This window comes from Episyrphus balteatus, chromosome 2 (assembly GCF_945859705.1).
Source record: "Episyrphus balteatus chromosome 2, idEpiBalt1.1, whole genome shotgun sequence".
Classification (NCBI taxonomy): Eukaryota; Metazoa; Arthropoda; class Insecta; order Diptera; family Syrphidae; genus Episyrphus; species Episyrphus balteatus.
In genome coordinates, this window is record NC_079135.1 from 87230255 (window position 1) to 87301670 (window position 71416).

The window sequence follows — 71416 nt, forward strand, 5'->3', positions numbered from 1 at the left end:
ATAAATAAGAGAAATGGCGAAATTGTGCTAATTTTAAAAAAGTCTATGAAATAGCGTAATAAGTAGGGCTCTTGATATTACCCGGGTAATACCCGTTTCAATAAATACCCGGGTACCCGGGTACCCGAATATGCGGGTATTACCCGAATGTGCGGGTACCCGGGTATTTTAAGTGGCGGGTACCCGAGAAACCGGGTAACGTGTTGTTAATAGCATAAAATGAGGGAAAATATCAGAGAATTCTAGTTTAGTTTATTTATAAGTAATTAGTCGTTCATAAGAAAAATTCGTTTTGAAAAATATGAGCCTTTAAAAAATTACCCATAAGAAACACGGTTTAAACAATAATAATTGTTACGTTTTTATAAAATTAATTTTCTATTTCTCAAAAGAACCATATCTGCGTTGGTAAGGTTTTAACAAAAAAAAGTTGATTTTGAAGAAAGTTCTTTGTTTCCGTCATAAGAATACATATTACACTTTGATGTTTCTTTTAAGCGTCGTGCATTGTATTCTGATACGCGAATGTTACATAATCTCGTCAATACTCACGAATGTACTCATCCTATGATCATACAATCAAGAGAGGCTGCGCTGTCAATGTGAATATAAGGAATTACTCACTTCACTCATTGATATTATAAAGAGTGCAGTAATCATAGTGGGTACAACGGAAAAGACTTAACTTGGGGCCTCTCTTTGTTTTTATTAATTTTGTAGTGATGTTAATTTTCTCGAAAACGGCACCAGTGATTTTGTTTAAAAAAATTATATAATAGTTTTTGGGCAATCATGGACATTTTTTAAAATTATTATTAACGTACCGTAGAACCGTGCCAAACTACCAATTTAATTTCAACGAATTTTTTTATACAAAAGCATTTATATAGTTTAGATATAAAACAGAAAGAAAATTTGGGAAAATAATAGTTTTTGGATTAGTAATTTTTACAAAATTGCATACCAATTTTATTTTTGAATTTATTTTTTTAATTTATTTATAAGGTTCCAACGATTTTGAAATTTTTTTTTTCTAAAAATCTATCTTAGTAAAAAAAAATCAAATCGAATAGGTACTTGTTTTGAAGCTATCACGAATTTTCCTTTGTTCCTTAAACTTTTTGGTCTAGTGTATAAAAACAACTCAGGTTAAAAGCTAATGCTCGGTTAATTTTATGGTTATGAAACTCAAGTATTAAATTTAGCCGAGCTTTAGCCTTTAACCTGAGTATTGTTTATATTGGTTGAGAGAAATATGTATAATTCAGTTAAATATTTAAGTGAACCTTTAATTTGATTATTAGTAAGGCTCGTAGAAAATCAAATTTACTAATGATAAGCTTTTTTGGATTATAGTAATAATAGCCTAATAGTAAGTGAATGTACATATAAGCGTGGTCGAATGTTCGGTATTCGACCGAATCATTATTCGCAGCATCTCTAGTTGGTACCGTTAAAAAATTTCAATTTCCCCTCCTTGGAATCAAAAATAAACAAAAAGTTTGAGCCAAAACGACTTATTGGTTTGAGCTCTTACCTGATTTAAATAATTACGTTGAGTTTTTCTTAACGTTTTTCTTTTTTTCTTTAAGCTGAAACGAACCTTAAATAATTCATGTTGAACATAAACTTTTAGGCTCTATTTTTACTTCGGCGTAAACTGTCACATAAGGATTTATGTTGTAATTAAATGCTTAAGTTTCGATTCAGCAAAAAAAGGCTCTAATTGTTACGCATTTCATAATATTCCAAAACAAAATATAATATAAAAAAAATAGCAATCTCTGTGGGGATACCAACTCAGAAAGCAAAATTAAACAGCAATCACCTTGTCACTATTGTCACTATATAGGACTATTGAAACAAGGGTAACTTTCATGCCCTATAAGCTATAACGTGCCTAGGATATACATATAACAATAATATTTAATTTTGTTTAAATTCTCGTCGTTAATAAAAAATTTCTTGTTTTTAGTTTCGAGTTACTATGGATACATTTATAATGTCAACTAACTTTTCAATATTTTTGTTTGATATTTGTGTAATTTTGTATGTATGAGTAAAATTTCCTTATTTTATTTTTTCATTTATAGGATGTCGATGTGTCGATACGATTTATTTTTGTTTGATATGTATTTGTTTTATGTTTTATGTGTGAGTAAAATTTCCTTATTTTTTTTTCTATTATAGGATTTCGACATGTCGATACAATTTATTTTTATTTGATATTTGTTTTGTTACGTTTGTATTTGTAAAATTTCCTTTTTTAAAAACAAATTTTTGGAAAAATAATTTTCTAAGACAAGCCCCATTCTCTCTGGGGATTTTTTAGTACATCTGATTGCCGAAAAAAATAAAATTGTGTGGCGCTAGAAACTATCGGTGTCACTTCTATATATAATTATTCAATGCCAAAAGCAAACTTTTTGCAAAGTTTCATGAGTGTAACAATTTTTTTTTTTATTTGTTGATTTTATGTACTATTGTTTATATAAATACTGTACTATACTACTGTTTTTCATATAAAAGTCTTAAAGTCTAAAAGAAATAAAGTTATGTTAAATTTATAATATTGTTTATGTTTTTTTTTTAACCTTGACTATAGTCGAATCGATCGAATCCAACTATACATTTACTGATTTTACAGTGTGGTAAACAGCAAAGACTGAGAAATGTTCTTAAATCTGTTTCAATCACATTATTAATGCCTAGATACGAAAATATTGCGGCTACCCGAATATGACCGGGTACCCGTATTATAACGGGTACCCGAATTAATGGCCCCCGGGTAATACCCGGAAATGCAGGTACCCGGGTACCCGGGTAGTTACCCGGGTATGCGGGTATCAAGAGCCCTAGTAATAAGGGTCTAAAAAGGTATTTTAGTAATATGGCACTTTTTGGGGTATATTTTTTCAAAATGTTTGATTTTTGACGGAATATGAAAAACTACATATATCTAAATCTAAGATCTATAATATACTAATATTCTGTTATATGCTAATATACTGTTTTGAAAAGAATATTCTAGTGGCCATTTTGACACTTTTTTTTTGTATTTCCCATACTAATATCCAGGGATAGGATGTTGTGGAATTTGCCTTTTTTTCTTGCTCAATCGTACGACATTATAGATCAAAAACAAACACGTTTCACATCCCCCTCGTACCAAATATATGTATTTTATTTTGCCTTTTTTTTGCCTTTTCTTTCGTTATTGCCTTTTTTTGCCTTTTCTCTTGTTATTGCCTTTTTTGCCTTTTCCTATGTTTTTTATCTTTTTAGCGCCTTTAAAGTAATGCCTACACACAAAACACTCAAAAAAACAAACAAGAAGCTAAGTGCCATTTGCTGAATCGAAACTTAAATAATTTATGTTGAACATAAACTCTTATTCCCTACTTTTTCCTCTGCGTAAACTGTCACATAAGGGTTTGTGTAGAACTAAAATGCTTAAGTTTCGATTCAGAAAACGGGTCTAACTTACTCAGTACATTACTTACTCAATAGTTACCCCACACAAACAAAATTTTAGTGAAAAGATCTACCTATATGCAACTTGTTTGTCTGCTATTGCTACCATTTATTGTCTTCTACGTTCTATTGCGCGGCAGACAACCGACACGTATCAGGGTTCAAAAGCTAACTTACTCAATTTACAATACTCCATTGAAGAAGTTCTCCAGATTCTGGACATTATCAAGAGAGATTTGGAAGCTGCGAAAGGGGCAGTCGCAAAAGATGTTTTTGAGAAGTACAGATCAATTTTTTGGTAAAAAAGGGACTCGAGAGAGTTGAACAAATAAATTGCGTAATACATGGGAACACAAATCAAGAGCTCCCGGCAAATGTTGAAGTGGGTTATGTCGAGCGCTTTAATTGGGGTCCATTCGTCTCAACAGATGTAGAGAGATCTTTTAGCTCCTTTAAAGCACTCTTAAGGGACAATCGCAGGCGCTTGTTAACTGAAAATTTAAAAAAAACTCATGATTGTTCAAAATTACTGCAATTAATTTTTATATTTCATTCTTTCTCTCAATAAATGCCTTTTTATGCCTTTTTGGGAGTTTTATTTTGCCTTTTTTTAAGTTTTAAGGTCCACAAGATCCTATCCCTGCTAATATCCTTCAGTGTACCAAATTTCATGACATTTCATAAAGAAATGGCCGTGCAAATGAATTTTTACGCCAAAAAGCACCCAAAGGCACCACTGTGCTCCGACCGTAGAACCGACATTTTTTGTGCATTTGCTTGAACGGTAATAATAATTTCGACCTTTCGACTAATCCTTTGTCTCACTAGGACAGAAATAGGAGCGAAATTCTCTTCTCGATTTCAAATCAGAATTCAAATCAGAATCAGAATCCACTCACATGTCAAAAAAAAAACACTCAATCAATTTTTTTTATTTTTCATTCAACAATTTATTGTTTTCTTTCTTTTAAATTAATTCCAAATCTAAAATTTAAACAATAACGGATAAATTACCATTTTATTCGAACATTAGTTAATAATTTTCCAACTCTAACGCCATGATTTTCATTTGCAAGAAAAAAAAAATTATAAAATTAAAAATATTTGACATTTGAAATTTCGAAGAAATAAAAAAAAAAATAGAATTGAGTGGAAGCGATTTGACCTGTTCCATTCGCTTTAAGACTAAGTCAATTCTTGAGTGAAACCAATCGAAAACGACATAAGTTTCCTTTGGTCGTCCCAACTGGTTTTGAAACAAAAGTATTTACAATATCGTGTTTATCTGAGCAACTGATTTACTCAAAAGACGGTTTGTCAAATTGTTTTTTTTTTTTTTTTTGAAATGAGATATTTTCAATTTTATCAAAAAGAGATTTTTTTTTCGCTGCTAAAAACGCAGCTGCTTTAATTTATATTCTTAGAGAAATAATAAAAAAAATATTTTCAATTTAGATTCTTCAACATAAAAATGTATTTTCATGTATTCCATTCAACTAACGAGACTGCTAAACAAGATAAAACATATTGTTCTGCAACTCATAACTAGAGCTTATTATACCCGAAGGCTGATGGAAATAATTTGTGACAGTGTTCGTTTTCCCATGTATATCCTTAACAACTCTACAGAGTATTATGAGATAGGTATTTATGTTCTTGTTTATTATTGGAATGGTGAGTTATGGATTCGTAAAAAAAAAAAATAACTCTTGAAAGCCTCATTTAATAAAGTCGAGGGAGTGTTTGTGTTTCATATACAGAAATATTCCCTAGAAGAAGTTCCATGACAAAATTTTCGATACGAACAATCATTTAACAGTAATTTAAAAATAGGAATCGAAAAACAGGTGTTTTTTGAAATATGACAGCTCTTAACAATAACTTTTGATTGATGATCGCTCGTATCGAAAATGCTATCTTAAAGAGAATTTGGTCTATTAGAGAGTATAATAAATGTTTTCCACAACTATGTATGTTGTTTCAGAATCAAAAGCAAGAAATACTTTCCTCTTTCTCAATTTTGACAAAAACTTTTTTCGAAAAACCTGTATTTCAAACGCTCAATTTTTTAAAAGTTTTTTTTTTTTTAATTTTCGATATCTTGTCACAGATCGCTCGTATCAAAATAAAATGCACGACTGGGGTCGCACGAACTTGCTCTTAGAGTTAAAGTTGCTTAAATTTTTAAGAATTTTTATATAAAAATTTGGAAAAAAAAATAAAATTCGTTTTTTAAAAAAAATAAAATAATATCTGAAATTAAATTGCTCTCCAAAACAAGTATGCAGTTTTGATTGATATATTAACATGCATTTTAAGAAAAAATTTTTTCAAAATCGTTAGAGCCGTTTTTTAAAAAACTAATTTTTTATAAATAATTTTTTGGAAAAAAAGTTTAAAAATAAAATTGGTATGCCATTTTGTAGAAATTACTAATCAACATCTAAAAACAAAATTTCAAAAAAATTAAATGTCCCGTTTTCCAAAATTTGATTTTTCAAAAAAAAATTTTCAAAATTTGTTTAAAAATCCAAAAATTATTTTTTTCAAAATTTTATTTTAGGCTTATATTTAAATTATATAAATGCTTCTTCACAAAAAGTTTCGTTGAAATCGAATAAGCAGTTTTGGAGATAATCGGATTTGAAAAAAACGGTTCTATGGCAGGTACCGTTAATAATGGTTTTCAAAAAAAATTTTTTCATTAAAAGATAGAACTTAACTTTAAACTAAAATTTGAATTTTTTCAACAAAATCGTTAGAGCCGTTTTTGTAATATTTCAATTTTACTAAAATCGGTATATGACAAGTACCTACCGTTATTTTTGGTCCAAAAAAATTAATTCCAAAAACCCCTCTGGAGAGTCGCCAAATAACGCTGCATACCAGGTTTGACATCAATCGGTCCATCCGTTTAGGCTGTAGCTCCTTATACAGACAGACAGACAGACTGACAGACAGACTGACAGACTGACAGACAGACAGACAGACAGACAGACAGACAGACAGACGGACTTCCGGGACCCACTTTTTTGGCATTGTCTACCATCGTAATGTCATGGAAAAATGTTATCTCAACTTTTTTTTTTTTTACGAATGCATAACTTGATATATAGTTCCTATATCGCAAGTAAAAATTGTCATGACTGTTTTTTTAAATGATATAAATTTTGTAAAAGCTGCGTGCCTTTGGGGGCATTCATCTACTGCTTATTACTTAAAGTTGCTTTCAACTACCTACTATTGCTCTATTTAAAAAGTAGTTCAAAGCACCTTTAATTTATTATAATTAAAAATAATTATAATTTCGTGTTTAAGAGCTTAAAGTAAATACCAGTATTGACTTTTGTCCATTTTTAATTTATAAAAAAAAAAAAAAATAGTTCCCTTTGGTTACTTCTGTATTTTTTATTTTTTTATTTTTTTAAAGTGGGGATAAAATACTATCAAAAACTACACAAATTCAAAAATAAATATTCCAACACAATTTTTAATTATATTTTTTATTAGTTTTAAATTCTTTAAATATAAAATATTTTATTTTATTTACTAAAAAATGACACACACGAATATTTTCCAAATATTTTCCAAGTCGAAACAAATTTTGAAAAAAACTAATATTTAATAACGGTATTTGTCATAGAGGCGTTTTCTTGACTTCTGAATATCTCATAAACGACGATTTTCAAAACCTTCAGTTTTAAATTTAAAAAAATGTTAGAGTTTTCTTCTTGAAAAATCAGTTTTTTGAAAACGGGTTTATACATTTTATTTATTTTGTTAATTTTAAGTATTTTAACGCCCTAGGGCCTAGGCCATATTACCCTATTACAGGTTAGGTACTATATTTTGTATAAAATGACCTGCTTTCGTTTTAATACATTTTCTGTAATTTACAAACAATAGACTTTGGCTATGTTTCAGCGAGTATGTGCGACCAGTTCGACATTATAGGTGTTGTTTTTCCTCAGATTGTGTTTGATTTTGAATTCATTAAGTGCTCTTATTCACATCACAACGTTGTTATGTACTAGAAACTAGACATATCTCACGTGTCTGTTTTGTGAAAGATGCCGATGAATACATCTACTACCATTACCTCTCTTATTCTTATGGAATCCTCTGCTCTATCCACCCACACGTGCAGACGCTGGTAATAATAGGTATAGCTGACAAATGCTCGTATCTACATGAATTTTCTTTTTCTTCTCAGATTTTCCATGAAAACGCATTTAATAGTTCATTTATTTTTTTTTTATTTTTATATAAACACAAAAACAAACTCAAGGTTGAGTGATTATTATATTGCTGCAACTGCAATACAAAATTATTGACTTTTGTGAGAAAAGAGGATTCTTTGTTTACCGACCCCCGTATAGTAGATACATCGACATCTAGAGCCTTGCCAATGTCAATAGTGCCAATATCGACCTCTTGACATTTTCTTCTTCTGACTTAAAGTACATAAATCTATATCCTTGAAATTCTTACAACTCTTACGTTGGCTTTTAAAATCCATTGCAGAGTCAATGTAAAGTAAAAAAAAGTTTCACACAGGAAACTTTACTTCGATTAAATTTACGTAGTTTTCCAATTTCGATTTCAATTGAATGCGTTGAAAAGAGTTTTCTTTTTCATTATTGCGTTTCCTTTTTTTCTTCAAGGATGAAAGTTGGACGTCATCAAGAATTTATTCATTAACTGTTTGATCTTTATCCAACTCGAAACTGACTTTAAAGTATTTAAAACAGCATTTGTAATTTAAACAGAATATTTGTCACAGTACCTTGCATTAGGCGCCATTAATTCACACTCAGAGTGGCAGAAATAATCACGGGGCTGAAAACCTTTTTGTAGTAAGTTTCATGGAAACTTCCTTTTAAAAGTGGCTCTCATTAGCTAGAGAAATTCAAAAATGCAAATTCCTTGACTGTGACGAATAGTTGAACTATATCAAAAATGCACTTTATCTACTTACCTATTCTAAAGAATAAGTTCCCGCTTAGTTGGTCTTTTATTTTATTTGTTGCTAATAATTCAAATTCAATTACAAGAAGAAGAAGAAGTCGTTACTTTCCAATTAATAAAAGTAGCCGATACATGTTCAAGACATGTTTTTAATACCTGTTCCCCAAATGAACAGCATTCTTTTCTATTCAAACCAATTTGCTGCATTTTTTTTCCTATAAATACTATTTTAATGATAACATCAGTATCAGTTAATTATTGGATTCTCTTCCCTCAACATCAAACTTATTTTTCAATTACCAACAAAAAACATCATGAAGACATTTTTGGTAATTTTATCTGTGGCATTTTTGGCAACATGTTCAGCTGGACTTTTGGAACCAAGTTTTTCAACAACAGATGAGCAGGGTGGCTATCATTTTGGATTCAACGATGGACACCAGGCTCGTCAGGAAAAACGTACACCCGAAGGAGTTGTTCAAGGTGCATACCGTTATATCGATGCCAATGGAGAAACTCAAACTATTACTTACACCGCTGATAGTCATAATGGATTCTTGGCTTCAGGCACAAATATTCCCAAAATTCCTGAAGTTGTAGAACAGCCAGCAATTCCTGATGTTGTTGCTCCAGTTCCAGTTGAAGAGACACCAGAAGTAAAAGCAGCTAGAGCTGAGCATTTGGAAGCTCACAGAAGGGTTTTGAGTGGAGAAATTCAGAGTGCTCCAATTACTTTGAGCCAAGGTCCGGTTCCAGTTCAATACTCGTACGTTCCCCAATTACCAGCAGGTCATGCTTACGCTATCAATCAACCAATTCTTGCTCGAAGTGGATATTTCACCTACGGAAGCCAGCCTGCAGTTCAATACATAGTTCAAGCTCCTCAATATCATCCTGATTATCAGCCATATGCTGCTTTGTAAAAACACACTACAATTTTTATTGAATAAAACTCATTGAATAATTAAAAATAGAAGTGGACACTAGGCTTCTCTCAAAAGACTTGGCGAATGTTGAATGAAAAGATTCATCTATTCGCCAACAGTAAAAACTATATTTTGAGAAAAACTTAGTGTTTCCTCTTATTTATAATTGTTCAATAATAAAAAGTAATTATAATCATTTTCGTGCAATAATTTTGTTTACCAACCAAATTTTTGGAATTATATAGGTTATAGATTGCATATTTAAGAAACACATATTCGGCTTATAACTGTTGACATTTCTTATTTTAGGTGCTGATCCTTAAATTGATAAAAAAAAGTTTCAGAAGACAGTTCTTGGGTCATATGCAAAAAAATGGGCTCCGCGAAATTAGGCCCCAAAAAAATACACACAAAACAAAAAATTTCTCAAATTTTGGGGTGTTATTTCTTTTTTGGGGCCTTGTTTCATTTTGTTTTTAAGGGAATAATTTCATTACTAAATAAGGCCCCCATGAAATTAGACCCCAACACTTATTTTGGGGCTTACTTTCATTTTATTTTAAAAACAATTTGGGGCTTTATTTCATATTTCATACTTTACATAAAAATGCTATACTAAATTATCTTTCAAAAAAACTGTTGTAAAATTCCGCTTATCAAGGACCCAGAATTGGCAAAGTACCGCATATTGTGGACTCCCTGTTGGTTTGCAGCAATATCTTTACATTGAAAAGCATTAGTATAACAAAATAGCTGAACAAATCGCGCGATTTTTGAACTATTCTGTTACTTACTAATGCTTTTCAATGTAAAGTATTGCTGCAAACCAACAGGGAGTAACAGAAAAGCTGCAAGAAATTGAAAGGCATTCGTTTGCAGCACGATCTTTGCATTGAAAAGCATTATTAAATAACAGAATAGCTGAAAAAATCGCGCGATTTTTCCAGCTATTCTGTTATTTAATAATGCTTTTCAATGTTAAGATCGTGCTGCAAACTAATGCCTTTCCATGTTAAGACCGTGAAGTAACCCATCAGGGAGTAACAGAATAGCTACAAGAAATCGCGCGATTTCTTGCAGCTATTCTGTTACTCCCTGATGTTTTGCAGTACGATGTTTACATTGAAAAGCATTAGAAAGTAACAGAATAGCTGAAAAATCGCGCGATTTTTGAAGCCTCCGTTTTTGAGATATTACCGTTATAAAATGCTAAAAAACGTCATTTTGGCTGTTTTCGAGCTTTTATTTTAATGTGGGGTAATTCATTATAAACAAATTTGTAACAGTGATTATAAGAACAGATATTCTTTTTCCAAAAACCGTTTAAAATTTACCGATATCTCTTTTATTGCTAGAGATATCTAAGTTTCAGTTAATAAGCCAAAGAGAAACTAAATTTAATCTAAAGTTTAAATCACTGGTCATAAAATGTTTGCCACAAAAACCAAAATATACTTTTCTAGAGGTTTTTGGGTTGCTGAACTCGAATCCACAATCAGAAAAATTCTATTAGCCCCCGTTCTTGAAATATAACCGCTATAAACTGCTATAACCGCTTTTTTCGAATATTATAACGGTAATATTTAAAGAACGGAGGCTAATAGAATTTTTCTGATTACGGATTCGATTTCAGCATCCCAAAAACCTCTAGAAAAGTATATTTTGGTTCTTGTGGCAAAAAAAAAGTTTAATTTGGTTGACCAGTTCTGTTTCTGAGTCACAGACCGCTACTTAAATTTTTAATATCTCGGGCAGTAAAAGAGATATCGGAAAAATTTATTTTTTGGAAGAATAAAACCAGTTCTTATAGACACCGTTACAATTTTATTCATAATGAATTACCTCACATAAGAAGATAACCTCGAAAACAGCCAAAATGAGGTTTTTGGCACTTTCTAGGGATAATATTTCAAAAACGGTAGCCAATAAAAAATTTCTGACTTCAGATTTGAGTTAAGCACATCAAAAACCTATAGGAAAGTATATTTTGGTTCTTGTGGCAAAATCCTTGTTGACCAGTGTTTTCAATATCTTATTACTAGACACCCTGTGTATTCTATTTTCTATGTATTATAGAAGATGACAAATAATGGCGATGAAATCAAAAGCGCCTATCAAATAGTAATTGCAAGAAATTGAATTATAAAAACAACAAGACCGATGTTAATAAAAACTTCCAGTACGAGTATTATATTTTTTTTTTTTTATAAAACATTTTCAAAATTCCCATTTTATCTTTGCGGTATAACGAAGTCTTCAAATCAAACTGCGAATAATGATTATCATCAAGCTAATTAAAATCCTCCAAAAGCTATAGAAAAATAAAATACTAATTGCGTGATATGTAAACGTGAGTAAATTAACCCTGGGCTAGACAAATATAACTCAATAAAATTTTATAGAACGTATAGCTTTTATTTATTGAGTATCTTATCGGCATTTACTTAAACAGGTAATAAATTATATATTTTTATTATTGCTGGTCTGTCAATGAACTCAGTTTACTTTCTTGAAAAGGCCCAATGTCCGCAGCGTATGCCATCAAAGCTGGAATATTACTTTGCTCGTAGTTGCCAGTGAATGTATGAGCGTAAGGACCTGATGTGAAAATTGCAACATCATCACCTCCATGAGTCTCCGAACCAAGTGGAACTGTTGCCATGTATGAGTACTTAGGATCTGTCAAATCGTCTAATGAGAGATCTCGACGACCTTCTTCTTTTGAGAATGTATTATAGTATCCAGGACCATTGGCGTATGACAAAGCAGTGAAAGGAAGATCATCTGTACCTTTTTCATCAGAAAATCCTAGAATGTCTTGAGATCGTAGCTAAAAGAAAAAATGTTTAAAGTTACAAAATTCAGTTTTTTATAAGATATTTGTATGCTTACCGGATATCCATTGATTGTCATTGTGTGTGAGTGATCTGAGGTAACAACAATCAAAGTATCCTTTTCAGATGTCATATTTCTTGCCAATTCAACAGCATGTGCAAATTCTTTTGTGTCTTCTAAAGCCTTACGAGCCCAATTTTCATGATGAGCCATGTCAATTTTAGCTCCTTCTACAAATAAGAAGTATCCCTTTTTGTTCTTTTTCAGCACTTTGATAGCGGCTTCTGTCATTTCACTTAGAGAAGGATCTGACTTTTCTAGACCTTCCCTTGCCAAATCACCATGATAAGGACAATGGTTTGAGCTAAAAAGTCCCAAAAGATACTCGGTCTTACTCAGATCAAGGCTATTCAATCCTTTGCGGCTCCATACGTATGATGCATCAGCATCTTGTAATTTTTTGTCAGCAATCCATTCTTGAATCAGATCCCGTCCATCAGTACGTCTGCCCTTGATACCTTCTTCATCATTTTGTTTCTTTCCTCTGAATTCTCTTCGTCCACCACCCATGATAACTTTCAAATTTCTGCCAACAGGAGTATGTACTAATTGCCTGGCAATGTCTAAATTATCAACAGCACTACACTTGTCCTTGATAATGTCGGTGTCACTCTCCCAGTTGCGATTGGCAGTATGAGCATAGACTCCAGCTGGAGAAGCATGTGTTACACGAGCTGTTGTTACCAATCCAGTAGATTTGCCAGCATCTTGAGCCCATTCGGCAATACTCTCAGTATGTGTAGAAGGATCTTGAGCTTTTGTGCAGTCACTACGTTTGACTTGAGCATTTACTCCAATGGTCCCGTAGTTACCCTTTACGCCTGATAAATAAGCAGTTGCACTGCATGCAGAATCAGCAACTTGTTTGTTTACACAATAAGTCTTCGACAGGCCTAGGTATGGGAATTTCTCAAAAGAAATTTGCTTCGAACTATCACCCATAAAAGCTCTGGTAGCAGTAACTGTGTGCACAGACATGCCATCACCAAGGAACATTATTATATTTTTGGCACGATTTTTGTTGAGTTCAGCATTTTGTAGTTTGCCAGCTAAAATTGATTGTGCCTTGTCAACCCAGAATTTTGTGTTCTGCTCTTCAGGATATTTGATTTCTTCTTTGAGGCTTCTAAGTGATAGTCTAGGATGCACTTTTGAAAGAGAAAAAAATATTCAAAAGTTAGTGATTTTATAGTTAAATATTTTTTCTTAAATTAGTATTGAATCGATTGCAAAACAGTTTGAAAGAGATTGATTGGAGTTTTGCAATAGCATTAACAGTTGGAGAGGTAACCTTCAAGTTACTAAACTCTAAAGATTAGAGGTTAAAATTGTTGTGAAATGAAAGGTAAGTTAATACTGAAAAATTAATAATAGGGTTGCCACTTTGAATGGAACCTTCTAACTGGAAACCTTTTTAATTTGTATAAACAGGAAAGTTTATTATACACACATTAGATTTAAGTTAGGACTCTCTTCATTCTCAAAAAAAATAATTTCGGGTGCCACATGGTAAAATACGAGTAAGTACTCGGCAACCCTGCCAAAATGTGTTTTTAGAACACTTCCGTGACTAGTTTTATTCATTTGAAAGTTATTTCTAACAGGACAGCCCAGCAATTAATTTATTTTTATACATATATACCCAAGTACTACACAGAAACTACAAACTAAATTTTAATCTGTCCAAAGTTTGACGCTTATTTTTTTTTTATGATATCATTATTATTTGATTATAACTATTTCATTTATGCGATAAATGTTATTCTTAAGAAATCAATATGCCAAAGCAAGAAGAGGTTGGACTGGACTTGATATTAATATTAGAAAAGGCCTGAGAATCAGCATAATTATGGTAGTCATTCACAAAAGTGAATGAATAAGTTTCAAAACCATGGATATGATATATGTATGTAAGAACCGAACTATTAAAAATTGCACTATGTTCAGTGAAAATTTTCATCTTTCATGCTCTAATTTTGCGTTTGTGATCGCACGTATATACAGGGTGTCCCACAGTCACCGCCCCAAATGAAAACCATGGATTCCTGAGGTCATTTTAAGTCGAAAAACTTAACTGGTAATTTTCTCGTTTTCGTCCCGTTTTCGAGTTACCACGGTTTTTATGATTTTTGCTCTCTTGTCCTTTAACTGGCTTTATCTTTGCCAAACTATGTTTGATTTGAAAGATTTTTTTTACAACCAATCAAGAATTTATTACAGTTTAAGTTTGTCTCAAAACTTTTTTTTCTGCGGACAACCGTTTCTCCACAATTTTGCATCAAACACAATTTTCTTCGTTTTTTAAGTTGTTTTTTACACTTTCATATCATTTAAGTCAAAAAAACACGTTAATGAGTATTAATTTTTTGTGCTTTTTATTAAAGCCCAGTTTATTTCGATAAAAAAAATAAGTTTTACTTCATAAAAAAGGCTACTGGAAGTAATTTAAAAAAAATAAACAAACTGAGTGAATTAAAAAAAAAATAATTTTTAAATAAAAAATTAATTTAAATGAATTAAAACTTTTTCTGAGCTTTATCTATTTGTTCTTTTCTTAACCACAATAGCTCAGAAAAAGTTTTTAATTCATTTAAATTAATTTTTTATTTAAAAATTATTTTTTTTTTTTAATTCACTCAGTTTGTTTATTTTTTTTAAATTACTTCCAGTAGCCTTTTTTATGAAGTAAAACTTATTTTTTTTATGAAAATAAACTGGGCTTTAATAAAAAGCACAAAAAATTAATACTCATTAACGTGTTTTTTTGACTTAAATGATATGAAAGTGTAAAAAACAACTTAAAAAACGAAGAAAATTGTGTTTAATGCAAAATTGTGGAGAAACGGTTGTCCGCAGAAAAAAAAGTTTTGAGACAAACTTAAACTGTAATAAATTCTTGATTGGTTGTAAAAAAAATCTTTCAAATCACACGTAGTTTGGCAAAGATACGGCCAGTTAAAGGACAAGAGAACAAAAATCATAAAAACCGTGGTAACTCGAAAACGGGACGAAAACGAGAAAATTACCAGTTAAGTTTTTCGACTTAAAATGACCTCAAGAATCCATGGTTTTCATTTGGGGCGGTGACTGTGGGACACCCTGTATACGTTTTTTTCCGAGATCTAAGAACTACTGACATTCAAATTTGTTTAACTGAATATTATAGTCAGCAAATAAGTTAATTAATATACCTAAAACCGGACATGAAAATCACTGATTCTTTATGAACAACAACCGTGTAGTCTACCTAATATTATTATTTTTATTTTCTTGGTTTAACTTAGAGGAGCACTGTGGTGTATGTGTAACTGCATCCTAATCATTTCCCTCGGAAAGTCAGAAACCTTGTTCAATAGAATTAATGCTCGAGCTGATAGAAGGCTATGCCACTAGTCGATTTCCAAAGTGAAAGTACCTGCTAGAAAATCCAACTGAAGACGTGTGGCCTAGCACTGCTAGCATCTACAATATGATTAATAACAAGATTTTATATTTGCAATCACGCAATTAACATAGTATAATTTAATTTATTTTAACTGATAAAAAAAGAACCCAGCCCTGGATTGAATTGAGCTGGGTGCGCTCTGGGTGAAGTTATTCTTTATAGATATTTTGTAATTTATAGTAATCATTAATATACAATAATACATAAATAAATAAACTTGCAGCAATTAAATCTATAAACGAATTGGAAGTTTTATTGAAAACTAATAACTCTGTTTTTTGAAGCAGGAGAAGTTGTGTATCATTCCACTTGAGATTAACTCATTAATAAAATTGTATAATGAATGACTACCTGTTATTATAAAACGTGTCCGATTACAAACCACTCTAGATTAACAATTCATAAATTACATTTTGATAGGATCATTCATTTAACAGAAATAATATAAGTCTGTTGTTTATTTTTTGATAAATGTTATAAATAGTAACTTCACATTTTTGTAATACAAGCTTGGTTTGGGAAAAGATGTAAGGTGTACACATTTTATTTAACCTTTGATAGAGTCATTTGAAACATCATACATCGCAAAAATTGTACCGAACCGATATTTTGGAATATTATGTTGCTGAAATCTATTCTAGTAGCATATAATTAGTAGTAGTATTTAATTAAGTTTGTAGCTTCGAAAGAAATTCTATTTGAAGCATTATTTGTTCCTAATATTTTTTTTTCAAGATATGCACATTTTAGAATTCATGAGTTTAAAACTTACAAGAGTCAGAAAACTTCGGGGTTTTTCGCGTACCACGCAGTAAGCTCAGGTTATTTGAAATTGTAAAATTTCTATCAAAAAATGCACGACTTGATCGCACGTACATGCTCTTGTAGTTAAAGAACTTATTATTTAGCTTATTATTGCAAAATCCAAGGCAATTTTCCAAAAAAAAAAAAACGTTTTGTTTGCGACTCAATGTACAATGGACGTAACGACAAACCGATGAACACGGAAGATCGAATGAACATACACTTTTTTTTGACTTTAACATCATCGTTAAAAAAAATCGATTTTTTACATGAAACCCTATAAAAGCAGTAAAAATCAGTTCGGTGCAGTTATATCTAACCTTAATTATTCGACTTCTGAAAAGTTTACCGACGAACGCATCGATGAAATTAAATACCCAAAGACGCAATCCAGAATATCCCAAAAAACCACCGCAAGTATTAATATCAAATGAAAACATCCGAAAATTATTCGAAAAAATATTACTCATAAATCTGATATTTCTGCTATTGTACAAAAAACTTCCTTGATGGTAAACTATTAAGAGAACGAAAACTTTCAGTACATTTTACAAAGTTTTTAAACAGGTTTTTGGTACCAACTCAATGGGCTTTAAATTGTAGATAATAACACTTTTGGAAGTTCCAACATAATATAAGGATTATTTTTATCTTAAAATCTAAACTCACTTTTGTCTGCACTTGCAATCGCAATAATTGCTGTAAAAGCTGATAAAACAGCTACCATTTTAAATGTTGATTGCATTTTGTATAATATAATCCTTACTTCCTCACAAGTGAACTACGAGTTCTTAATATTGTAAGAGTTTGAAAGCCAAATACAAACTGTTTCAATCGGCCTACAAGCGAATAATTGAAATCCCAGGTAATATGGTCAAAAAGCTTCTGTCAATTATTTTAATCTTATCTTTTCTAGTAAATTTATTATTTGCGAGTTCATTGTAAGCGATTGAAAACATAACCAACCACAAAGGTTAATCACGCTTACTTTTATTTAAAAAAAATCTAATATAACAATCAACTGCCGGTTTCAAAATTAATCACATTTAGATTAAGATAAGATAAGAATTGAAAATAACGACTCATGACAATAGATGCGTATATAAGATATTAAAATCAAAGATCATCAATTAGATATAAAAATTACATATCATTCATTGAATTACTGCCAAACATATCTTATCAAACATTTAAAAAGCTTCCTAAACATCTTTTAGAAATTATGGTGAAATCCATAAATAATATTTGTAGACAAAAACAGTATTTGATTAGTTAGTGCTTAAGTGACAACGGTAAAGTTTAAATAATGAAGAATTATTTGATAGGAGCTGTGATTTTGGCACTTGTTGCGATTCTTATAGTTGTTTTGATTCAGCCTTTGCCAAAAAAGTCTGTAGAGTCTAAAAATTCTCACAATTCTCAGCTTCATATGGAAAAACCAAGTGATGTTCATCTCCCACCCCTGGACATAAATGAAGATCTTAATTCCTATTGGCTGAACCATGGCAAATCATTTCTTCGAGCTAAACTAGCACGCGAACCAAATACAAAACGGGCCAAAAATGCTATCGTCTTTATGGGCAACGGCATGGGACTATCAACAATTGCTGCCACTCGATCTTACATTGGAGGTATAGAAAAACAGCTGTCTTTTGAAAAGTTCCCCTACACTGGGCTTTCGAAAACTTATAGTGTCGATAGAATAGTTACCGATTCAGCTACTGCTGCTACAGCATACTTGTGTGGTATTAAGTCCACTACCGGTACAATTGGTATGAATGCTGAAACAAGGCGCGGCGATTGTTTGGATACAAAAAACTCAACAAAATATGTTGAATCAATCGGTAAATGGGCTTTGGATGCAGGGAAGTCAATTGGATTCATAACAACCACTACAGTTACTCATGCTTCTCCAGGTGGATTATATGCCCACACTACTGAACGAAACTGGGAAAGTGAAAAATCTGTTGAAGAAAGTTGTGGAAAGGACTCTGGAGTCGAGTCCATAGCTGCACAATTAATTCATGGTGAAGTTGGCAAGCGTTTAAAGGTTATGATGGGTGGAGGTAAAGTAAACTTTGTTAGAGACGAGAAAACCAATCTCATTGATGACTACAAAGCACAATCTCAGAAGAATGGATTTGTTGAAACACGCAGTGAACTAATTTCACTAGATCTTAATTCCGTGGATAGACTTTTGGGAGTCTTTAGTGACGGTCATATGGATTATAATTTAGAGAGAATAGATGAAGGTCTTAATCAGCCTTCACTTGAAGAAATGACAAGAAAAGCTATTGAATTTATGAACAACGACGAAAATGGTTATTTCTTGTTCATTGAGGGTGGACGCATTGATACGGCACATCATAATAATGAAGCGAAATTATCACTAGACGAGACTGAGCAGTTTTCTAAAGCTATCCAGGCTGCACGTGAAATTACTAGGGAAGACGATACTTTGATTATTGTGTCGGCAGATCATTCGCATACTCTGTCTTTTGCAGGATATATGGTGGGTTTAATTGTTTTTATTTCATACTTTAGTTGTCTTTTCTTATTTACCTATTTTACATTACAGGACCGAAGCCAAATAATCACAGAGGAGGTAAAAAATGCCGATGACGGTATTCCATACATGGCATTAAGCTACGCAACTGGACCAGGTTTCAAGTCGTATTATAATAAGATCACAAAACAACGAATTGGTCCATCTTCAACTAATAAAAACAATATTCATGCCAAATGGCCAGCGACAGTACCACAATCAAGTGGTGGCCATGGCGGTGAGGATGTTGCAGTTTATGCTTCCGGTCCATGGGCGCATTTATTTACTGGAGTTTATGAGCAGAATACAATTCCTCACATGTTAGCATATGCTTTATGTATAGGGAATGGATTAAAATATTGTGATGAATAAAACTTTTTTCAATTTTAAAAATTTTGTATTTATAATTTTAAAACATGTATATGTGTTCCCTAAAAAAAAAGAATTAGGGTTTCCAAAATTTCTTCGACTGATATAATGTATGTTTCAGAATTTAGCAATAAGAAAATTATACACCTCATAAAAAAATACAAATAATAAAGAACTTTATAAAAAGACCCACAAAAAAATACGCATGTTTACTACTTTTTTATTGGAAAGTTTAGATCTTACTCCTGATGCCATGTCTTAAGAACAGTCAAAATTATAAGCTTTATATGTATTAAAAATGCGCAATTAGTCGTCAATTTAGTATAGAATTATTTTGTATTTTATTTCTGATTCAAATATGAAATTATTCAAAGATGTCATTCGATATAACCAAATAAAATTTTTTTCAAAAGAAACAATAATCATTTCGTTAAGCTACTTGAAAAGACAAATTAAGTGAATAGATATCTGCTATTTAAATCTTTTTTAAAACTTACATACATAAATGTAAATAGATATCGAGTTCATTCCACCATTTAATCGTTAGAAAATTAGTTTATAGAAAATATTTTCTAGAGTACGTATACGCCACCGTAACCCAAAAATCTTTCAATATGTTACTTGAATTTTTGCTAATTTTGTATTGTTTAATCTTAGTTTCGTTAGCTATACCTATGTCTTGCTGCAGTATTTGCAAAATGTTTAAGCCCCTAATGTGATTTGCTGTGACGTTTATAGCAAGAGTGAAAAAATTATATTTGTCTTACGTAAAAATGTTGTCAAATATTTTGTCCGAGTCAGAGAATTTTGTGTGACATTTTTTTTTTTTCTCTAGTTTATATGTATGTATATTGTATGTTTGTGTTGCACCGAATTTTTTTCTGATTTTAAAAATAGTAGGTAACCGCAACTTAAAAATGATGATTATTTAGTGGAGTAAATAACTGGTCCAAAAATTCAAAATTTTGAAAAAAAAAATTTAATTATCTTATTTTTTAAATAAAAGACAAAGGAGAATGAATGGCCATTTTGGACGTTCGGCGGCCATTAATTAAAATGGTATCAAATGAAAGAACTTTTACTTAGGAAAAACTTTTACTGTGGGCGTTTTGCTGCAAGGCATTAAGAATATAAGATATTGCAATATTCGTATTTTTAATGCGTAGTGCAATGTGAAAAGGACAAAGAGAGCCTGAGCCTGAGCCTGAACCTGAAGAAATTAACCTTGAATATCCGAACAATAGAACTCTTAATATAAGCTTTTTAAACCAACACAATCGAGACTTTTTTTCATGTGATTCAAATTTTCAGAGTTTTAGAGTAAACATTTTTTTTTAATAAAAATCTTAAAAACTTGTTAAAAGTGTTTTTTTCGTTGTTGTTATTTTTTTTTTTCAATACCTATTGCAAAATTTTTTTGACAAAATTTCCCATGCAAGTCCACGGGCTAAACTCAACTAAAATTTAATCATTGACTATTTCTAATAATTTTACTCAGAAAATAATTTGCGTGTTTTTGTCTGTTTGATTTTGAGAAATTTTTTATGAAAGAAGGCTATTTTTATTCATTTAACTCGAAAGTTATTTTAAGTGGAATAATGTTCTTAACTACATAATAAATATTTGGTGGTCATTATTAAATCAAGTAGTTTTTCTGATTTGTAAAAATCTGCTTTAAGGATATGGATCTGAGACTCACAAAGTAAAAATACCACATACTAAGATAGTCCTTTCGAAACATAACGTTAATGTCCTGCCTTCTTATAACTTATTTCTCTTGCCAAGAAAGCGGTATTTTAGGGCCATGTTGGAATAAAAGACAAGAACACAGCAAGACGAAAGAAAACTTTAAGTACAGAGCCATCAGCCTCATGTTTGCGGTAGAGATACAAAATTCGTTAGCTAAATTGAAACAGCTATTTAATTATGTCTTCACATTCAAAAACGAAATAATACTACTTTCTTCACTACATTTCGAAATTTCAGGTTGATAGCATTAATCCGTATTCTTCACTCAAGGAATGATTCCTTTGAAAAATATTGTATGGGCTCTTTAAAAGCTAAACCTATTTGTTTGTATTTCAATTTGACACATTTTTTTATTTATAAATATTTCAAATTTAAACGGAAACTCACTTTGGTCTATCTCTGCAATTACAGGCGCTGTTAAAGCTGCCAAGACAGCAATCACTTTTAATATTTTTAACATAATTCTGCTTTTTACTTGCGATATAGGTACTATAGGGCAAGTTTAGGATTCGTAAAAAAAATCGAACTCGAGATAACAATTTTACATGACATTACGATGATGGAGAATGCCAAAAAAGTGGGTCCGGCAATTCTGTCTGTCTGTCTGTCTGTCTGTCTGTCTGTCTGTCTGTCCGTCTGTCTCTATCTGGAGCTGCAGCCTAAACGAGTGAAGTGATTTTCTTCAAACTTGGTAGTTAGCAGTTTTTGGTGATTCCCTAGAGGGGAAATTGAAATTTTTTTTTTATGACCAAAACTAACGGTACCTGCCATATAACGGAAATAGAAAAGTTAATTTTTTTCAAAAACGGCTCTAACGATTTTGATTAAAATTTTTGTGTGTAATACTACACATAAGGGCCAACTTTATAAATAAAAAAAATATTTTTTGTACCGTTATTAACGGTACCTGTCATAGAACGGTTTTTTTCGTTTCTGAATATCTCGTACAAAATTAACCCGATTTAAATGAAAATTTTTATACAAAAGTGTGTAAGTAAAGATAATATTAAAATTTTAGAAAATTTTCAAAAAACCCATTTTTGGTTTTTTAAAAAATATTTCAAAATTTTTTTTTGAAAAATCAATTTTTTGAAAACGGATCAATGAAAAATTTTGAAATTTAGTTTTTATGTGTAAATTAATTATTTCTTCAAAATGGCATACCAACTTTTTTTTTGAAAAATGTTAAAAAAATTTTATATATAAAAAATTATTTTTTTAAAAAACGGCTCCTACAATTTTCGAAATTTTTTTTCTAAAAATACCTTTTTATACGAGAAATAAAATGGCATATTTGTTTTTTTTTTTAAGATATTTTAAAACGGAGTTTTATTAATTATAAAAACAGATTTAATTTTTTTATACTACCTATGAAATTTCTTCAAAATATCGAATTTTAAATTTCTTGAATAAAAAGCTTTAACATTATAGTTACTTTAAGCATAAGAGCAAGTACGTGCGACCCCAGTCGTGCAATTTATTTTCTTATGAACTACGAGTAGTACCTAACAATGGTAAATGAATGGAAGTTAAAGGCAAACTATTTAAACCAACGATTTAACCGGATAATTTAAATCCCAAGAATTTGCCAAAAAAGCTCATGTCAAAATATAATAATCTTATCTTTTCGGGTAAATTTATGAATTATTTGCGAGGTCATGTACATTTTTATTCGAAATAAAAAGACCACGCTTATTTTTTGAAATCCAATTTAGATGGCTATCAATTGTCGGCTTTCAAAATTATATCCACGAGTATATCACGTTTTGATAAGATTATAAAGTTTAAATTAACAGACTCATGACAAATAGCAGGCACCTTATTTAAAGATTTTATCGATCTAAGATCAATAAATAAAATACAAAATTGGCATTTCATTCTAAAAACTTGGACCTAACAAATTCTTATCAAACAACCAAAAGCTTGTTTAAAAATCTTATGGAATGTTGACTTCCATAAATATCTACAGGCAAAAGTAGTATTAAATTAGTTTCTGTTTAAGCAACAGCGGAAGAAGTTAAAATCATGAAAAATAAATTTTTAGTGATAGTTCTGAGTTTAACCATTGTGGCAGTTCACTCTATGCCAAAAAGATGTACTGAATCTGAAGATTGTTACGATGAGCAACTCCATCCGGATCTACCAAGCAATGGTGATTCCCCTGTTCTAGACAATGAGGAGGATCTTAATTCATACTGGCTAGAAAAAAGTAAATCATTTGTTCAAGACCAATTGGCACGCGAACTGAACTCAAAAAAGGCCAAAAATGCTATCTTCTTCTTGGGCGATGGCATGGGACTGACAACACTAGCTGCTGCACGAGTTTATATGGGAGGTGTGGAAAAACAGCTGTCTTTTGAAAAATTCCCCTACACTGGATTGTCAAAAACCTATTGCGTTGATAGAATGGTTCCTGATTCCGCTACGACTTCAACATCATATCTGTGTGGTGTTAAGACCAATACCGGTACAATAGGAGTAAATGCTCAAATGAAGCGCTCTGATTGTGAGGATACAAAAAACTCAACAAAATATGTTTATTCGATCGGTAAATGGGCCATGGATGCTGGGAAGGCAGCTGGATTCGTAACAACTACCACAGTTAACCATGCTTCTCCATCTGGTTTATATGCTCATACTGCCGAAAGGAGTTGGGAAAGCGAAATGATGGTAGAAATGAGTTGCGGGAAAAATTCCGGAGTCGAGTCTATAGCTGAACAATTGATTCATGGTGATGTTGGCAGCCGTTTAAAGGTTATGATGGGTGGTGGTAAAATGAATTTTAAACGAGACGGAAAAACCAATCTTATTGATGATTACAAAGGAATGTCTGAGAAGAACGGATTTGTTGAGACACGCAGTGAACTTATGTCACTTGATCTAAATTCCGTTGACCGACTTTTGGGGGTCTTTAGTGATGTTCACATGGATTATAATTTAGACAAAATCGATAAAAATCTGGATCAGCCTTCGCTTGAAGAAATGACAAGAAGAGCAATTGAATTGATGCAAAAGGAGAAAAATGGTTATTTCTTGTTCATCGAAGGTGGACGAATTGATACCGCACATCACAATAATGAGGCGAAATTGTCATTGGACGAGACTGAGCAATTTTCAAAGGCTATCCAGGCTGCACGTGAAATTACAAGTGAAGACGATACTTTGATTATTGTATCGGCAGATCATTCACATACGTTTTCTTATTCGGGATATATGGTGAGTTGGTCTTTTATTTATTGTTCATTGATTGATGCATTGTTCATGAACTAGTACTTTTGACTGCATTGATCTAATTTGACTTTGTTAAAAGTTATCTTAATTTAAATGACAAAGCTAAATCCTTCACTTTGTTGCATCAATAACAGAAATTATTTTATAACTTAATAAATTGAATTTTTTTTTTGTTTTTTCTTTTTAGGACCGTAATCAAAAAATCACTGACGAAGCAGGTATTGCAGCTGATGGTCTCCCATATATGGCACTGAACTACGTTACGGGACCAGGATTCAAGTCACATTATGACTCGAACAAAAGACAACGAATTGATCCTACATCAACAAATGGAAAAGAAATTCATGCCAATTGGCCTACAGCTGTTCCACAAACAGGTGCCGCTCATGGCGGTGAAGATGTTGCAGTTTATGCTTCCGGTCCATGGGCACATTTGTTTACTGGCGTTTTTGAACAGAATACTATTCCTCACATGTTAGCATATGCTTTGTGTATAGGGGATGGTTTAAAATCTTGTGATAAATAAAAAAAAATTCAATGGTCAAAACGTTGTTTAATTTATTGATAGAAGATCGATTTGTTAAGTTCGTTATGGACCTAAAAATAAGTTAGACAAGAGCAAACATTCCAAATGACAAACCCAAATGTCCAATAAATTTCGACTGCACAAAGTACAAATAAATTATAATAAATAAGACAAATAGTGGTGGATTTCATTCAAAACATACTACACATGGTTCTTACTTGTGATTAGATTAGGTTCGATATGTCAAGCTAACAATTCGTAAAAAAAAAACTTAAGATAACAATCAGACATGACATTACGATGATAGAGAAAGTTAAAATAGCGATTTCAGCAAGTCCGTCTGTCAGTATTTTAGGCATTTTGTATGTCTGTCTATCTGTTTGTCTGTATAAGAAGAACCTACAGCTTAAATAGATTGTTAGATTCACTACAAACTACAAATCTAGCTTTTTAAAGGGAGTTTCCAGAAAGATTTTTGGAATAAAATTTTAACGACCAAAAATAACATCACCTGCTATTAACAAATTTTAACTTTCTCCAAAACGGATCCTTCAATTTTTTGTTCGGATTTTTATAAAACAATTAGGGGAAAGGTGCGAACAGTGAGACAGTGCAAACAGTGAGACAATCCATTTTTCTCTTTCCTGAAAGCAACCACAGTAACACTAGTTTGGGTCAAAACGTTTATATCCCCTTCTGTGTGTTTTAATTTTGTTCCGATTGAATTAAGTTTTTTCCATTTTCCTACACCGAAAAATATCACACAAAATCAGTTGGAAGTATTTTTTGGAGTGTTATGAAAAGAGTGTATACAAACAAAATCAGGTTAATGGACAAAAAATTTTTCTTTCATAAAAAGAAGTACTAAGAATTCCTTGACGTTTTTTGTAATTTTATATTTTTTCAAATAACCACAAAAAACAAACAGTGAGACATTTTTAAAAAGCAATAAGTAAGACATAGATTTTAACAAACTCTATGAATTGATAATGATTTCAATATGATTTATGATGTTTTTCTTTCGTTTTTTTCCTGTTTTTTGTAACTTTTTTGAAGAAATGGGTTAAAATAAAATAAATTAGTTAATTATATACTAAGTACTTAATTATTTTACGTTATCGTTAGTTTGTTAATATTTTATACGTCCTTCTCACTGTTCATCTAAGACTGTCTCACTGATTGCACCCCTAGCAAACAATGAGATGTTTTGACTTTTTCAACATTTTAGTTTAATGAGATGCTCTCATTCATTCTTTAGCTATAATTTTTTTTTAAAAATTAAGATAAAATATGTGTTAAAATGATAGCTTTAAGACATTATAAAATATAGCAATTTAAAAGAAACGTGTCTCACTGTTCGCACCTTTCCCCTACATAATTTTACAAATATCTATTTTTCGAAAACAGGATATTAGTATTTTTTTGGGTGTTGGTAAACATTTACCAACATTAACTTGTTTTACTTATTATTCGAAAATTATTTATAAGAAAAATATTCTTGTTGAGGTTATTAAAAATAAAATGGTCGACTGGGTCTCACGTACTTACTCTTGCAGTTCAAAAAACTTTTATGTTAGTTTACTTGTAGATTTTAAGAACTGGCTCTACTATGTATGTATGTATGTTAAATGAAAAAAAAAATTTTTTTGTGATTTGACTTTTTTGAGAAAATCTAAAAATGCAATTTTATTGCAATCACGTTTGCAAAGTTTAATACAAATCGTTGGAGCCATTTTCGAGTAATAAGCTATAACTTGAAAAATTTTTATGGGAGGTATACTTTCTAAGCGAGATATAAAAAACAAAAAAAAAACAACTTTCAGAGTTCAATATATCAATACATATATCTATTTGAAGAAAATCCGTCCACCCGTTTAGGCTGTGGAAATGTGATAGATGAACGGACGAAATTCCGAGACCCACTTTTTCGGACTTCTCCATCATTGTAACGTTGGTTTTTATTTAAACCTCAAATTTTTTTTCGACACGAAACCTATTGAGCAAGTAAAAAGTTGAGGGAATTTTTGCAAATAGCTTATACAAAACAATATGCAAGACCACAAGTAGTTCTACTTGTACTTGAAGAGAAGCTATCCATCGGAAAATAAAGCTTTTGATTCATTAAAGCAAAAAAGAATAAATCGAGTAAAATTAATATGTTTTTAAATTTTGTTTCTAAAACATTTTTTTTTTGTTGATAATTTGAATGTAGGTAGGGGAGAAGGGGGTACATTTGACACTTAGTTTTTAAAGGTCTGTATTTTCGAAAACTGTTAATGTTTTCCAATGTTTTCTTTTGTATTTGATTTATTGACTATTCAAGATTATACTAACAGTAAATTTTTTTGTTTTACAGCATTACAACATTTAAAAAAAATAATGTTTTCTAAAAAAAGTCATTTTGTCAAAAGTGCCCGGGACCGGGGCACATTTGACTTTATAAGGGGTACAATTGACAATGGTGGATTAAACCCCACATCGTGTGCATTATATTTTAAAAACTATCAGCGGATCTTGCTCGTTTATTGTTTAGTTAGAAAAAAAAATAAATTTTTGGTTTTAAACAATCTACTAAACAATATAATGAAAAAAATAAATCAGAAAATTTATTTTCTAAAAAGAAGAAGAAAAAACAAAAAACCATAAAATGTTTCAAAAAATCTCTCCATTTAAATCTTAATCAAAATTAATTGATGTTGATTTATTTTTAAATAATTTATTAAATAAAAATCCCCAAAATCAACGTAAAACTGTGCCCACATTGCAAAAGTCAAAGGTGCCCCGAAGGAGCCTCATAACTGTTTTTCTTTTTTTTTCAATAACTAATACTATTTTTTTACAAAACTGGTTTTAATTTACTCAACTTTAAGCATAGTGCTATCAAAATATTGATTCGCCATTAAAAAAACTTTTTTATTAGGTTCAGAAATCGCTTACATACCGGTGGTCAAAAATTAGATCAGAAATACAGAAAACACGAAAACACGTGGTACTCCGCGAAAAGTTAATGAAAGACTACGAAATTTCGCAAATAATTTTTAAATCAAACTTAGCTTCTTTGTTCATCCAAACTATTATTAATTAAGGGCACGATCATACCGAAAAAAGCAAAGTCAAATGTGCCCCGGTGTCAAATGTACCCCCGCTTACCCTACACTTATCATTAAAATGATGTCTATTTCTTAACTAAGTATTTAATCGGTATAGCAGTTAATGAGAATAATTGATAGCCATTAATAAATATGTAATTTTTTTTTAACATATAACCAATTTTTTGGAGAAAAACTAAAAAAAAATTTTGTACGAATCACTGGGAGCATTACGTACACCAAGTTTAATGGAAATCGTTAGAGCCGTTTTCGAAAAAATCGTAATAGCATAGAACCGTTAGGTATATGAAAGATATATCCCTTCTAAAAGAGATATACTAGTAATTTCATTGCAAATAATCGCATAAGCACTTAACACTTTTTCAAAAGATCTATTTTTTCTTCATATAAATAACATCATGATTCAGATAGATTCAACTTTGGCGACAGTTGTTTTATAATTTTCGTCAGCTTTGTCACTAACAAATGAATTAATATTTTTCAAGCTAATAAGATACTTATAGGGTGGGTCAAAATACAATTTTTTGGATTTTCAAAAAGGCTCAGCGATTAAAAGGTGCTAAATGGTTCGGTTAGCGTATAAGTAAAATTTCATTTCATTATTTTAACTTTAAGTGCCTCCGGATTGTGGGTTAGTTTTTGAAAAAGCTGATTTTTGCCTAAAAACCACACATGCTTTGCTTAATTGCTTATTATCTCATTTCTTATAAAATCTAATTCAAGAGCATGTGCCAAAAACCTTAAGCGTGTAGGTTGGGTCCGGACAAGAAAAAATCGTATTGGAGGGGATTAATATTCGCCCCCGTTTAGTCAGGAGGGGCAATTTTCTAAAAAAAAATTATTTAATTAGGAAAAATTATTATTAAAAATCAACGGTTGTACCTACAACAACATGTTATACCTTTTTGCTTTCAAATAAAGCTGTTTTATAAAACAGTTTTTTAAAAAGTAATTAATTTTCAAAATCAAAATTTTGAAAAAAAATTTTATTAAATTTGCGAACTAATTTTTTTTTTTTAATTTTATATGATTAAGTACTATTTAAGTTTTCAAAATTCAATAATCTTATTTGTTTGTAAGCAAAAACAGAAAACCGGATGCAAAAATGTTTTGTCGTTTTTGAGAAATTAAAAAAAAAAAAAACCAAAACTACAATTTTTTAAGACTTGTTAATTAATTTATGAAACATTATATCTTTCTTTTATTATTTTTAAGGGGATACCACGCCTCCAAGGTAGAAAATCGTAAGTTTGAATATGTTTCCTTTGCATTAACTACAATTCTACCAAGTTTCAAGATTCTAGGGTATTCAGAAGTATACTTTTTAATAATTGATATTAATTCTGCCAAAATGGGCGGTTACCACGCCCCCTGAATGTAAAATTTCAATTTTTCGATTTTTTTCCTTGTATGTACTTCAAGATCCATGACCATAACAAGTTTCTATGAAAACTAGAAGTTTGCCATAATTTTTATCATATGTTAGTTAGTGTGTTAGTGAGTAAATCAGCTACTCTTTTTTTTTGCGATTTTTTAAGGCGACACAACGCAACACAACGCGACACAACGCGACACAATGCGACACAATGCGACACAACGTGATACAACGTGACACAATGCGACACGAAGCGACACAGTGCGACACAATGCGACACAACGCAACACAACGCGACACAACGCGACACAATGCGACACAATGCGACACAATGCGACACGACGCGACACAATGCGACACAATGCGACACAACGCGACACAACGCAACACAACGCGACACAATGCGACACAACGCGACACAACGCGACACAACGCGACACAACGCGACACAATGCGACACAATGCGACACAATGCGACACAACGCGACACAATGCGACACAACGCGACACAACGCGACACAACGCAACACAACGCGACACAACGCGACACAATGCGACACAATGCGACACGACGCGACACAATGAGACACAATGCGACACAACGCGACACAACGCGACACAACGCGACACAATGCGACACAACGCGACACATTGCGACACAACGCGACACGACGTAACACAATGCGACACAACGCGACACATTGCGACACAACGCGACACAACGCGACACAATGCGACACAACGCGACACAACGCGACACAACGCGACACAACGCGACACAACGCGACACAATGCGACACAATGCGACACAACGCGACACAATGCGACACAATGCGACACAACGCGACACAACGCGACACAACGCGACACAACGCGACACAATGCGACACAATGCGACACGACGCGACACAATGCGACACAATGCGACACAACGCGACACAACGCGACACAATGCGACACAACGCGACACAACGCGACACATTGCGACACAACGCGACACAACGCGACACAACGCGACACAATGCGACACAATGCGACACAATGCGACACAACGCGACACAACGCGACACAACGCGACACAACGCGACACGACGCGACACAATGCGACACAATGCGACACAACGCGACACATTGCGACACAACGCGACACAATGCGACACAACGCGACACAACGCGACACATTGCGACACATTGCGACACAACGCTACACGACGCGACACAATGCTACACAACGCAACACATTGCGACACAACGCGACACAACGCGACACAATGCGACACAACGCGACACAACGCGACACAACGCGACACAACGCGACACAATGCGACACAATGCGACACAACGCGACACAATGCGACACAATGCGACACAACGCGACACAACGCGACACAACGCGACACAACGCGACACAATGCGACACAACGCGACACAACGCGACACAACGCGACACAACGCGACACAACGCGACATAATGCGACACAACGCGACACAATGCGACACAATGCGACACAACGCGACACTATGCGACACAATGCGACACAACGCGACACAACGCAACACAACGCGACACAACGCGACACAATGCGACACAATGCGACACGACGCGACACAATGCGACACAATGCGACACAACGCGACACAACGCGACACAACGCGACACAATGCGACACAACGCGACACAACGCGACACAACGCGACACAACGCGACACAATGCGACACAATGCGACACAATGCGACACAACGCGACACAATGCGACACAACGCGACACAACGCGACACAACGCAACACAACGCGACACAACGCGACACAATGCGACACAATGCGACACGACGCGACACAATGAGACACAATGCGACACAACGCGACACAACGCGACACAACGCGACACAATGCGACACAACGCGACACAACGCGACACAACGCGACACAACGCGACACAATGCGACACAATGCGACACAATGCGACACAACGCGACACATTGCGACACAACGCGACACAACGCGACACAATGCGACACAACGCGACACAACGCGACACAACGCGACACAATGCGACACAATGCGACACAATGCGACACAACGCGACACTATGCGACACAATGCGACACAACGCGACACAACGCGACACATTGCGACACAACGCGACACATTGCGACACAACGCTACACGACGCGACACAATGCGACACAACGCGACACAATGCGACACAACGCGACACAACGCGACACAACGCGACACAATGCGACACAATGCGACACAACGCGACACAACGCGACACAACGCGACACAATGCGACACAATGCGACACAACGCGACACAATGCGACAAAAAAAATTAAAACTGAAATCAAAAGTGACCTTTTTTTAATGGAAAATCGACTTTTTTACGTAAATAGATTTTAAGAAGTTGAATTTAAAATATCATCTCCGATCACTTTGTCTTGATCGAACTTGGCATCTACCGGTATGGCATAATTATGTATGGGAGTGAGACCGGGAAAAAAATTCCATTTTGTGTAAATAATGTCGTTTTCTATTGACTTTTGAGATTTATGTGTAAAATTCTCAGATTTTCCACTGCAAATAGAATATGAAATCTAGTTTTGTAATTGTGTGCGAAATCTGTGCGTATAAAAAAAAATAAAACAAAAACAAATGTTCAGACAAATGTCAAACAGAGGAGTGTGTGTGAAAGTGCGTGTGTTTGTATGCGTGAATCTTGATAAAAATCCAGAATCAGATTCTTGAATCTCAGATTCATTTTTTTGTCATTTTTTTGAATCGCAAGACGCAAATAGATCATGAAATCTGAGATTTTACCACTATTTCCTCTCTTCACCCTCCTTTCAGCTGTCAGATTCACAATTCTCATTCTGAGATTCGTCAATAGAAAACGACATAAAAAAAGTCAAATTCTAGTTGTTAAAAACCACATTTTCGTTTTTATTTCGAAAAAAAACTTATATTATGGTTAACATTTTTCTATCCTATTTTATAGCCCTCATAATTTCCTGCATTTTACAGAAAAAATCAACTCTTTATCACTAAAGATGACCGAGCAATTGATAAATGAATGCACGAAAAACCGGTGCGAAACCACCCAAAAATATCGTTTTTTGGGAATAACTCGGCTTCAGAATGGCCTACGACAAAAAATAAAGCTATTGATTGTTCGTTACAACATTTTCTATCGATTTGGCGTACATTATTTTTGTGTAAATAAATATAAAGTTAATAATATTAAGTCGAAATCGCTATTTTGTTTATCAAACTCTTGCCTTATTATTTTTCGAACGGTGCTAGTATTGGCTGACAAAATAAAATACTATTTTAAAATACTATTTTCACAACGCGACACAATGCGACACAATGCGACACGAAGCGACACAACGCGACACAATGCGACACAATGCGACACAATGCGACACAATGCGACCCATTGCGACACAACGTGACACAATGCGACACAACGCGACACAATGCGACACAATGCGACACAACGCGACACAATGCGACACAACGTGATACAACGTGACACAATGCGACACGAAGCGACACAGTGCGACACAATGCGACACAACGCGACACAACGCGACACAATGCGACACAATGCGACACAACGCGACACAATGCGACACAATGCGACACAATGCGACACAATGCGACACAACGCGACACAACGAGACACGAAAGCACAAATAACTTTTGAAAACATCAAATAAATTTTGCAGCCACTTTTAACCTCCAAATGGCTCCAAAGTTTTTACGAGGTCTAGTTTCTGAGATATAGTTATGTATTTGTTATTTGCAATCTAAATCGAAATGCAATCGGCTATTACACAGTGCTCCTTGAGGCTAGACTCTTTTTGAAATTCAATGAGCTAGAAGGGGATGTCATAATGATTTTGGAATTTTGAAAATTTGTATATTTTGTAATTGTTGACGAAGCAGTTATCTGCGAACCAAAGTCTCAAAACAAGTTTTTGTAAACGGCCCTTAGGTAAAAATTTTTTTAAGATTTTCGAAAAAAATCCAAGGGGAAAAAATGCATTTAAAAAAATGTCTTCTAAATCCAAATCTCTTAAAGCTCTATTCCTTTATGAAACCTAAAAGTTTCTCTAAGGTTCGTCCGAGTTATCTATGTATTTCCATCTCAAAAACAAAGAAAAACAACAAAATAAATTTTATTTTTCAAAGAAATTTAGCTTTATTAAACTTGAGTTGTAATAGTTTAGTTTTTCAATTTTACTTTATTTATTTTATAATGTAGCTATTTTTTAAGCTGTTTTCTTTATAATATTTAGATATTATATATAATTTTTATTTTTATATATATTTTTTGCATATCGATCAATTAAATTACTAAAACTGTATTATTTGTTTGCCTAATATTTTTAATACGTTTCTATTGTTTTCTTGATTTTTTTTTTTTTAATTTAAATTTCAATTATAATTTATTGTGTATTCCACTTTTTGTTAAAAATTATTTCCATACCACAACAATGCACGCAACGAAACGTGCGTTTTGATTTTTATTGAAATTCCAACGAGCAGAGAACTAGAGAAGCAAAGTGTCCCTCTAATTGTAATTAATTTTAAAAAGGGCGGCTATATGTATGTTAAATATGTATAAAAAAATCAATCAATTCAAAATGAAAATCGTTAACTTATTTCGTCTGGCATTTAGACTAATTAATTAAATAGTAGGAGGAAATAGATGAAGAAAAAACCTAATTCTCATCATAAAGGGGTGTGGAGTCGCCTAAGTTCATAGAGTGGGGAGATGTATTTGTTCGTGGCGTACTTCTCATTGATCGTGGACTCTTTGAGAAGTCCGATCGTCCGGACCTGCTCATTGGTCGTTCTTCTGTGTATTGGGGTGTTTTGCGTGGGTAGTCTTCGTAGCGCGGTGTTCGTGCCGAATTACTGCTGGTGGGCATTGGAGGAGGTGGCTGGCCACCGGATGCATTTCTATTATGTTGGCTAGGAGCAGATGGTTTACGACGCGCCCAAGAATCTGATGCCATTTGCCAGTCCATGCTCTCTTGTTGGGCTGAACTATAGGCATTCGACCGAGAATGATGTGGAGGTGGAGCACCTCCACCTGGACCACGACTTCCACCAGGTTCACGAGGTGAACGACCATACGACTGCGGTGAAGCATGAACAGATCCGCCATGACGAGAATGAGACGACGGGGGCATCGCTGGACGTGCGAAATGCCCGTTCGAGGTGGACGACGCTGGACTCGGAGTATTATGATTATACCGTGGAGTTTGCGAAGAGTGAGGAGTGTGATAAGGCGTCATGAATGGCGTCTGTCCGCTTGGGGTATACGGAGTATTCACATATCCACCTTGATAGCCAGGCGTGTTAGGGTAGTGAGGCGTCTGGCTAGACATAGGATGCGACATAGAGTGCATCATATGCGGTGGAACATGTGATCTGTTTCCAATTGAGCCCGAACTAACACTCAATTGCGGAGTGCTATAGCCAGGCGTTCGTGTGCTTGCAGGCGGGCGGGGTGTCGACATTGGTGTATTTCCTGGAAGTGGATCTGAGTAATGGTCCTTGAACCACTTGAGAAAAGTGTTAATCGACTCAAAGATCTGTCCACGATAGCGGAAGCCCTCTGGCGTCACAGTGACGTATTCGTGTCTGCATTTTGTCTTTGGCAGGTAGGAGAGTAGAAATTTACCCGGATAATTCTTTGAAGCAGACACAAAGTAGTGAATTTTCTTCGGGTCCTTCTTTTTTTCCTCCTTGAGCAGTTCTTCCATTTTGTCTTTAAGGCCGCCACCTGTGTCACGGTAGTATTTATAGCTTAATAATTCCCTAGCTGATGCTGCCATTGGATTCACATGACGCGCAATGATTTCATCCAAATCTTCGAATTCTTCATTGCCAATTAGAAGACTTTGACCCAAGCTAAATGCGTTTTCTTTTCCCTCTTCACGAACGTCAATGTGCTGATAGATGTCATTCGTTACCTTCCATGTGACAGTCAAATGATCTGAACCCTTGCTAGATGGACGAACAATGACTTCTCCCTGATCCATGCCCTCCATAATTTTGACCACTTCAGCATAGGATTTGTTGTGGAAAGATGGATGGACAATAACTCGCTTAACATACTGTTGTTTGGCCTTGACCTTCTTTGAGTCATCTTCTTTGCGACGATCTTTGTCTTCTTGCTCTTGGTCATAGTAATTATCTTTACGCGGACGCCATTCATGGTTCTTATCCATCAAGTCCGAACTCTTGGAAGAACAATCAACCGAAAATCGTTCAACATCGATTTTGATTATTCGCACATGAATCGCTTGATTGTTCTGCACTCGCTCCTCGGGATTTTTAACATGTTTATCAGATAAATTTTTAATGTGAATAAATCCATTGAGCCCATTGTCTAGTCGCAGCTTAATACCTGTTGCTTGTCCGGGACAAGCGCCAGCATCAAAATGATTCCAAACCTCAGAAAGTTCGGGGAAATCATCTTTCAGACAGAAAGGACATTGCCAGTGTCCTGTTTCGTCGTTACGCACTGGATTAGCCTGATCCAGTTGCTCGCCTTGAGGTTTACGATGTGATATTCCGCTCACAGTAGCCAAAAGCATCTTGCCCACATAAAAGCTTTCTGGCGTCTCTTTAGTTAACATATCAAAGAGTTCCTCAGAATTGGCCGATCTGAATGGAACCCTCAGATCTTTGTAACGTGAATTCAATTCTGCTCGTATATCGTACAGTGTTATGCTCTTATTACCAAATCCTTGACGTTCCAATTCCTCGGCAAATGCATCCAAGTCGAGATCTTTAAGACGCTCCGGTGATTCGAGAATTTCCTCCAAGGCACCAGCTGGATTTGTTTCTTCATCATCATATTCTAAGGCATCGACGGCCATTTTTCTTGCCCATTCATAAGTTTCCGGATGAACACGAGAACCATCAAGTACTTCTACATATGCTTCTGTACTATCGCCTAAAGAGTTTGTGTCAATTTTAATGAAACCCGAACAATTGATGAACACCTTTGGACCCATGTGACATGAAGTAACGAGTTGGGTTCGATTTTCGAGCCGCTGATTTGTCTGTTTGAGAATTTTGACCAACGCTTGACCTTTTCTCGGCCCCAAGCCACATATAAATTGAATTAAATTGAGCGTGAGCGAGTTTTGCACCGCTAGATTAATGTCTACACCAACTTCATTAGTACGATTAATGAATTCTAAGTACAGATGCTCAAGAAGTTCCTCTTTGGGAATTTGCTCCTGCAGCGAATGGTATCTTAAACAAAGAATTTCCTCATCAGGACCACATAGCTGCGAGTATTCAACCAAAGGATCCTGCATTTTTCTAGCCAAGGACACGGCTTGTTTAAGGAGTGTAGGATACTCTCGGAAATCGGCTACTCCTTTGTTAGAGTTTGCATAGATCTTGGCCAACTCGTTGTCAATAATCTCAACGGCAACTTGAGGGAATTGTTCTTCTTCGACCAATTGCTTGATGACTTCTTGGACATCTTGCTGAATCATTTGAGCCTCACGCGATTCCCCACCAATTGCCACAACGTGTGGTTTTTTGTTTCTCAGAAACGCCTTCAAATTGGCCATATCAGATTGTTTGCATTGTTTCTCATCTGGCCGGTATGAATTCTTTCGTTTGAGAATATGTGGCAGTCGAAGGTAGTCTGTGACTTCACCCTCATTTGACGTTATAGCACAGAAAGCTGCTTGAGTGTAATCTGGAACATAAGCCAGACCCATAACGCGAATACCTTTCGATGTATCCCATTCGTAATCGTCTTCTTCAGTGAAGTCAGGTTGGTAAGGAGCAACCTTAATCCAATTACAAAGTTTAGTGCAGCACGCCTTTAGAATTGATTCCTTAGCTTCTGCGATAAGAATTGCTTTTAGTTCTTTTTTGATCTCAGGAATTACCATCTTTGTGAGAGCCAATTCAACACATTCGCTACGCAAGGCATTCCAGTCTTGGACATTTTTGGAAAACTCATCACGCTGGTAGAGCTGCTTTGCCTCCTCTAGATATGAACTTGCTGTATTTCCTTCGATCTTTTCAAGAATAGTTATTTCCAACAAACCATCCTCTTCGGCCATGGACAGACGAAGGAACTGGTCACCAATCAAATCCACGACAGGCTTATTTGTCAAATACTTCATGCCGTAGCATGGATGGTTCTCATCCACCTCTTTCATGCCTTTCTTTGTAGGTCTCACATTTATCTTGGCTCTTTCAAAAAATATCTCACGAACACATTTTCGCAGCAAAGGTTCTTTTGCGATTTGTCGAGCTACCACAAACTTGGCAGCATGAATTACTTCATCGACCATCATGAATTTTGGACACAAGAACTGCTTGGCAACATCGGCGGGTTCTATGGCCTCCTGATCAACTTCATGTCGCTGATAGCTGTCTCGCAAGTTCTCAGCGAATTGTTCTGGGGTGAGTCCAAATCGCTTGGCAAATCCACAAATACCAGCTTTCCTGCACATTGCATAGGGACCAGAATCTCTAGCTTGTTTTAGTTGCTCTTCAGGTTCATCTTCAATCTCTTCGATTTCTTCGCTTTCTGGTGGGGGTTCTTGGCCTTCTTCAAGGTTTTCTAATGCTTTTCGGCGAGCATCTTCTCTTGCCTTTTTACGTTCTTCTTTTTCCTTGCGACGGAATTCCTCTTGCATTTTAGGAATCTCATGTGAATAGTACAGCAAGAAATGCATGTGAACATCTTTCAATTCTTCAGGCGTTTGTACCTCCCGTAGTCGGTCTAGATCTTCGTCTTTGATAATGCGCATGTCATCAGGTATTGGTGCATCGTTCGCTTGCATAATCTTATCCAATTGATAGTTACGCATTTTTTCAAATAACTGCAAGAGTTTGTTCTTTCGGGACAGCAACTGACACCAACGACCATCAAAGTAGTAAATTTTCCACAAATCATCGCATGTCAATTCGGGCTTGACATATTCTTTTCTGTAAAAAGCTATAAATGGTACCTCTAATTGTTGATTGCGCATAAAGTCAAGTGTTTGTTTAATTTTTCCTATTGCACTCGGTGGTTTGCGGTAACGATCGCGTGATCCTCCATCAGTTGGCTTTTCCTGTTCGGAAACAGATGGTTTACAAAATGCTTGTTTGTAGATCCATTCGGCTTCATCTTCTAGTTCATTTGAGCCTTCTGCGACAGGAGTAACTGGTACTTCACGCAGCTGCATTCGCTCAGGGATGTCAGTCTTACGAATTTCATTATCCAAGTCGGTAAAATGTCCGCGTTTCAATTCACTAGGCTCATAAACTTCAAATATTGTCTTTTTGGCGGATTTCTTTTTGGTGGATTTTTTGGGGCGTTTCTCGCGCTCGCCAGTACCATCTTCTTCTTCGTAGTCATCACCTTCAGACTCTGATTCATATTCATCATCGTCGTATTTACTGAAGTCGTCGTAATCGAAGTCAACGCCAAAGATATCTTGACCTTCTTGTAGGGACCTTGAAGTACAAGTTATTTGTTTATATTACATTTTGATATAAAAACACACAAATTCTATGATAAACTTACGCATCGTTAAATAAGAGACGACGTTTCTTTTTCTTTTCAGCAATTGGCCTGCCATCATCGTCTACAATAAAGTCATCAGCATCAGAGTCAGACTCTTCTTCGTCGTCAAAGTGTTCAACTTCGGGTTCTCGGTGACTGCGTTCAGAACGGCGTTCATTATCCTTAGGAAATGAAAGAAAAATGTATTGGTTAACTTGTTTAAATTGAGGTGCCTACATTTTGGCGGGACAGTTTTTTTCACAGATTTGGAATTGATAGTTTAAAAAAAAAATACTAGCTGTAAACAATAATATTTAAAAACTATAAAATTTTATGCGGAAGGAATGTCCCTTTTTTTTTTTTTTTTTTTTTAATTCGTGTTTTTGCGGTAGCTCAGTTCGTAGTTCAGTAAAATTTGTCACGGTAAACAACAACAAACGATTGCTTTTGATAAACAAAAGTATTCGTTTGTTGTTTGATTTTGTGGAAACTTAAAAAATGTTGACCCTTACACCAATGGATTACAAATAATAAATAAAAGCAATCGTCTGTTGTTGTTTACAGTGTAAAATGTTTACTGAGCTTAGTACTTAGTACTTAGCTCATATGAGCTTATGAGCGCTCGTTTTTTAAGCTAGTTCAATTTTTGTTTCAGCTGATTTTAGATGAGTTCTTAGCGTTAATTTGATTCTGTTAAAGAATGTAGTTATAAATATTTTTGCCTTTAAAAATTTGCATAATTGCATCCTCTAAAAATTTTAACCTAACATTTTTTCTTATAAAATAAGGCTTTGCGAGTTATTTAATGAAGTTGCTCTTTCTCATCTTTGGTTCAAACAATTTCAATTTTCATAAGGAGAAAAACTCAGACAAATTAGAAAAAAAACAGGGGTCGAATTACGGCAGACGATTACGATCATACGTTAACGTATTGACGCTATAAATCTCTATCTTTTTCTAATGATTGGAAAAAAACGATAAGAACTGAATTATCATAAGCTAAATGCAGTTTGCTTTTGAATTTTCTTGCAACATACCATTTTGTCAGTTTTGTAAAAAATTTTACTGAACGCACTTGCAAGACCGCAATCAAACAATTAAATTATTTGGTTCCATAATTTTAGTTGTTTTCAGGAATGGTGGGACTATCTTATATTGTCACATTTTGTAGTAGATATGTATGTATATTAGAATTATTGATCAATTTTTTGAATGAGAATTTTTAAGAGTTTTAAGTTTTTTTAAGAGGAAACATATTTTTTTTCGAGATTTCTGAGGAGAAAGAATCAAAGATACCATTTCTCACTCAACTATTTTACTGTTTTTAATTTGTCAATTACTGCCCAGTTCGGGCACTCTGAAAAGAGTGCCTCATTCAGCGATAATTTTTTTGGCAATTATCTTAAACAACTGCGTTGTCAATTGCTACTTTCCCAGCAAATGGAAAAAAGCTAAAGTCGTGGCCATACCAAAGAAGGAAAATAACAAGGACGTCTCTGGATATAGGCCCATTTCACTTCTAAGCAATATGAGCAAGATACTCGAGGAGCTTATGCTTAGGCGTCTGAAATCATTTTGCAGCGACAACTGCATAGTTCCTGATATGCAGTTCGGATTCCAGGAAAAACACTCTACACTCCATCAACTCCTAAAACTCCAACACGATGTTGTCGCCTCCCTAAACGAAAACCAAGTCACTGTCGGGTGTTTTCTCGACATAGAAAAAGCATTTGACAGTGTCTGGATACAAGGACTTATTCACAAACTCTTCCAGCTAAGATTTCCAATTTCACTAATCAAAATTATTTACAGCTTTCTTCATTCCAGATCGTTCTTTGTACAATTAGGAAACAGCCAATCAACAATGAGGACAATTAATGCTGGAGTTGCCCAAAGATCGAAGCTAGGACCATTCCTCTTCAATATTTACACATCCATACCCAGAATTAGCTCAGAATCTCCTGTTTGCAGACGACTCTCTCACGTACGCGAAGTCTAAGTCACCCATATTAGCCGCAAGGAAAGTTGAAGCCCACATAAGACGACTTTACGAGTTTTATAAACGCTGGGGCTTCAAAATCAACACAGCCAAATCTGTACTGATATGCTTTAGACGACCAGCCAACCCAGGAAATCCTAGAATACGCTTAGCCAGGAACTGCAGGAACATCAAGATAAGCCTTCCCCATGGAACACAAATTTCAGCAAAAAATAACGTCAAATATCTGGGAATACAATTCGATGACAAGAACCGATTCACCGATTCAACCCTCAAGCAGCAGCCGTTTTGAAAAAAGCCAACTTCGCCTTTCATCGCATTCATCCACTTATGCGGAAAAGAAACGGACTCAGCCAAAAGACAAAGCTTTTCCTGTACAAGCAGCTCATAAGGCCTATCATCACCTACTGTTTTCCAATCTGGTTCACGGTGACAAAATCCCACCTAAACAAGTTAGCAATCCTGGAGAGGAAGATTTTAAGGATCTGTACAGGCATGCACTACGACAGGATACACAGGAAACACGTCAGCAACAAGAGACTGTATGAAGAATCCCAAATTATAAAACTCGACAAGTATCTTATCCAATCAAGCAGAAGATGCCTACAGAACCTGAGCAACCATCCAAACCCAATAATAGGAAGAGTCATAAACCAGCCAAGACAGCCTAACCAGCGGTACCTAGAAGCTAAGGAACTTTTGGATGAGGATTTGATATCAACCAACGACGAAGAGAACATTCCCTTCTACGCTGATCCTGGATCAGCTCACTATCGTGGCTGAAAGCCTCGCCCCCTCCCTAATCCAACCTTCACAATGACAACCGGACTTGAACAACCTGAGTTAAGAAGCTGCCAGCAGAATTAATATTTAAAACAAACACAATTACAATTAACTGTAAATTTAGCTTATAAAAACAAAAAAAAAACAATGTAAAAACGTTAGGCCCCTTTTGTGCTAACATAATACTAATATAATCAATGTAAATTTTTAGATAACTAGCTTTAAGCAAATTGTATATATATAATTACTGTTCAATAAAAATATCGTTAAATCGTTAAAAAATCGGTTTATTAATGGAAACGTACAATTGTTTCAAAATATTTTTTATTTCATACGCTATTTTGCTGCAAATTAATTAACAGTTCCAAGTATTATAAAATTTCAATTTCTTACTTTTATTTCAGAGCAACACGCCGCAAAAAAATTGTATTGTGTGACAATGTTTTATTATTTTTTAAAACTTGTCCCGGTAATGCAGTTTCGAAAAAAGTATAGAAGTTGAAATTAAATTGAAAAATTTTACAATTTGAACTCAACAAAACAGGGTTTTTCAGAGCAAAAAAACAACAAAAAAAGACGGTTTTTCGAAGATAAATAAACAAACAACAGTTCGAGAAAATGTGTTCATTTTTGTTTGTTTTTTGCTCGGAACAACCCTGTTTTGTTGAGTTTAAATTGTAATATTTTTCGATCTAACCTCAACTTTGAAAACTTTTATACTTTTTTTTAAAATCTGCAATAACAGGGAAAGTTTTTAAAATAATAAACCATTATCACACCATACAATTTTTTTTTCCGCGTGTTGCTCTGAAATAAAAGAAATTGAGTTTTAACAATACTTGGAACTTTTAATAAAGTTGCAGCAAAATGGCGTATGAAATATAATGTTTTGGTTTATAATTTTATAGTTCAGATATTTTTCATGAAAATTACAAGTATTTTAAACTTTAGGAAAAGTCATAAAACATTAAATCTTAACGAATTAGGTTTTCAAGAAAAGCTGATTTCTTTCCAAAAATGGGTCAAAAATGACCTGAAGGTTTAAAAAAAAAAACAAAAATTAACTATGGGTGGAAGAAGCAAAATACCGTTGCAAAGTAAGCATTTTTCGAAAATTCACAAGAATTGCATTTAATCCCAAGGATTTGGGATGAACAAGTTACAAAATTTTTAGAGCCCTTAAGTTGGCCCATCAGCATGTTTCGTTTGATCCATTACTTTTGGAATACCCTCTATATTATATAAAATCTAAATGTTCGTTTGTACGCTTATAACAAATGCACGGGAAGTCCAATCGACTTTATTCTTTTTGAATGCTCATTGTATTACTTTTTAGAGGAAAATTTATGTAAACAAAAATTCAAAAATACATTTTTTCACAAAAACTCTTTGTGAAGCGGGCGTTGGTTTCTCTAGTAATATTATTAAGATTATCAGAGGTTTTTTATGGAGACAGAATATGTCCTCTTGATAGATTATTTTCAGCTGTGCGTGCGTATCGGTAAGGAATTTTTTAATTGCTCTATACGGCAAGTAGGTATTGGTTTTGTGTCAAAAAAAAAAAAAAAGTTGAGATTTTAATCAAAACCAACATTACCATGATGGAGAAGTCCGAAAAAGTGGGTCTTGTAATTTCATCCGTCAGTCTGTACTCATTTCCACAGACTAAACGGTGTGACGGATTTTCTTCAAATTTGATACGGATTATTTTTATGAAAGTCTAAGTTGTTTTTTATTTTTTATCTTGCTTAGAACGTGTGCCTCCCATACAAAATTTTCAAGTTAATTCAAATTTCTCGAAAACGGCTCTAACGATTTTGATTAAACTTTGCATACGTTATATTTAAAACAATTGCAACAAAACTTTCAAATAATAAACAAAAAATTGTCCGCCATGTCAGCTCCTCCCGTGTATCAATAAAATTTCTTTAAAATTTATATAGACACTTCTTATAAACTACAAGTAAAACTGGAAAAGCTACTACGTTCTACCCAGTCGCGCATTTTATTCTATCTTCTTCTTTCTAATATATAAAATTCTCGTGTCGCAGTGTTTGTTACCGATTTTTATGAAGTTTTGTATGCATATCGGGTTGGTCTGAGAATCGGCCAACATCTATTTTTCATAAACGTAAATGGTTAGGGTGGTCCAGCATAATTTTTTATTTTTTATTTTTGGAAAAACATTTTTTTTATTTTTTTATGTTTCACTATTAGCTGCGTTCCTTTGGAAATATTTATCTACTGCTTAGTACTTAAAACTACTTTGAACTACTTTTGCAATACTGAAAAAGTAGTTCAAAGCAGCTTTAAGTACTAAGCAGTAGATAAATATTTCCAAAGGAACGCAGCTGTTGAAAAATACATAAAACTTCAAAATTTAAACATTCTAAGATCAACCAATGTTTTTTAATCGCAATTTTTTGTTGAAAAATAAAGTGTTTTATTATTGTGATCAGGGCCGTGCCTAGGGGTGGGGCAATGGGGCAGTTGCCCCAGGCGCCGTGCCATGAAAGGCGCCGTGCCATGAAAGGCGTGCACTATGGTTTAAAAGCGGCGAAAATACTTTCAGAAAAACTTTTTTTAGCCATTTAAGTTTTATATCTTGGTATTCTTAGATGGCACATGTACATGTGCATGTGTACAAGCCCTCAAAGTTAAAAATAATCTTATATTCAAGTCGCGGGCCAAATTTTCAACAAACTAGTAAACCTCAAACATATGTAGGTAGATACTAAGAAAAGACGTGTTTTTTTCAGTTGTTGAGTTTTAAAAATTTGGTCAAAAATGGTTAAAAAATTTAGTATGCCAAGGTGTATTACAGCTTCCCAGAAGACAGCACCTAAAATTTCATTTGCAGATACCTACAGACCTTGAAGTTATGGTCAAATTAGTCTCTCAGGATCGCTTTTCAAAAAACTCGATTTTGATGGCGGTTATACCAAAAAGTTTTAATTTCTGAGAAACTGTTTGTCAGAAAGAAATGTTTGAATCCTTTATTTTTAAGTAAAATGTGTATGTGTACCTTTATTTTAAAATTAGAATGAAGGTCAATGATGGGAGAACCAAGCTTTTAAACACTTTAAAATATGATTTTAAACTAAGATAACCATCGATCTTTCAGAGATTGGTCCTGATTTACCGGTGTTTATATTTGGCAGTCCAAAATTACTTCGTTCGGTACTTAGTGTATTTTTGAAATTTCCGCAGGAAAAAAAATCTTTATATAAATATTTGGATCAGAAAAGGTGATTGTGATATACATTTTTTCTTATGTTTTATGTTTTTTCTGTCGAAAAATATAGATGTTTAATCATTGTGATGTCAAATAAATCACATTTTGTGGAAAACGTATATACACATGTTTAATAAAGTAATATAAGTGTTTTATTATCATAAAAGGAAAGCTAAATAAGATGCAAGCAAATGCAATATTATGTGAAGGGTATAGCCCGACTCAGGCAGCTTAATTTTTCAAGAATTACACACAAAGTTTCATAAAAATCATTAAAAAAAAAATTCAAAAAATTGTTTGGACCTCCTTAATCGTTTAGAGGTATGAAAAATAAGTGTTTGCCGACTCTCAGACCAACCCAATATGCACACAAAATTTCATAAAAATCTTTTCAACCGTTTCGGAGAAGTTCGATAAAAAAAAGTTTTTAGATTTGTTGTTGAGACCCGATTTATGTTAGTATTGAAAAAGGTACACACTAGAGCAGAGTCAAAAATTGGAAATAAATACTAGAAAAGGTGAAACGAAGTTCACCGGGTCAGCTAGTTTTCAATAAAAATATTTTTTTTAAATTACGGCTATTATCAAAGATCCATTTTTAGTTGTAAGTTGCTTCTATATACAGCAAAAGAAAGTGATTAAATGGTTTTTGCTGTGTTCTGGCATGGTGTCTTCAATAATACAATTCCCATTGCAAAAGTCTTAACCATTTTAAATTCGTAGGTTTTTTAACAAAATCAGAAGACTAGTGTATGTATATAAAAGAATAAACAGGTTGTGAATGTTCCTTGAAAAATATAGCCCAATTTGTAAAACATGTTGTAAGGTTATTTATACTTACATCATCATCATCGAAAAGTTGTTCAGCAATAGCTTCCCTAGCTAATCCCTCATCGACGGGTTGTTCTTCGCCATCACTTTCCTCATCTTGTATACGACGCAAGCGTTTAAATCGTTTCTAAAAGTTATCATAAATGTTCACAAGTGAAATTTCACTTCAGAAAAAAAAAAAAAAACAACAAACAAAAATTGACTTACTCGTCTTTCTACTTTTACACCAAGATTCTCTTCAATCAAATCATAATCATCGTCCTCCAGTCGATCGTCAAGTTCATCATCGTCGTCACTTTTCTTACGTTTCTTCGATCGACCAGACGCATCCGAATCCTCCCCATCGCTGCCGTCCTCTTCTATAGGTCGGTCATCGATCAGATCTTTGAGTTCCTCTCGCAGCACTTCTTCGTCATCTATTTAATTTTATGGGAAACCCCAATGAATATAGTGAATACCTGAAATTGCTTTCAAATATGAGACAAAAAAAAGAAACTTACCTTCCTCCTCCTCCTCACTGCTGTCTGCCATTGCTTTATTCTTTTTGAGTTTCTTTCGCTCATGTGGCTCCAATTCCTCCTCATCCTATACACGTGGACAAAAGCCATACGAGAGCATAAAAATAGAAGATTTTTAAATTTAGAATACATAATAATTATTAAAAATCTTTTTGTGCCCGGATATATCCGGGAATTAAGAAAAAAAAAACTATACCTCCGATTCTTCGGCTTCTGAATCCAAGAAGTCTGCCATTTTTTTTATTTAACTATAAGCAAAAGGCTACCCCGAGAGAAATATTTTGGGAAGAATATTTTTTTTTTAATTTTAGGAGAACAAATAACAAAGAAAAGGAGAAATAATTTTTGATATTTAAACAAATCAATTTGAGGGAATTTTTTTACAATTGAAATTTGTTAAAATGGAATTAAAGAAAACTATAAAAACGCACTAAAATGTGGCAAAAATATTTCAAAAGCACAACGCAGTGACATTTTCACTGGAAAAAAGGGTTTTCTTTTTTTTTTTTGTGTATTCAGTGTTTGTCTCTTTCACTTTTTGTGTGGAGAGATTTGATAATTTTGATGGAACAAATTGGAGAGAGTGATGGTTTTTGACTTTTGAATGGATGTGTTCAGGTATTAATTGATGTAGATGGAATTTCGAACGCATTCAGGGACTTCATGCGGTAAAATAAATAAATTAAATTTTTTGTTCTTTTTAATATTTTTTTTATTTTAACGAAATATATATAAATTAAATTTATAATACTTCATATTTTATGTTTGCGTAAAATTTTTCATTTTTTAAGATCTGTAGGTACACGAGTATTTTTTTTTTGCCACATTGTTATATGTAATGTATAAAAGACCTTAAGGCTAGGAGCACACATGCGATTTTGATCGCGCGATTATTCAGTCGCAAATTAGATGAAAACAATTTTAATGACTGTAGACACAATTTTCTAATTTTTAATCGCGGGAAGCATGTGTGTGCACAGGCATTGAAATCCTTGTGATCCATTTTTGCGACTGAATAATCGCGCGACTAAAATCGCATGTGTGCGCCTAGCCTAAATGAGAGTACTGGCTGATAGTAAGAAAAAATGTTGTAGCGGAGATTTGTTGCGTTATTTTTTAATGGAGATGGAGAACCAAACACTATTGCATTTTATACTACGTTTCCACCTACCCTAAATTCGAGATTTAGCTAAGTAGATTTAGAATAAATCTCGAGATTTATTCTAAATCGCGGATTGAAAGTAGGTGGTAATCTTGGATTTAGGGTAGATGAACCCAAATCCGTGATTTAGCGAAGAAGATTTAGAATAAATCACGAGATTTATTCTAAATCTACTTAGCTAAATCTCGGATTTAGGCTAGGTGGAAACATAGTATTATACTTCGTTTCCACCTACCCTGAATCCGAGATTTAGCTTAGTAGATTTAGCATAAATCTCGAGTTTTATTCTAAATCTCGGATTGAAAGCAGGTGCAAATCTTATACTATGTTTCCACCTACGCTAAATCCGAGATTTAGCTAAGTAGATTTAGCATAAATCTCGAGTTTTATTCTAAATCTTGGATTGAAAGTAGGTAAATTTCTTAGATTTAGGGCAGCTGAACCCAAATCTGAGATAAAGCAAAGTAGATTTAAAATAAATCTCGAGATTTATTCTAAATCTACTTAGCTAAATCTCGGATTTAGGCTAGGTGGAAACGTAGTATTAGATTTAGGGTAGCTGAACCCAAATCTGAGATTTAGCGAAGTAGATTTGAAATAAATCTCGAGATTTATTCTAAATCTACTTAGCTAAATCACGGATTTAGCGTAGGTGGAAACATAGTATTATATGTTATATCATTTTATATGTTCTCTTTCTTTTGTTGTATGTTTTCTAGATCTCACATCGAAAAAATATTCGAGAAGTATTTAAAATGGTTATTTTTCTTCAGCCATTTTTATCGATTTGAGAATATATTATAGAAAGTAGCCCAAAACCAACAATTTTGGCTTCGTAAAAAAAAGAAGTTTTTTTTCGATAAAACCACTCAAAACCTGAAAATGAAACAATTCAGCTCACTTTCTCTATATTCGTCCTTTTATTTGGAAGAAATAAGTGTGCGTTTACAGAAGCGAAATAATTGAAATGTCAAATGTGAAGGCAAGTTTAGTCGAAAGGCCTTAGAGGATATAATATATGGAGTGCTTGTTCCTATACCTAATACATTGTAACGCCATATACATGGATAGGGGTCGCTGCCTTCGTTTTTCAGTGCGAGTCCGGTTCCGCAGCTGTAAATAAACACGCTTGTTGATGACAGCCATCAAATGAAAATAAACTCATCGAAAAACTTAAAGAAACTAGAGCCCTCTATCAAAGCTTCACGGAACTAACGGCACAAGCACTCCATATATCGTCGGCACAAAGCCAAAACCGCGAATCTGCATTTTTGGACATTTTCACTTTAATGCGTCATTTAACTTGTTATCGGTCCCTCTATCCACTGCTTCGACCCCAATCATCCATCTGTTGCCTAAAAGCATAAAATATCAATTTCCGTAGCACAAGTTCCCATAAGATTGTATGCATTTCCAAAACTTTGAAGCCGTTTTTCTCAAAACTACAATTTTGCAGATTCGTGGTTTTGGCGTTGTGCCCACGATATATAATATATAAGGAAAAGGCTATAAGAAGTTTATTGGGGTTACTGAACTGTAAATTTAAGCTGCATTTGTCCGTCGAATAAATGTTCACAAATTTTTGTTTTAAAATAATGACAAGTCATAAAAGAATTAGCATGCTCATTCTTTTTCTTTATAATGACAAAAACATTTGAGATGATTACAAAATTTCATTTTCACTCCTACAAATCCAACATTATAGAAGCGCAGGTATTATACCATCATTCTAGTGTTGTTGCAGATTGTTTTCTTTTCACATTTAAAGTCACTATAACTTCTTCAAGTGGAACTATCACGGGTGTTCTAATATTCGTTTTAATCCCTACGGATTGAAAACGGTTGTTCTGTTCCATTGGACTTTTTTGTTGGAGAATATTGTTTTCCGATTGCTACTCGGATTGAAAACGGCAAAAATTTGTCGGATGGTAGATTCGTTCGATTTTCGAAACACCTATGTATCCGCAAAATGTGTTCGAATACGGAATTCGGAGCAGCTAAGTTTCCAGAACGGGAGATAATAGAATTCGAACGGAAATCAGAACAGCCGTGTAATAACAGCTTTTCCTGCTTATGTCCTTCCGTTATTGGTACAGGAGCGTTTTTGGTACTAATAAAGCGTTGGCTTCAAAAATATTCCAGTATTATGCTCAAATGTATATCGATAACATGAATAATTTTCTTTGAAGAAATATACAAAAAACTATTTCCAATCGAAGAATTGATGTTTATTAAAATTAATTTTTTTCTTAAATTCTATATTGAGCTAATATACAAAACGACATGAAAATGTACATTTATGTATATGTATAGTTTTTTAATCTTTTCTAATTAAAAAAAAAAATAGAATCTCAGATCTTTTATTAAAAAAAAAATATTTATAAAGGGAAACTTTTAAAACAAAGAATCTGAAATATTGAAAAAAAAGTTACAACCTCTTTACAAATTTGGCTGTTGTTTGTCTTACATTACAATCAGACTATTAAAAAAATGAAATTAAAAAATTAAATCTAATCTAGTCAACTTGATTCAGTTAAAATCCAATTAAACAAAACCTTATCATAGTTCAACAGCATACGGGCTATTCCAGTCCCTTTCGAAGACACTCGTCAGTTGAGTGACAATAGTTGTATCGTTTTCATTACTACCTGTATTTGAATCCTTTATAATCAAACCAATTCCTGCTGTGTCAGTAAAATAATCTCCAGACCAATTTGAAGTTCCTATGTAGGCGGTATTGTCAGTTACCATATACTTATTATGATTAACTCTTCCAAAAGGAATTTTTGCTTGATCAGGAGTTGCTGGTACGATAAAACGACGCTGTTTGGAAAAATAGTTAGTTAAATGTTTATTTAATTTTTGAAATAAAATTAAACTTACAATTTCAATGTCAACTCCTTTAAACGATGATGTTAAGCTTGCCAATGATTTAAGGAAATAATCTTCTGATGGCCTAGAACTGCCCCATAGAGATATTAACATTTTTACTGAAACCTTGTTTTCAATCGCAGCTTTTCTGAGTGCATCGTCGATATAAGGCCAATACCTATAATAAAAATGTAAAGCCTTATAATTACTGAAATCTTATCTTTTCATAACGTTCACTTTAAATCAATTTAAAAAAAAAAATATTTAAGACTTCTGTGATGTTCTGAACGATTTTAAAATTTTTTTTTTAATGAAAATGCGATGTTGAGACCGATGTATTTGGACCGATTCAGAGAATCTCTTTAGTTGCCTATACAAGACCGAGTTTTTATTGATTGGGCATAGGTACTTTCTTCCGACGAAATTTTACAATTGATTTGGTTTATGCTCCTGACGAAATCGTAAAAGCTTTTCGACAGCAAATTTTCCTATAAAATCCGATCCTATCCAGTATTTTATTTGAAACACCGCTTCCTAAATAAAGAACTTAAAATAACATATCAACTCACCTAATTTTTGGTGAATAAATAAGAAGGGGATAGTAGTCCATAACAGCTATGTGAACAAATTTGTCTGCACTCAGAATAACATTGACGATTGCGTCTAAATCATTTGTACGTCCAGTTGAACTTAACGGAGGTGGTGAGTTCTAAACAAGTTAAAGGGTTTGAAAATTCAATTGGAAAAAAAGTTACCATTTAATATATTACTTACTGAAAAGAAAGTGTTAAAATTTAGGCCGTCGTTAAAATTAACACTTACTGGCGACTTTATATTAAACTTGGTTGAATAAGATTCTGGCCAACGAGATGGAATATGTGAATCATCAACACCTAAATACCAATAAGCTTCAAAGATTTTCGATACATCTTTAGCTAGGCACGTGCAATTAGTGACTAGTACACCAAGTTCTTTAACTTGTGTAAGTGATCTCCAATCCATGTTGGCGCTTCCTAAATAAAAATTCTGTCCATCGGAGATCCATAGTTTTGTATGCAATACACCGCCACCCACCAAGCGGGGAAAATTAACCGATCGAACTTCTGCAACTTTCTTCTTTATAAATATTTCTGTGTCTAAATTTGGTTCGTTTGGCGTAGGTGTGCTCTGAGCAATACGAATATGGTATTTTTTCTTTCTTCCATTTGTCATTATTTGTTTGAAAATATCTTCTCCCTGCCATGCTGAAGAGTGATTGTAAAAGTCTGCACCACGAAGTGTCCAATAAAAAGAACCAATATCAAGTGAATCTTTTGTTGAATTTAATAAAATAGACCAGGCATCATAGGTGGATAGGAATTTTGGACTATTTTCAGAGAAGTTTAAACCTTCTGGAATACTTTCAACCAGTTGAATCCTTAAATAAAAATTATTAAATGTTAATAAAAGTTAAAAAAAAACAAGCTATTGTACCATAAAACAAATAATATTGGGTCTCATTTAGTAGGAAATTATGGTTATTTCCTCTGTTTTTTTTGTTTGTGGTACAATCTCAAAAGTGAGTGTAATTCGAGATATACAAGAGTAGTATCAGTACAGTTGCCGTATTTCGTAATTGTTAGTATATTTTATCCGAGCGAGAGTTTTTGGAGCTAAAAAAGTTTATTTAAAAAATCTGCAAGCTCTCTAAGTATTTGTGGTTTTTACACGTTTAACTGTTATAACTGCTATAAATTGCATTGACTCTAGGCACAGTTTTTATTTAAATTTATAACTATGTATTTTCAATTTTTTGTTCAAGCTGAAAAGCTTGAAATACCATGAGTGCTTAGCGGTTTTGGAAAAAAAAAAAAACATAAGAAGTATAAAGTCTGTTAAACGTACTCTGCTTGTGTGACTCGAATAAATCTTTCGTTATTTGAACTTACTTGCATTTGTCAGTGCATACATAATTAGTTCCATTAAGTTTAACATGAAGTAGATTATCTGTACTAGGTTCTAATAATGGCAGCAACACAATCAATCCAATTAAAATAAATACTATTGCGATAGGAATACAAGAAGGATTACACCAGCCGCATTTTTTACAGCTAAAACAAATAAATGTAAATTTGATTTGATTTAAATAATAAACTTTGAGTTCTCTTACGGTTCTTGGTCAGCGTCAGCTCGCAATGTTTTCATTTGATCCCATACGTATTCGTCATCGTCTTCGAAATCATGTTTTCTGTTCAGATCATGCTTCGATAAACAAAATATAAACATAAAGGTAGATAAGTAATGAATACGGAGAAAATACAATTCTTTAAAGCAGGAAGTTTAGAATACATGTAAACTACAATATTTCATCGGCCGACATTGTAGTCGGTCTTCTAATCAGCATAAATATGTATGAAATTGCTTCAGTACAACGATAAAGTACCAGCCGATCAAAAAGGATGAACAATCGAAAAAAATCAGTTGTGCTACACACTAGCAGCCCAACCCGACTTAACTATCGGCCGATAGAATGTTTTATGGACATAAAATAAGGATACTCATTTCTTAATTTTCGAAAAAAATCACCGATACGATAACTGTTGACGATATCGCATATCGTCATTCATTTGCTCTCCGTATTTCTATCACTATAATATCGTCTGTCATCATGAATTCACATATTTTGGGTTGGGGAAATGATTTGGGGAAAATGAATGGTGTTTGTAAAAAAAAAATGAAATAAGTTGCAGTTGGAATCAACCAAGTAGAAAATATGTATTTATTTTTTGGAAGGAAAGTTGAGGTGAAAATAATGTAAGTATAATAATTCACATTTGGATATTCACATTAAGTCGATTTCCATTCCAAAGACCTGTGATGACAAATGGATGTTGCTCAGAGATTTATTTTTATTCGCAAGATATCTTTTGGTTTGAACTCGGATCATAAATAATTCATCTTTTGTGGCAAATGGAAATCTACATGCACTATTTTTAATTAGTGTTCAAAAATGTATCTGTAGTGGCAAATAGAGAGATACGACAAACAAAATCAATTTTTTTGCACAGTCAAAGGTAAAAATGGCCAAAACCTGTATTTTGAAAGATCTGGAAAATAAATAAATTGATTTTTTAACCATACAGACAAAAACTTCTTACAAAACAACAATTCAATTCATAACAACTTGACATAAATCTTTCAAGTGACACCACTGTATATGCCTACTTGTAAATTAATTTCTTAAAAAAAATCTAAAAACTGGAAATAGATTGAATAGTTGACAATTGTATAAATTTTAATAAGGGAATAACAACTATTGAAAGGGCCAATTTGTTGTAAAGCTATAATTAGATCCAAGCAATGAAGAATTAATACTTGTCATGGCACATGCTATTTGTATTCTTGAGATGAAAGTCCAGATCGACTGTTCGACCAAGAGACATTAAACATTTATTTTCAGTTTTGATCCACATCGATCCGATCCGCATAAGCAATACAATTATTTAGAATTTCGTTATTTTGAAAATATTGTATTCTCAGACCTCTTACCAATGAAATAACTTTATCATACTGGGACACAAAGGTTCATTGACATCGATCACTATAATATTCTTTGTTTAGTTTGATCATTCAATTGACAAAAAAAAAAAAAAACACATTCGCAATTCACATTAAAATATGTACTGGTGTTTACAGTATTCATGGATTTATGAATCACTAGCTAACCCCACCCGCTTCGCTGAGTGCATTTATGAAAAAAATTGAACCTGTGTGAAAATAATTTAAAACCGAAAAAGTGAATTTATATTTTTCTCAATTTATTCTAATGTTTTTTGATCAGTACCTCATATTTTCAACAATAGACTTTGCGTTTTATGAATGGTTAAAGCGAATGTTTAAAATCAAAAAGCAAGTCTAATGGAATCATTTAAATTCGATGAATCAAAACATCTTTGTCTTTGAATTTTCTTTACGGCAAGTCTGGTACCATTACAAAGCTTAGGTTGATTGATATTCCGAAGCAATATAATTGGCGATCCTATTGCGGAGTTCCTGGTTAATCGAAAGAATTCTATAACTCCGTCGGGTAATTAACTGTACATAGTTAAAAAAAAATTAAAATACTGAACAAAATAATACGTTTTGAAAAAACATCTAACAAAAAAAGTTCTTGCCCCTACATGGGGGTATTTATACACGAACATTGTTCCAGTATTTTTTGACTTTATCGCTGCAAAACTGCTGCAAAACTTTGCCAATTGAAATATTTATTACATATAGGTGTTTTAAAGGCAACTTAAGAGCAAAGCGAGCTGTACTGTTACCATTTAATAACGTAGCATTAATTCCAGAAGAAGTCAGAGCCAGTTTTTTTTTTATTTTTTAGATGTTGCTATAAATAATAGCAAAAATATTTTCCCCGTACCATCAGGAACATATGCAAAAAACAAACCCAAACTCTGAATGATCACACCTTGTTTAATTGTTTCGTACACATACTTTTGTTGATCATTTAACTTCGGCACATTAGTTTACCCAAACATTTTTAATTCAATGCAATCAATCGTCCTTCCACTTGATCAAGAATCGTGCTCTACACGATTTGGAGCAAACATTCCAAATTGTGCCCGTGTTTTATTCGTAAAAATAAAACCGAAGATCAGAATTTGATTATACATTTCATGTGTGTGCAGCCAAATTCGCACCCGTGTCGCATTGTAGTCTGATCTTGAGATTTTCAAGCTGCAACAACGTGTAAAGAAATTTTCCTTTGCTGATGATCAGAAATTCACCAACTTTTATTATTTTATTAAACAACATTAAGATCTCTTAAAACCTCAATTTATTTCCTCCCCATTATATTTAAAATCGCAATTAAAAGTTAAAAATCTGTCAAATCGCATACAAATTATATAGTTTACCGTTTAAAGTTTTCGATTTTACGTTATAATCCACAAAAAATTAAGAATTGAATATGGAAATACGTATGTAGAAATGGTCACACTGATACTTAAAGTATGTTTTGCTGACCAAACAAAAACACTTAAATAAAGTTAAGTATTTTCCTGATTAGGTTTAGGTATTCCACCATCAGCTTACATTAAATGTAATGTCACACGACACGCTTTCGATTTGCTATCCTGAGTAATGTTTTCTTAATAAAAATGCCAAAGTCAGGCTTTAAACGATAATAATTAATAATTATTTTGAAATTTGTGTACACATTAAGCTAAGTATTTTTTTTTTTTTAAGCGAGAGTGTTTCTTTACTCGTACAAATTGACAGCTATGTAAAGATGGAAGAAAAGGTATTATTTTTTTTTGATACAAACCATCTACATATTAATACCTTTCAAACAAAAAAAAAATTGCCAAAATCGGACCAGCCAAACGCGAGTTTATCGGCCACACACACTTAACGAACTCATTTTTATATATAAGATTATTCCTCTAATATTCTTCACTTATATTTTACAAAGTCTGTATCTAATTCCACTTACTTTTTTTTGTTTGAAACTCTCTGAAGTAAACTTGAACTTCATTATTGATTAGTTATTCTCGCACTTATTTTATCTTATCCTATGTATGTGACCGGCAAAATATTCTATAATTTATTGAAATACTTTAGAAATGTTCATTTTGCACAATAAACAAAAGAAATAAAATTCACTACCTATCGAAAATTAGCTTCAGGTTTCTCTCAAGTGCGAACATTGAATAAAATGAATGCTTAGCTAACCACACTTAACAACTTTGTTTGGAGATCCATATATGAACAGCTGACCGTACAGTTCTAGAAATACTTTATTCGAATGCAATAACCCTACTACCTGGCTACATTCAAGTGTAGAGTAATACCATACCAGGTTATATGTTAGGAGTCTGTTTTGTTTTCATACGTATTTGTTGCAATGCAGGTAGGTAAAGTAATAAAAGTAAGTTCAAATGTTTGCTGAATTTTATTTTTCATGTTGTTTGCAATACATACATACTTGCTAACTCGCTAAGGGATAGAGAATGTTTTAAAATTAGAAAACACATATGTCCCATTAGGGTAAGATGTATTTTATTGGTTTCGAGAAGAAAAAAGAATTCTATGAGCAAAGTGTTTGATTTAAGCCATTGTATATGAATTTTCATGGAATTGATATACAATTTTGAAATGAAACATTTATTTTTTGTTTAACTGTCCGAAACTATCCAGAATATTTTCGAATATATGTATCTAAAAATATTCGTTTTCTATGTTCTATCTAATGGTAACTCTTATTCCTAAAAAAGAGAAAGTTGATCCCTTATTCCAAGACTAAAGTGTGGTGCGACGTTGGAGTTTGAATTATGTTCCATTAAAAAATTTAGGTTTCAAGTCGAATCAAAATGTAATAAAATGACTTCAGAAAAATGTTCTTAATTCATTTTCCTGATCCGTAACTCCCATTTTGTTTTTGTGGATTGCAAATGAGTTTGATATTAGTGTTTTTTTTTAAATAGGGTATGGTGTTAAATGCACTAGTATCATATCAATCTGCTATTTGTTTTCTTTCACTCATATGAATTGCGTGATAGCAGAACATTAACCCAAACACTTTGATTCAAATCAAAGATAGCAAAAGTTGCAGGCCAGGAAATTCTATACATGCCACTTGTGTGTGACGTGTTAGGTTCTTGTCTTTAGATTAGAAATTGTGTGAACATACACGAAATGAAATCGTTAACTAAATTTTCTTACGACAAAAAAGTTCTTCCTTGAATATAAATGGGACAACAATTAATATTATGACGTTTTATTTATATCCTTATTATTGTTCCCTCTGTTCTAGTTCAGTTAAAAATAAAAAAAACTACTTAGTTTGTTTCCCGCAGTTTTATTATATTTGAACATAAATCCCACACCTTATCAATAACAAATTACTCAAAGTTCTATTTAAAGTTAACGAAACTCAAATTTCACTTGACATAACATAAATTTCTAATTATTTCCCGTAAACAATTGAACCCGACTTGTGTATTATATTATTACATAATTTCTCCTGTGCGATAGTTTTCATTCGGGACGGGTTTTGTTTTATAATTGGACCCGGTACATGGTTGGTAATTGATTGACTGTCGCCTCATCTGCCATTGTGAAATTGCATATTTTAGGGTGCTTTATGAAGCTCTAATTAGGTTTAGGAAGATAAAAATAAAATGGTGTCTGCCCAAAGTATTTGAAAAAAATGCAGTTAAAATAAACCAAGTACAAAAAATGTTTAGAGATGAAGATAATGTAAATATAATATTGCAATGTTTTTTCTTATAACTATGACGATGAAAGTATCGTTAATAAATTGTTTTTATTGCTAAATTTTATTTATGCTTATTAACATGAATAGTTCCTATAAATCTTTTTTATTAGAAATTAACTCAGGATGATACCTATTAAGCTATCGTCCAATTTATTGTCCAAAATCGTTTTAATGATGATAATCGAATTTCGGAAAGGAAAAAACTATATCGTTCGCGACATTAGCTACGGAAACCATTACCATCGTCAAAACGATATCGTTGTGCCATAACCGAGTCCTTTGCATATAAAATCTATAGTACTATCATGAAAAAAAACAGCGCTGCCAAAATAGTAAACTAGCGAACGAACTAAAAAATATGTCAAATTTCAAACAGAAATGTATATCTCATCTCCTTACTCCCATTATTAATTCGATCTAAGCGCACTCGTGACCACTCAGGTAACGAACAAACTAAAAAATTCCACTTCATGATAGTAATATAGATTTTATATACAAAGACCGAGTTTCACCCCCATCGTCTACGTTTCAAGAAATTGCATACTTTTAGGGAAAAATAAAATAAATTAAATAGTGAGCTTGAGTAAATCCGTATTACCAATTTTACTTCAGGGAAGCCTAGTACGCAGCTGAAGCGAAACGAAAAATTTCGAAGTCTCCAAAGTCAACAGCGAACATGTTAACGAAAAAATACCATCGGGTTTTATAGTAAAGTAAAAATAATAAAAATACAAATAAAAAAATTCAAGAAAAAACATCATAAAGAAAAACAAAACAAATTTAATTTCGTTCAAGATTTCGTTATCGAAAATAGCATAAGGAAATCTTGAACGAAAAATTTCGTTTTGTTTTCCGTTTTTCAGTACACAGCTCTTGGGAAAAATTGGTGTTTTCACTCATTTGTCACTTACTTTTTATTGGCTTTTGCATTTTTCTTGACTCCAAGAGCAGTGTTGACGGAATTTTTTTATTTTGTCTTTGACAGAATACTCGATGATATTTTTCGTTAGCATTTTCGTTGTCGACTTTGGATACTTGAACATTTTTCATTTCGCTTCAGCTGCGTACTAAGCTTAAGGAGTTTGAACACTTTTGTCGCGAGAAGTAATATAAGATTTTAAAAAATGAATCATAAGTAATAAAAGGGTACTCTCAGTTGAGTGATGTAAAACGACATCAATCAAAAATGTTGTTTAATATTTTTAAATTCCCAAAATGTTCAAATTTTTCGTATAACCGAATATATTTTCGTACTTATACTCACTCCGAAAAACTTCGATTTAAAAAGCATTAAACCCCGTCATCAGGAAAATATCAGCGAAGATTTTGTTCTTTGTTGAAGATTTGCAAGTTGGAAGTGTCGTTTAGTTTCAGTTCCTCCTATTCTGTAAATTTGAATATCTATAAAAATCCATTTTATTCCACAAAAATAAAAGGAATTTCATTCAAAATCTTAATTTCTAAATGTTTGCGACACTCTGCTCAATTTAACGTAATAGAAATTGATCTGAATGATCTAGCAAACATGTTTTTTTTTTTTTTCAACCGTGTAGCAAGTCTAAAGAATTACTTGGGTTATAATTTGTATGAGTTTTGTTAAAAATCAAAAGGATTAAATATAAGAAATTATTCAAATACGTAATTTAAGTTTTTTTTTTTCTTAAAGTATAGGTGTAATTGACAATTTTTTTAATTTTAAATTATCTTTGCCTAAACTACCAATATCAAACTTTTTCAAATGAATAAAATAAAACCATACTTACGAAAACGAATTTATTTCATAGCTCAACAGGCAGTCAATTCATCTTAAGGCTTTAAAAATTATAAATAAAATTCAAATGACTTATACTTAAAAGTACGTTAACGCTAACCGACATTGCAGCAAGCTTTTTGTGAAACTCCACTCGGCACTCCGACTTACTCGATAACATTCCAGCTATTAAAAAACTCACATGAAGTAAGTCATGTTTCATAATATCCGGTTTATCAACTTCTAAACTTCTATTTCCAATTGCAGTTAGATAGTTTATGCAAAATACCATCAAGCTATTTGCAAAATATTTATTTTGTAAGCATTTTATGTATGTACTTAGTCCAGTCTCATCTTGCGAACTTACTTCGTACATGGAAGCTATGAAATTTTCACTAATCAATCCATGTTCCAATCCCGAGCATATTTCCTTTTGTATAATTAAGCATTTCATAAAGAAGTAAGTGTTTGGTTCATTGAAATTGATTATCCAAGCTAAAGTATCAAAATTAACGTTGTCTAGAAGTCTTTTAATGGCAGTATCGATATCGCGCGGGGTTTTTAATTGAAAGGTTGTGGTGATTAGGAATTTAGCCTCCGCAGCAATCTCATCAATATTCGACTCCTTACATCGAATATCTTGAGCTCTACGCAATATATTCAAATATCGAATTGGATCAAGGAAATCATTACAAAATGTTTGTATTTCCAATATGTGATTAGGTCCCGTTTCAGTCATGAGAAGTCTTTCGCATACATCGTCTAGAAGACTTCCATCGTGGAATTTCGTCAGTATTGAATTAAGTTCTGTTTTTTTAATTTGTTGATATTCTTTTAGTTTTTGTTCTAAAGTTTGTCCATGAATTTCTAGGTTTCCATGCAAAAATAATGCAGCTCTCAGAAACATCCTAATTTCATTGGCATTCGGCTCAATGTGTCGATCAATTTGCATGAATAGCATCACAGAAGCGAATTGCTTTGGAAGTTCATCTAAATTAGCATTTGGATTTATGTCTAGTTGGGATAAGAAGTCGTCCATGATGAAATAATCTGCGAGTTAGAAAAATTAAGTTGATAGCATGATTAGAAGAGGGGAGAATAATTGATAAATTGTTATTGCTGTAAGCAAAACTAAAAAAAAATAAAAACAAATTTTTAAACATAATACTTTTGAGTTGGAAAGAGATCGGAAACATAGGGTCTAGAGATGGATGACGATTTAAGTCCTCAGGGTTGTAAGCGTAGACCAAATACCTAATTAGTGGAGGGAGAGCTATCTTCTCCCAATCTACAAGGGAAAGGGTAATACGCGCTGTAGCCTTCTATATTGAACACCTTAACAACCTGGAGCCCTATTTTGTAAATTATCGGGGAAACTACTTCGTTATCGTTCAAACGCGATTTACGTATTACTATAACCGTTTTATTTCAACAATACCATTTGCCTATCATTTGACTTTCGTTTTCATTTAGGTGTAATAATATTGTTCCGTTTATCTTGTACTTTATTATCGTTTACTTGCCGCTCGTTTCGTATTACGAAATAGACCCCCTGAGGATCACAATTGGGCAGTGCTTTGAATATCGATCACCAGTTCATCGACTTCGAGAAGGCTTTTGACATCGTCAACAGGGAGTTAATTGGCTTGCTTTGCGGAGGAAGGATACCGCAGACTTGAAAAGCAACGGAGGATTTCGACGTCGCTTGGACATCTAATCTAGTAGATTAAAATTCAATTAATGAAGTCTTGATAAAGACGTTTCAATCAATCGAGTTTTAATTGATTGAAACGTCTTTATCAAGACTTCATTAATTGAATTTTGAAATATTACAAAAATAAAAAAACCAATCCAGATAAAATTAAAGATTTTAAAGATCTTAGACTTTTTTAAGCTTAACATTATTCCTGAAGAAGGTTGTAATCACAACCGAAACGTCCAAGAAAAATAAGGATAAACGAATTTGGCCTAAAGCCCACATAGAAGTTAATATTATATTAAAGGTCACGAAGATAGAAACAAATTATCAGTAGATTGTTAAATATTGCCTGCTGCTCCATCAATATTGAAACAGATACTACCGAAACCTTCAGCACAATTTGACGTGGTTCTTATAATCGCTCATTTAATTAAACAAACTTGCTCTTAGAGTTCAAGTTGCTTAAATTTTTAATACTTTTTATATAGAAATTTGGGAAATATAGGTATAAATGTAGGTGTAGGTATAAGAACAAAAAAAAAAAAATAAAAATAAAAAAAAACATAGAATTGTTTTTTTTTTTTTTTTTATTAAAACAAAATCTGAAATCAAATTACCCTCCAAAAAAAGTATGCAGTTTTATTTTATATATTAATGTGCATTTTTAGAAAAAAAAAAAATTTCAAAATTAGAGCCGTTTTTTAAAAAACTAATTTTTTATATATAGTTTTTTGGAAAAAAGTTTTAAAATAAAATTGGTATGCCATTTTGTAGAAATCACTAATCAACATTAAAAGAAAAATTTCAAAAAAATTCAATTTGATTTTTCAAAAAAAAAACTGACAGACTTCCGGGACCCACTTTTTTGGCATTCTCTATAATCGTAATATCATAGAAAAATGTTATCTCAACTTTTTTTTTTTTCGTTTCTTTTTAAGTTTTTTTCGTTTTTTTTTTTTAAGTTTCTAAAACAAAACTAGCACAGTACACATAAATAATTATGTGAACTGTGCAAAACTAGTGCTCCTTCTCCGTCAATTTTTAATTTCAAGAAATTTTTGAATACATTTTTGCGGGATTAAAGATTACTTTATTCCAATAACTTCTGCATTAATAACTCAAAATTCGTGATTTTTGAGTTATGACAGTATTCAAGTAAATGAGCGAATTATGTATGTTTTTTTTATTATAGTTCTTATGTTTGTTTTAACTTGCAGAGGATCACAAGTAAGACTTGTTTCAAAGTCATATCTTGGTTTAAATTAATGGGAAGAATGCAAAGCAAGCAAAAATCTGAGGAAAGAAGAGTTAATGTACTTGTTAACCTCAAAGCTCGCAAATAACCATTGAGCAAAAAAATGAGTACCTAAACCTAGGTTTTGCATTGGATAAATGATCAAACCCGGAATGCGCAGTTTGGGAAACGTAAAATAAAATAAAAAATTAAGTCACTTCTACGCTACTTCGCGTACAAGGTCACGCCCAGAGTCCAGGACGGAACTCGGCCTCAACCAATATAAGCCTCACCAGGTAGGTCGGTTTCTAGTTAGCTTTTGTTAAGGACCATAATCTTCGGAATTAGTAAGATATTCAGGATTATAGGGAAGAAAACTGAGAAAAATAAAAAACACCATCATCTTGGAACAAGGGAAGATTTTCTAAACAAATAAATAATCCTAGTGAATGAAAAAAGAATACAATTTTAAGGACGGGTCATATTCTGGGACCAGTCACAGGCAAGAAGCATGATCAACTTCAATGGATATGTAAACATAGGTCAATCCTTTAGCAAATAGAAAACGTATAGGGGATAAATTTGGGTACTTACTTTATTGTTTTAGAGTAGCTAGCACAATTCATAGAAATGCTAAATAAATTAATAATGATGGATGATTTTATAAAATATAAATCATGCTTTATCAAATGGGTAACATTTAACAAGAAACAAGAATTTTGAATTGTATTTTGAAAAATATAAAATAAAAAACAAAACAGCTGGGTGGCGCCGCTTTCCAATCAACATTTTCACAATCCACAAGTTTGTTTTCTGGAAATTAAGAGAAATTTGAAAAAAGGAAAATAAAGAGACATCTCATCAATGGATGCGTTCGGATTCGGATTTCTAGGTGATATATATTTCATAATCGTTAGGCGTTGCTTACATTATAGATCCACTTTGTTAGATAAAGCCAGAACTATAGTTGTCGGATCGTCGGATGAAAACGGAGGGGAACAGCGCTCGCAACCGCACTCGACGGATGAAAACTTGTCGAAAATACAAAGAAAACAACAACAATTGACAGTAGCATCCGACTCCATCCGCCAATTATGGTTCTGGCTTAAGTTTTAAAAATCTTTCATTTTGTAATACCCTGTTTTCACTAGAGCCGAAATGGGATAGTTAAGCAAATCATCTCATTTCGAATGTCAAATCTTATAGAAAAAAAAATTTAGTTTGAAATTTGAACTGACCTAATTTGGGAAATCATCTCATTTAAGTTGTAGTGAAAACAGGCTACAAAGAATGAAATGCTAATAGTTGGAAACTAAAATGTGATTTTCTAATCTATGAATAATCCGGCTGATATTTTTAAATTAATTTTAGCTCTACTTCTTAATTTTTGAGATATTTTTGAATGGGAGCTAAAATTATGTTCCATAGTCAGCTATTACACGAAGCCTCAAGCAGGCTTGGCTCTTTTTTCGAATTTTCTTTTGATAATCATTCTGTGAGGTGCGTTCTATATTACACGATACCTCTTGAGTCAAAGACTCAAATTTGACATTTCTCTTTTGATTTAAAATTTTTTGTGGTTGTATCGCACCAAGAAGAAAAAAAATGAAAGGGAGTGTTGAAAAAAGAAAAAGTGGAAAAAGAAAAGTCATAGTTTTTCTATTTATTTTTGTTTTATATGAAGTGAACGCCATATTGAATTAAAAGCTTGGTCCACACTAGGTTTATCAACACCTTTAACGAAAGTTCCAAATCAACATAAAACTGCCTAAAATGTAAACTACGTTGTGCCAGCTGAGTAGAAAGAGCTCGCATCACAATTTATGAATTTAAACTCACAAATTCTTGTTAAAACCCTCAAAACTTGCACTACTAAAAAATATTTAAAAACAAAATCAAGTGCCCAAAACTTATAAAAAACGGTTTGTATGTTGACTTTTTGACGTATTTTTTTAAAATATAAGCCTGGTACGCTGCTCGCACTAAATTTTAGCCGAGATAAAATTCCCATACAAGTTATCGATAACTTGTATGGGATCCATTTTATCTCGGCTAAAAATGTTCGATAATTTGTATGGGAGCTAAAATTTAGCGCGAGCAGCGTACCCGGCTATGGCTTTAAAAGGTCTTAACATTCTCTTCTAAAAAAAACCCCGTTTCCAAAAAAAATATACAAAATATTTCTAAGCACAGGGGTTCAGTCAAAAGATTAACGCCTTGAATCTTATTTTGTTTTCTTATTTATATAAAAAAAAAAACCATTAAATGAAAAGTAAAAGTCTGTAAAAAAATGAATCTTCAAAACGAACAACCCCTGCAAACCAAACCTCAGTAGTTTAGGGGAAAATACAACCACCAACAAAGCTTATTTTGAGGATGTATGTGTTTCCTTATTTACCAAAATCTCTCCCCTCCAAAAATAGAAGTTTTGTTTCTCCTGAAAAAATAAACTCTTCTTTGATAAATGGGAGGAAAAGAGCGCGATGTATGCAATGCACAAAGTTTTGTCTCTTTTGTAATGGCGGCTCGCGTTTGATTTGACTTTTCCTACATTTTTTATTTTCTAGTGAAACCAGTAAAACCTTGATAGCCACAGCCACAGCAACATCAAAAAAATTTTTCGCTGCTCCATTTGAAGAATAAAAATAAAAACAATTCAATTTAAAAAATATATAATCTTCTCAGTGTTGAGTGTTATTTGTGAAAACTATTTTCTCTAAACAAAATATCTACCACACAAATTCTTCGGCACGCCACAAAAATTTATTTCCACCATCAAAATGCACAGCCTCAGCCTTGTGCATTTAGAAAAGAAAGTAATACAAAAATGATACAAAAACAAACACCAATTGATTTGGAAAATAAAGGTATGCTGATTATAAAATTGATAAATTATAAAGTTGTCGATTTTTTTGTCTTTTAGTCAGTGCCGGATTAACCATGTCATGGGCCTCTAGGCAAAATAATTTTTGGGCCCTTTTCCGATGCTTTTTCAATATCATAAGCTATTTTTAAGTTAGGTTAGAAATTTGTGCAGGTAACTTACTAGAGACTAATTGGATATAATCTGGTGTCATATCATGTCATTTTATAAATGTGAACTAAAAGTTTTGAAATAACTATAATAAATATTGTAGTGATATCTCAACAAAAAAATTTTAGCAACTTGATGGTTCACAGATAATTTTTATTAACTATAAGTTATTAGAAAATATCTTAGATTCAAAAGGTATAAGTAGGTATCCCTACAAACAATTTTGCTTCTATAAAGCGTTATACAAGCAACTATAGCACCTGTAAAGCTTTATAGAAGCAAAATTGTTAGTCGGGATACCTATCCCGACTTTTCACGAGTCGATTTTAACCACATGATACATATGTCTCACGGCTTAAGTCGACTAGGACTCTAGTATGGGGATTGTCACTTAAGTCGCGTGCGGCTTACGTTCACACGACTCGACTGAAGCCAAAAAGCTTCGCCGCACGGCGAAAATCGACTCGTTATAAGTCGGCATTACGGTTTCATTATAAAACTGGAAAGAGAAATCATACGAAAAAGTTTCAATTTTGATTTTATTATTATTATAGCCAAGGCAAATTACTCAAAACAGAGATCCACAAAACAGTTCCAAAGCCGGAACGAACATGGAACGGTTCTTTTTTCGGTCGGAACAACCCAAGTAACAATTTAGCTTTCATAAGGGTCAATGCAAGCTATTTTTTTACTTGTTTAAAAAGAAGGACAGGTCTTATGCAAATCATTTTGGCGCACATTACCGAATTTCCCCAAGACCTTCTTGCACAGGCAATCCACAAGCTAATAGCTTGTGACGAACAGCGTAAAACGACCTTATGCAGGCCTTTTTATAAAACAATGAAACATTTTAGGGAAACTATAGCTTCGCTAAGGAAACTATCATTTGCATTGGATGTTATAATAAGGCCTTATGGAGGTTGTTATAAGATGTTGAATTTATGAATAAAAAAAAGAGATTTTATTGATTTTTTTTTTCTTTTAATTTTTTTCTATTTTGTTTTTTCTTCTTTTTTGGCCATGTCAATGCTTTTCCTGTCGTTCTGAAATGGGAAGAATTTTATTTTAATTGAAAAAGAACAAATTTTTTTTTATTTCACAAATGGCCCCGCCAGGAATCGATCTCACGTACCTCTGCATACTAAGCCAGCAACTTACCAGTAGACCATACTCAAATATTAAAGATGAGTGGCAAAAAGGGAGCTAATTGAAACCTCACATAAAAATGCAATATTTTTTTCTAAAGTGTTACAAATATTGCATATCTGCAGGATAAAAGCTTTGCATACTTATTGGTGAAAAACATTGCATACTTGAGAGATGAAAACATTGCATAATTACAAGAACCTCTTGGAACAGGTCTTATGAAAGCCTTCTGTCACTTGAAAATAGAAGGCTTCTTTAAAACGGTTCAAACAGGTCTTATGAAGGTCTTCTTTAACTTATATTTACAAGGCTTCTTCTAAACACTTCCAGATAGCCTTAAGGAGACCTCCTTTGTTTCCAAAATGGATGATTTGCGTAAGTAAGCCTTAAACTAAACTTATACAAACTATAGCTTGCCGAATCGAAGAAAATGGACCTTATGCAAATAAAATTGTTACTTGGGAAGTTCCTGGAACTAGTTCCGCGGAACTATCTAGAATTTTAGTTTTTTTTTCAGGAAAATGCATCAAAAAAAGAAATAGTATGATAATGAATATTTTTTCCTGATGGCCGTTTAAAGCGGCCAGCAAAACTTATGTCATTTGACACAAACTTAATCTACCTTTCAAAGCGGCCAGAAAAACGTATGTCAGTAGACACAAACTTAATCTACCTACTAGTTCCTGGAACTAGTTCCGCGGAACTATCTAGAATTTAAGTTTTTTTTTCAATAAAATGCATCAAAATAAGAAATAGTATGAATTTAAATATTTTGAATATTGGCGCTCAACTCGTTCGCATCCATGTGTGTTGGCTTTGGATGAGAATTCTGTGACATGCGTGTGTGTATTGTGTATTTCAAACAGAGAAAGCGATATATTCGCTTTCGTTTTGTTTCTTGTTCCTCTTCTTCTTTCTTTCTTTCTTTTGTGTGTGGCTGTGTCTGAACGATGGAACTGTTTAAATTAAATTTGGGAAACTAGTGGAACTAGTTCCGAGTGAGGAACTAGTTCCAGGAAATATTTGGCTCCGGAACTATCCATCTCTAGTCTGAAACGCTTCCGAAACGCGTCCAAAACGCGTCTGAAACGCGTCCGAAACGCGTCTGAAACGCGTCCAAAACGCATCTGAAACGCGCCTAAAACAAGATTGAAACGAGCCCAAAACGCGTCTGAAACGCGTCCGAAACGCGTCCAAAACGCGTTTAAAACGCCAAAACGTGTTTGAAACGCGTCCGAAACGCGTCCGAAACGCGTCTGAAACGCGTCCAAAACGCATCTGAAACGCGCCTAAAACAAGATTGAAAAGAGCCCAAAACGCGTCTGAAACGCGTCCGAAACGCGTCCAAAACGCGTTTAAAACGCCAAAACGTGTTTGAAACGCGTCCGAAACGCGTCCAAAACGTGTCTGAAACGGGTCCGAAACGCGTCCAAAACGCGTCTGAAACGCCCTCAAAACGCGCCTGAAACGCATCCAAAACGCGCCTGAAACGCGTCCAAAACACGTCTGAAACGCGTCTAAAACGCATCTGAAACGCGTCCAAAACGCGTCTGAAATGGGTCTAAAACGCGTCCAAAATGCATCTGAAACGTGTCCAAAACGCAACTGAAACGCGTCCAAAACGCAACTGAAACGCGTCCAAAACGCATCTGAAACGCGTCCAAAACGCGTCCAAAACGCATCTAAAACGCCTGAAACGCATCTGAAACGCGTCCGAAACGCTTCCAAAACGCATCCAAAACACGTCCAAAACGCGTCCAAAACGCGTCTAAAACGAGGCTAAAACGCGTCTAAAACGCGTCTAAAACGCGTCCAAAATGCATCTGAAACGCGTCCAAAACGCAACTGAAACGCGTCCAAAACGCATCTGAAATGCGTCCAAAACGCGTCCAAAACGCATCTAAAACGCCTGAAACGCGTCCGAAACGCATCTGAAACGCGTCCAAAACGCGTCTGAGACGGGTCTGAAACGCGTCCGAAACGCTTCCAAAACGCATCCAAAACACGTCCAAAACGCGTCTAAAACGCGTCTAAAACGCGTCCAAAATGCATCTGAAACGCGTCCAAAACGCAACTGAAACGCGTCCAAAACGCATCTGAAACGCGTCCAAAACGCATCTCAAACGCGCCCAAAACGAGTGTGAATCGCGTCCGAAACGCGTCCAAAACGCGTCTGAAACGCGTCCAAAACGCATCTGAAACGCGTCCAAAACGCATCTCAAACGCGCCCAAAACGAGTGTGAATCGCGTCCGAAACGCGTCCAAAACGCGTCTGAAATGCATCTGAAGAGCGTCCAAAACGCATCTGAAACGCGTCCAAAACGCATCTGAAATGCGTCCAAAACGCGTCCAAAACGCATCTAAAACGCCTGAAACGCGTCCGAAACGCATCTGAAACGCGTCCAAAACGCGTCTGAGACGGGTCTGAAACGCGTCCGAAACGCTTCCAAAACGCATCCAAAACACGTCCAAAACGCGTCTAAAACGCGTCTAAAACGCGTCCAAAATGCATCTGAAACGCGTCCAAAACGCAACTGAAACGCGTCCAAAACGCATCTGAAACGCGTCCAAAACGCATCTCAAACGCGCCCAAAACGAGTGTGAATCGCGTCCGAAACGCGTCCAAAACGCATCTGAAACGCGTCCAAAACGCATCTCAAACGCGCCCAAAACGAGTGTGAATCGCGTCCGAAACACGTCCAAAACGCGTCTGAAATGCATCTGAAGAGCGTCCAAAACGCATCTAAAACGCCTGAAACGCGTCCGAAACGCGTCCAAAACGCGTCTGAAACGCGTCCAAAACGCATCTGAAACGCGTCCAAAACGCATCTCAAGCGCGCCCAAAACGAGTGTGAATCGCGTCCGAAACGCGTCCAAAACGCGTCTGAAATGCATCTGAAGAGCGTCCAAAACGCATCTGAAACGCGTCCAAAACGCGTCTGAAACGGGTCCGAAACGCGTCCAAAACGCATCTGAAACGCGTCCAAAACGCATCTGAAACGCGTCCAAAACGACCCTGAAACGGTTTCGAAACGCGTCCAAAACGCGTCTGAAACGCATCTGAAACGCCTCCAAAATGCATCTGAAACGCGTCCAAAACGCAACTGAAACGCGTCCAAAACGCATCTAAAATGCCTGAAACGCGTCCGAAACGCGTCTGAAACGCGTCCGAAACGCGTCGAAAACGCATCTGAAACGCGTCCAAAACGCATCTGAAACGCGCCCAAAACGAGTGTGAATCGCGTCCGAAACGCATCTGAAACGCGTACAAAACGCGTCCAAAACGCGTCCAAAACGCATCTAAAACGCCTGAAACTGAAACGCGTCCAAAACGCATCTAAAATGCCTGAAACGCGTCCGAAACGCGTCTGAAACGCATCTGAAACGCGCCCAAAACGAGTGTGAATCGCGTCCAAAACGCATCTGAAACGCGTACAAAACGCGTCCAAAACTCATCTAAAACGCCTGAAACAAGTCCGAAACGCGTCCAAAACGCGTCTGAAACGCGTCCGAAACGCGTCCAAAACGCATCTGAAACACGTCCAAAACGCGCCTGAAACGGTTTCGAAACGCGTCCAAAACGCGTCTGAAACGCATCTGAAACGCGTCCAAAACGCATCTGAAGCGCGTCCAAAACGCATCTGAAACGCGTCCAAAACGCGTCTGAAACGCATCTGAAACGCGTCCGAAACGCGTCTGAAACACGTCCGAAACGCATCCAAAACGCATCCAAAACACGTGCAAAACGCGTCTAAAACGCGTCCAAAACGCGTCCAAAACGCATCTGAAACGCCTGAAACGCGTCTGAAATGCGGCCAAAACGCATCTGAAACGCGCCCAAAACGAGTGTGAATCGCGTCCGAAACGCGTCCAAAAAGCGCCTGAAACGCATCTGAAGAGCGTCCAAAACGCGTCTGAAACGCGTCCAAAACGCATCTGAAACGCGCCCAAAACGCGTCTGAAACGCGTCCAAAACGCATATGAAACGCACCCAAAACGCGCCCAAAACGCGTCTGAAACGCATCTGAAACGCGTCCAAGACGCGTCTGAAACGGGTCCGAAACGCGTCCAAAACGCGTCTGAAACGCGTCCAAAACGCATCTGAAACGCGTCTGAAACACGTCTGAAACGCGTCCAAAACGCGTCTGAAACGCGTCCGAAACGCGTCCAAAAGGCGTCTAAAACGTGTGTGAATCGCTTCCGAAACGCGTCCAAAACGCGACTGAAACGCGTCCAAAACGCGTCTGAAACGCGTCCGAAACGCGTCCAAAAGGCATCTGAAACGCGTCCAAAACGCATCAGAAACGCGTCCAAGACGCGTCTGAAACGGATCCGAAACGCGTCCAAAACACGTCTGAAACGCGTCCAAAACGCGTCTGAAACGCATCTGAAACGCGCCCAAAACGCGCCCCAAAACGCGTCCGAAACGCGTCCAAAACGCGTCTGAAACGGGTCCGAAACGCGTCCAAAACGCGTCTGAAACGCGTCCAAAACGCATCTGAAACGCGTCTGAAACACGTCTGAAACGCGTCCAAAACGCGTCTGAAACGCGTCCGAAACGCGTCCAAAAGGCGTCTAAAACGTGTGTGAATCGCTTCCGAAACGCGTCCAAAACGCGACTGAAACGCGTCCAAAACGCGTCTGAAACGCGTCCGAAACGCGTCCAAAAGGCATCTGAAACGCGTCCAAAACGCATCAGAAACGCGTCCAAGACGCGTCTGAAACGGATCCGAAACGCGTCCAAAACACGTCTGAAACGCGTCCAAAACGCGTCTGAAACGCATCTGAAACGCGCCCAAAACGCGCCCCAAAACGCGTCCGAAACGCGTCCAAAACGCGTCTGAAACGGGTCCGAAACGCGTCCAAAACGCGTCTGAAACGCGTCCAAAACGCATCTGAAACGCGTCTGAAACACGTCTGAA

The 71416-nt window shown here is 34.2% G+C and overlaps 7 protein-coding genes across 13 annotated transcripts; 3 read left to right on the top strand and 4 right to left on the bottom strand.

Moving 5' to 3' along the window:
• Nucleotides 1–8756: 8756 nt before the first annotated feature.
• On the top strand, nucleotides 8757–9365 carry LOC129909551 (cuticle protein 6-like). The gene has a single exon (XM_055986624.1). It carries the CDS (start codon nucleotides 8757–8759, stop codon nucleotides 9363–9365), a length of 609 nt encoding a protein of 202 aa, XP_055842599.1.
• A 2439-nt stretch (nucleotides 9366–11804) lies between these two features.
• LOC129909276 (membrane-bound alkaline phosphatase) lies at nucleotides 11805–17254 on the bottom strand. Of its 2 annotated transcripts, none has more exons than XM_055986348.1 (3): nucleotides 17182–17254; nucleotides 12261–13411; nucleotides 11805–12198 (listed from the first exon to the last, which is right to left on the bottom strand). In XM_055986348.1, the coding sequence occupies exons 1-3, from the start codon at nucleotides 17237–17239 to the stop codon at nucleotides 11842–11844; spliced, it is 1566 nt and encodes a 521-aa protein (XP_055842323.1). In that variant the 5' UTR covers nucleotides 17240–17254; the 3' UTR covers nucleotides 11805–11841. The 2 variants fall into 2 exon arrangements, with proteins under 2 accessions (XP_055842323.1, XP_055842322.1); XM_055986347.1 differs by lacking the exon at nucleotides 17182–17254 and adding an exon at nucleotides 16481–16601.
• Nucleotides 17255–17818: 564 nt separating this feature from the next.
• LOC129909552 (alkaline phosphatase, tissue-nonspecific isozyme-like) lies at nucleotides 17819–19429 on the top strand. Its single transcript, XM_055986626.1, has 2 exons — nucleotides 17819–19024; nucleotides 19091–19429. Exons 1-2 carry the CDS (start codon nucleotides 17819–17821, stop codon nucleotides 19427–19429), a joined length of 1545 nt encoding a protein of 514 aa, XP_055842601.1.
• A 3596-nt stretch (nucleotides 19430–23025) lies between these two features.
• Nucleotides 23026–24943, top strand: LOC129909277 (alkaline phosphatase, tissue-nonspecific isozyme-like). The gene is made up of 2 exons (XM_055986350.1): nucleotides 23026–24391; nucleotides 24594–24943. The coding sequence occupies exons 1-2, from the start codon at nucleotides 23201–23203 to the stop codon at nucleotides 24930–24932; spliced, it is 1530 nt and encodes a 509-aa protein (XP_055842325.1). The 5' UTR covers nucleotides 23026–23200; the 3' UTR covers nucleotides 24933–24943.
• Nucleotides 24944–33667: 8724 nt separating this feature from the next.
• Nucleotides 33668–46820, bottom strand: LOC129909268 (transcription elongation factor SPT6). Its single transcript, XM_055986333.1, has 6 exons — nucleotides 46531–46820; nucleotides 46317–46401; nucleotides 46024–46232; nucleotides 45827–45943; nucleotides 38990–39150; nucleotides 33668–38919 (listed from the first exon to the last, which is right to left on the bottom strand). The coding sequence occupies exons 1-6, from the start codon at nucleotides 46567–46569 to the stop codon at nucleotides 34149–34151; spliced, it is 5382 nt and encodes a 1793-aa protein (XP_055842308.1). The 5' UTR covers nucleotides 46570–46820; the 3' UTR covers nucleotides 33668–34148.
• Nucleotides 46821–49864: 3044 nt separating this feature from the next.
• On the bottom strand, nucleotides 49865–56187 carry LOC129909278 (5'-3' exonuclease PLD3-like). 2 transcript variants are annotated; one of them, XM_055986352.1, is made up of 8 exons: nucleotides 56086–56187; nucleotides 55847–55950; nucleotides 52517–52608; nucleotides 52296–52457; nucleotides 51142–51784; nucleotides 50937–51076; nucleotides 50380–50545; nucleotides 49865–50319 (listed from the first exon to the last, which is right to left on the bottom strand). In XM_055986352.1, exons 2-8 carry the CDS (start codon nucleotides 55886–55888, stop codon nucleotides 50056–50058), a joined length of 1509 nt encoding a protein of 502 aa, XP_055842327.1. In that variant the 5' UTR covers nucleotides 55889–55950; nucleotides 56086–56187; the 3' UTR covers nucleotides 49865–50055. The 2 variants fall into 2 exon arrangements, with proteins under 2 accessions (XP_055842327.1, XP_055842326.1); XM_055986351.1 differs by lacking the exon at nucleotides 56086–56187 and having other exon boundaries at nucleotides 55847–56071.
• A 2692-nt stretch (nucleotides 56188–58879) lies between these two features.
• Nucleotides 58880–63102, bottom strand: LOC129909280 (uncharacterized). 5 transcript variants are annotated; one of them, XM_055986355.1, is made up of 4 exons: nucleotides 62909–63101; nucleotides 59503–60431; nucleotides 59395–59443; nucleotides 58908–59016 (listed from the first exon to the last, which is right to left on the bottom strand). In XM_055986355.1, the coding sequence occupies exons 2-3, from the start codon at nucleotides 60418–60420 to the stop codon at nucleotides 59438–59440; spliced, it is 924 nt and encodes a 307-aa protein (XP_055842330.1). In that variant the 5' UTR covers nucleotides 60421–60431; nucleotides 62909–63101; the 3' UTR covers nucleotides 58908–59016; nucleotides 59395–59437. The 5 variants fall into 5 exon arrangements, 3 of the variants coding, with proteins under 3 accessions (XP_055842329.1, XP_055842330.1, XP_055842331.1); XM_055986356.1 differs by having other exon boundaries at nucleotides 58996–59011; XM_055986354.1 differs by lacking the exon at nucleotides 59395–59443 and having other exon boundaries at nucleotides 58880–59011; nucleotides 62909–63102.
• Between the last annotated feature and the right edge of the window lie 8314 nt (nucleotides 63103–71416).

Bases quoted from the DNA above. Each gene is read 5' to 3' on its own strand.
- LOC129909551 (XM_055986624.1), top strand. From the start codon at position 8,757: ATGAAGACATTTTTGGTAATTTTATCTGTGGCATTTTTGGCAACATGT.
- LOC129909276 (XM_055986347.1), bottom strand. From the start codon at position 16,586: ATGTACGTGCGATCAAGTCGTGCATTTTTTGATAGAAATTTTACAATT. The intron at 13,412-16,480 runs GTAAGTTTTAAA...CTCTTTCAAAAG, and splicing joins CCCGAAGTTTTCTGACTCTT to TGCATCCTAGACTATCACTT. The intron at 12,199-12,260 runs GTAAGCATACAA...TTTTTCTTTTAG, and splicing joins TGACAATCAATGGATATCCG to CTACGATCTCAAGACATTCT.
- LOC129909552 (XM_055986626.1), top strand. From the start codon at position 17,819: ATGAAGAATTATTTGATAGGAGCTGTGATTTTGGCACTTGTTGCGATT. The intron at 19,025-19,090 runs GTGGGTTTAATT...TTTACATTACAG, and splicing joins TGTCTTTTGCAGGATATATG to GACCGAAGCCAAATAATCAC.
- LOC129909277 (XM_055986350.1), top strand. From the start codon at position 23,201: ATGAAAAATAAATTTTTAGTGATAGTTCTGAGTTTAACCATTGTGGCA. The intron at 24,392-24,593 runs GTGAGTTGGTCT...TTTTCTTTTTAG, and splicing joins TTTCTTATTCGGGATATATG to GACCGTAATCAAAAAATCAC.
- LOC129909268 (XM_055986333.1), bottom strand. From the start codon at position 46,569: ATGGCAGACTTCTTGGATTCAGAAGCCGAAGAATCGGAG. The intron at 46,233-46,316 runs GTAAGTTTCTTT...AAAATTAAATAG, and splicing joins CAGTGAGGAGGAGGAGGAAG to ATGACGAAGAAGTGCTGCGA. The intron at 45,944-46,023 runs GTAAGTCAATTT...GATAACTTTTAG, and splicing joins GTGTAAAAGTAGAAAGACGA to AAACGATTTAAACGCTTGCG.
- LOC129909278 (XM_055986352.1), bottom strand. From the start codon at position 55,888: ATGAAGTTCAAGTTTACTTCAGAGAGTTTCAAACAAAAAAAA. The intron at 51,785-52,295 runs GTAAGTTCAAAT...TTTTTATTTAAG, and splicing joins GTATGCACTGACAAATGCAA to GATTCAACTGGTTGAAAGTA. The intron at 50,546-50,936 runs GTGAGTTGATAT...TTTTTATTATAG, and splicing joins ATTTATTCACCAAAAATTAG to GTATTGGCCTTATATCGACG.
- LOC129909280 (XM_055986354.1), bottom strand. From the start codon at position 60,420: ATGGACGACTTCTTATCCCAACTAGACATAAATCCAAATGCTAATTTA. The intron at 59,012-59,502 runs GTTAGCGTTAAC...TTTACAGAATAG, and splicing joins AAAAGCTTGCTGCAATGTCG to GAGGAACTGAAACTAAACGA.